This window comes from Gossypium raimondii, chromosome 1 (assembly GCF_025698545.1).
Source record: "Gossypium raimondii isolate GPD5lz chromosome 1, ASM2569854v1, whole genome shotgun sequence".
NCBI classification, from domain to species: Eukaryota; Viridiplantae; Streptophyta; class Magnoliopsida; order Malvales; family Malvaceae; genus Gossypium; species Gossypium raimondii.
The window spans coordinates 43,005,957-43,078,045 of NC_068565.1; the positions used below are offsets into that span (position 1 = coordinate 43,005,957).

Sequence of the window (72,089 nt, forward strand, 5' to 3'; positions counted from 1 at the left end):
CCACATTTCAACTTTAGTGCCGCCACACCCACAGGCGGCACCAATTCACTTTCAAAATTTAAAATGTAAATTTGCATATCAGGTCCTTGAAACTTTAGATCAACATTTTAGTCCTATGCCGCCTTTGGCACAGGCACCTTTGGTGCCGCCTGTGGCATCCGATTTTCCACTGTTCTACTTTTTTTTGTATTATTTTGGTAAATGATAAAAAATTTATAATATTTTGGTAATTTTTTTTTATAATAGTTTAGTAAAAATCCCAAAATTTCTTGATTGTTGAAGACGAGGCCAATAATAATGCGTTTTATGACCTAAACACTCCGACACCTCACAACCAATATCGTTCGAACACGTGTGCCATTGAACGACACAACCCATCATTAGCCCTGTTCCCCAAAAATTGCTGTTCAACTTTTAGGTAATAAAATTGTAATGGAATAAAATTTAATAGAATAGAGTTGTAATTAGTAGTTTCATTATTTGATTGAATGGTTCTAAAACTTTTAGCTAATAAAATTGTAATGGAATAAAATTGTAATAGAATAGAGTTGTAATTAGTAATTTCGTTATTTGATTGAATGGAATGAAATAGAGCTATAATAGTTGTCGAAGCCGTTTTTTTAAAAACAAAAATTTAGTTGTCGACTTTAAAAATAAAGTTGGAGTCGCCACCGATCCTTTATTAAGGTGTGATCGGCTCACCTTAAAAATTATTTTGGTCTACGAATTTGAGAAAACGAGTTCGGGAGTCAGTTACGCACGAGGAAGGGTTAGTACCCTTGCAACGCCCAAAATCGGTACCAAATTGATCATTTAATGCCTTTAGTGTCGAATGTTAAAAAGATTTTAAAATCAACTCAAATGATGAAATTTGAAAAAGGATAATCAATTGTTCAAGTCATGTAAAGAAATCGAGTCCCAATACGTTAGGGTACAATTCCTCATAATTCCCGAACTTTGAATATCACTTCTATTTTATGTGAAAATCTTCATTTTGAGAAAGTAACATGTCACACCCAATACGTTAGGACACGACAAGTTAAGTTCCCAAAAATGATTTTTATACTCATGCATTTTGAATAAAGAATATCCTCGGTTATCTAGAATTAGTAAAGAAAATCGGAACCCAATACGTTAGGGCTCAATTTCTCGAAAATTCCCAACCTTGAATATTGCTTTTATTCAAAAAAAACTTTTAAATCAAGGGAAAAAATGATTTTGATATATTGACAAAACCAAAATATATTTCCCAAAACGGGTATGTTTAAAAAATAATGTACAATATGATACAAATATCTTAATTTAAAACGATATCTGAAAATTGTAAAAAAATAAAATAAAATATAAAGATATGCATATGTGTGTATATTTACGAAATAAAAACGTATAAGCATATATGTATTGGTAAAACATGAAAATATGTGTACGTAAATTAAAATACTTATATATATGTATGATATGTACATAAAATAGCAAATTATAAAAAAAATAAAATATTTAATGATTTTAAAGGAAAAACGTATACAGAAATATATTATAGAAAATGTATGTGAACTTTAAATTATAAAATGTATATGCATTATAAGATATGAGAATGGTGAAAATAAAATAATAACAAATAAAATATAATATGTACATGTGAAAATCAATAAAATAAAAATGCAAATTTATGTATATATATATATTACAAAATAAAAATTGGGTAAGTATGTATAAAATATAAGGCATGTGAAAAAAACTAAAAAAATGTGCAAGAGAAATATATGTATGCATGTAAAAAAACTCAAAAAAATATATATATATATATATATATATAAATATATATATATTAAATATGCATATGTGTAAAATGCGTGAATGTGAATGTATAGAAAATATATAATGATAACTATAATGCATAATATAATAATAATGTTTTTTTAAAGAAAAAATAAAATAATAGCTTTTCTTAAAAATGGACTAAATTGAGCTTAAAGACAAAAAAGTAAGTGATTTGAAATAAATTTGGAAGGTAGGACCAACTTAAAATGCCCATAACGTTGGGGGACCAAAGGAAATTATTCCCCCCCAAAGCGCAGCATGCAAGCATGGTCCAAATTGAAACAAAAATAAAACTTATGGAAAATTTAAAAGAAATCGAAGCTTAATTTAAACACACCGCAAGACTAGGGGACCGAATGCACAAATAGACCATTTAAAGGAAAACACGCGGATCCGGGACCGGTCGGTCGACGCGGATCTCCCCTAAAACGGCATCGTTTCAATTTTGTTATAAAATTAAAATATTTCCTTAAAAAACTCTCTTTTTTTTAAAAACAAACCCTAACCGTGGTTTTCTTTGTTTCTCTGCCGCCACTCTCGGTCAAGGCCGTCCCTTGGCCTCCGACGATGCCCCGCCTCCGATTATGACGGAGAGGGACACCGTGATGACCCTGGTAAGATCCTTTCTTTCTCCCTCTTTCTTTTTATTATTTGTTGTATATTTTGAGAAAATAAATCGAAACAACAAAGCCAAAAGAAAAAAAGATGTTTCAACCTTAAATCCTCTTTATATTCTCAAGATCTCGCTTGTTGATATTGAGTCCCCCTTCTGATTTTTCCATCGGTTTTATAACCGAAAATAAAAATAAAGATACAAAATAATAAAAAATATTTTCTATTATTCCTATTATTTCGTTGTTGCTTGTTTCCGTTTGTTGCGGTGTGGCGTGGAGCGAATGGCGCGGAGAAGAGGGGTTGCGCGAGAGGCGCAACCCGCGAATGGCGGCTACTATTGCGGAGGGGGTCTTGTAGGTCGCTATGGCGGTGAAGCAAAGGTCTAGGGTTTCTGTTTAGTTGGTTAAGCTTTGGGCTTGTATTAATGTGACATTAGGTTTTAGATTTTGGGCCCTTGTATTGGGCCTGCTAGTGTTGGACTGTTTATTTTTTCTGCTTTGGTTTATTATGTGGGCCCGGGCATAGTTGGGCTTGTACAGCTGCCCCTCTTTGCTCATTGTCGTGTAACGGGAATAGAGCAAAGACTAAAAGCCCAATTGTGCCCGGTCTTACTAAGCCTCAACTTCTTCAGTGCTTCTCTTCTAGTAGCCTCATTCCTTCCTACTGCATCTTCAGAGGTATAGGAACTAGTGCTTCAATCTACTCCACTGCAATGTCAGGGAGATAGGCTTACTGGCTTCAATGTACTCCACTGCAACTTCAGGGAGGTAAAATCTGCCATCCTTGACCTGCTCCACTACTGCTTAGGGAGATAAAATTCGTAATCTTCAATCTATTCTACTGTTGCCCAGGGAGATAGGATTATCGGCTTCAATGTACTCCACTGTAACCACAGGGAAGTAAAATTCACCATCTTTGATCTGCTCCACTACTGCTTAGGGAGGCAAGATCTGAAATCTTCAATCTATTCCACTGTTGCCCAAGGAGATAGAATTATCGGCTTCAATGTACTCCACTGTAACCACGAGGAGGTAAAATCCGCCATATTTGATCTGCCCCACTACTGCTTAAGGAGACAAGATCTGAAATCTTCAATCTATTCCACTGCTCAGGGAGATAGAATTATCGGCTTCAATGTACTCCACTGTAACTACAGGGAGGTAAAATTCACCATCTTTGATCTACTCCACTACTGCTTAGGGAGGCAAGATCTGAAATCTTCAATCTATTCCACTGTTGCCCAGGGAGATAGAATTATCGGCTTCAATGTACTCTACTGTAACCACGAGGAGGTAAAATCTGCCATATTGATCTGCCCCACTACTGCTTAAGGAGACAAGATCTGAAATCTTCAATCTATTCTGCTGCTGCCCAGGGAGATAGAATTACTGGCTTCAACGTACTCCACTGTAACCACGAGGAGGTAAAATCTACCATCCTCGATCTGCTTCGCTGTCTATGCAGGAAGGCAAGATCTGCTATCTTTGATCTATTCCTGACGCCTAGGGAAGTAGAATTACTGGTGTCAATGTACTCCTCTGTAACCACATGGAGGTAAAATTCACCATCTTTGATCTGCTCCACTACTGCTTATGGAGGCAAGATCTGAAATCTTCAATCTATTCTGCTGCTGCCCAGGGAGATAGAATTACTGGCTTCAACGTACTCCACTGTAACCACGAGGAGGTAAAATCCGCCATCCTCGATCTGCTTCGCTGTCTATGCAGGAAGACAAGATCTGCTATTTTTGATCTATTCCTGGCGCCTAGGGAAGTAGAATTACTGGTTTCAATGTACTCCTCTGTAACCACAGGGAGGTAAAATCTGCCGTCTTTGATCTGCTCCACTACTGCTTAGGGAGACAAGATCTAAAATCTTCAATCTATTCCGCTGCTGTCCAGGGAAGTAGAATTACTGGCTTCAATGTACTCCACTGCAACTTCAGGGAGGTAAAATCTGCCATCTTTGATCTGCTCCACTACTGCTTAGGGAGACAAGATCTAAAATCTTCAATCTATTCCGCTGCTGTCCAGGGAAGTAGAATCATTGGCTTCAATGTACTCCACTGTAACTACGAGGAGGTAAAATCCGCCATCTTCGATCTGCTTCGCTGTCTATGCAGGAAGGTAAAATATGTAATCTTCAACCTGCTCCACTGTCTCCGAGGGAGGCGAGGTTGGTGTCTTCGATCTGCTTCACTGTCGATGCAGGAAGGCAAGATCTGTTATCATCACTGATCTGTTCTCTGGGGAACATGACCTGTGTAATGAACCTAATTATGCCTAAAGATTAAGATGACATGATCGAAATGAATCAAATACTCCTAACTAGGCATGTATGAATGACATTTGAATGAAAATGATATTTTAACACTTGAGTTGTCTTTACTCCAAGTTTATTATAGTCTTATCGCTTAATGTACTATAGCGCCTTTATGCTCGGCTGGCGAACCCAATAAGCACTTGACCAGATTGCCCCCACTGTAAACCTCCAAGTTTGATCCACTAGGATGCAAAATTTGTACCATCTTTTCCCGTCGTAACCTAAGAGTAAAAGATTTGACCTTTTTTTAATCATCTGCTATCACAATTCAAGGATACAGGATGTGAAGCTTTTTGGTCTCTTACACCATTCCCAGGGTGTCCTGCCAAATGCTCATACACAAATGAAGAATTTTCTTATCCAAGAACAACTTCTTCTCATTATTCGGTGATCATTGCTTGCTTTTTCATTGAAGCTTTGTCACCAACACAACATCTTGCCGTATTGTTCAATCGATGTTTTAGACAGCAAAACCTCAAAGGGATAGTTTGAATTTAGACTTTTCCTGGTGCGTTCTAAACAATAGTCCTGTTTCAGGTTCCTGTATTATTTAGAAACTTCTAGAGTAATATGCAAAACTTCCCTTGTGAAAGTTTTATTAGTCTATGAATCATTATTCTAATGATACATGCTTGCAAAAAGATAATAGATAAGAATAGAGTTGGTTCTGAGCACAGCTCGAAATGAATAAATTACCAAGGATAATAAAGATGAATAACAAAGAAATTGATTTAGGAATGCATATCTTGGAAATGAATGAAGTGTTCCAAGAATAACAAAAATAGTATAAGGATTAGGTGCCCTAGATATCGCAGCCTGAACTTCTCTGTACAGACTTTCTGAAGACCATTCTGACTTTAACATGTGTTTAGGAGATCTACAGTACTTTGTCGATGCCCCCAAAATGTCGCCTACCCTTTCCTATTGATTCAAGTATAGCAAGACCATTGCATGCCCCGTTCTGATCAGTATTTGAGCTGCTCTGGTAATCTCATGCCCCATTCTGATTAATATTTGAGCCGCCCTTTTTGGGTTTTCAACTCAAATCCCCTTTGGTCTAAGGCGCCCTTTGCAGGTTTTCACCTTAGCCTCTCCATTTTTACTTTTTCATTTTTCATTTTCATCTTTTCATTTTTTCACATCACTTCTTCTTCTTCTTCTTTTTTGGACTCAAACTTCCCTTTGTGGGTTTTTACCTTGGTCATTTCCTTCTTTGAGCGGAGGATTTCCTGACTGAACCAGAGTTTACAGGACTTTACAGGTTTATCATCCATCTCCTTCTCTATAATCATAAGGTTCCTCCCAATTTGGCATCCGTTTCCCTCCATAATATTTTTTGTAGATGGAGGATCTTCAACATTTGGTCACCCTCGTGGAATTCTCTAGGATGAACCTTTTGTTATAGGCTTGCATCATTCATTTCTGGTACATCTGACCGTGATGAATAGCTTTTAATCTTCTTCCTTCTATCAAGTTCAATTGATCACATTGCGATCGGATCTATTCTGCTTCATCCAACTTGCTCAGCCAATACCCGGAGAGAAAGAATTTCAACTTCAATAGAAAAAACCGTGATGAACTAAAAAGGATGGCATTGCCCCGGTAGAGTTTTCACTACACCATTCATGATATTCACCTTGAACATACTGTAAATTTCTGATATCGTGCCATGGTTCAAATTGCAATGACAGCGCTTAAACTGGGCACATCCTGGTATAACCATGCGAAGGCATCTTTGAATGCTTGAAGTAACTCAGCAACGTCTTGCTTTGTTTTTTCGATCATGCATGTTCCCTCAAGGTCGCAGTTTCTATTATCTCCTCATGAGGTAAAATTTTCTTCCTGCTCTACCATCCTTAATAAGTCCAGAAATAAGCTACAATTCATGTCATCTTCAAAGTTGTGAGATCTCTCCAAACACATGTCTCACTCAAAAGGAGATTCTGGGTCTGTAACAGCGTTATTCATGTCATTGATATTTGGGGACCCATAGTGGGTACCAAAGAATATACAAAAGAATGTATGAATAACATGAATGAACGAATGAATGGTTTGGCAGAAAAAATCAAAAATAACAACGAAAACGTAAAGACTGAAAGAACATTTGCTCAAAGATGATTGCAATAATGTATTCATTAAAATAATAATATTCAGACGTGAGCCTATTTCACAAAGAAATTCTTATTGCTTCTAGGCTGAAAGTAACAAGTGTGTTCTGAACATTACTCTAACAGACTCTAAATACTTTAGGGGTTTCCTCTACAGTCCCATTATTTAGAACACCTCTAAGGCGAATATCTAACAATGATCCTTTTAAATGTGTCTGCAAATATGGCATCGATGTGCAAATTTCTCACCACTCCTTCATACATTGCAGTCCCTCCATCCTCAATCATGATTGGGCAACGGATTTTCTGCACCTGATGAGTCACCCAACTTAACAACACCCATGTTGATGAGTTTTTCAACTAGCTTTTTGAAGGTAATGCAATTCTCGATTGAGTGCCCTGTAATTCCCGCATGGTAGTCACATTGTGCGTTCGCATCATACCACTTGAGATACGGAGGTTGTGGAGGTTTTAAGTAATAAGGAGCAACAACATGCGCTTCGAACAAGCTTTGATACAGCTTCTTATATGACATCAGAATTGGTGTGAACTGGAGCTTCTCGGTACCTGGTTTCACTCCAGATTCTTGTCTTAATGAACCTTGTTGGTTAATAGCCACCTTTCCTGGCTGACTCACAGTAACTGGTTTAGAGTAACTCGTGTTGTTCACCTCATTTTTTCTTCTCCTTGAGACTGACCTCTTGTTACTCTCCTCTGCATCAATTTTCCAACTCCTGATGGCATTCTCAATCATCTCGCCATTCATGATTATGTCAGGAAAGCTTTTTGTGGCACTTCCTAGCATATGTGTAATGAACGGTGCCTTTAGGGTGTTAATGAACAACATGGTCATTTCCTTTTCCATCTTTGTGCGTACTGCCTGAAGCTTTCACTCGGCTTCTTCTCCATGTTTTGAAGGGTGATTCTGTCAGGAGCCATGTCAGTCACATGACTAAATTATTTCATGAACGATTGTGCCAAGTCCTTCCATGAACCAACCGTGGCACGACTCAACTGATTGTACCATTTGGATGTTGCCCCAGTAAGGCTGTCTTGGAAACAATGTATCAAGAGTTGGTCGTTGTTAACATAACCCACCATTCGCCTGCAGAACATGGTGATGTGAGCTGCTGGGCAGCTTGTCCCATTGTACTTTTCAAATTCAGGCATTTTAAACTTATGAGGGAGTACTAGATCTGGCACTAAACTCAGCTCTTTCGCATCAATGCCTCGATAACTCTCAGTGACCTCCATCGCCTTGAACTTCTCTTCGAGCCACTTGCATCTTTCTTCTAATTATTTCGGTAGCTCTTCCTTTATTTTTTCCTTCTCAGCCACTTCATCAAAGTCAGGAATGGCAGAGTTAACAGGATTATTTTAGGGATTGGATCCCAGTCCAGCTTGGAAGCTCGAAACACCAGCCCGAGACTACTGCGGCATGATGGTAACAATAGATTTACGTGGGTATTCGGCTTGAGTTCGCACATGTGGCGGGGTGAAGCCTGGAGGATAAGAAGGTTCATCATCATTTCCCTCATCGACATTTGCCATGGGGCCCTTTCCTTTATCGCTTCCCTTAGTTATCAGTCGGGTTATCTTTGCCACGATATCCTCTTGAGATTCCCGCATCTTCTCAGTCATTTATTGCTTCATCTTGTCTAACCGCTCATACATCTGTAGCTGAAGTCGGTCCTGTATCTCCTTTTGACATTGCTCAAGTTTTTCTAATCTCTGATCCATATCTTTCGTCTTTGCTCGAGTGCCGTATCGGTGTTGGGTTGGTTGGTTGGTTTCCAGGTTAACTGAGCAATGATTTTAATCAATTAGGATCATTTAGAGGTGTTTAATGCATATGATGCAATGAAATGCAAATGCATGAAATGAATGCAAAAAAAGACGTTGATTTTTAGTTCAATTCTATTAGAACAACTTTACTAGAAAACAAATCTCTTTACATAAAGTATATATATATACGATTTTGCCCTTATAGGCGGAGTCATTCGATCCTCTTCTTCATTCAAGCATTAAGATAAATCTCACGAACTCTTCAAAAGGGATGTCTCTTCTATCTCCTTTTTACTTGATCCGGGCCGTGACTCGTTGCTCCTTTATCGTCGTGATGCTCGTTGGCTTCCCTTAAAAAAAGTTCAGCGGCTCTCGAATAATCTTCGTCAGCTTGAGTCTTCGGGCAACGGAGCAATGGTTGTGTAGTCCTCTATTAAACTATCATCTTCCTCTTGTTGTGTTTTCTCGGAACATATTCGGGCAACCGTATTATTTTCCACTTTATCAAGAAACCCATTTCCTTATGACAAGCTCTCTATTTAACAACCGAACGTGAATCCACACCTCTTTTTATGATGAAATGCCATGCAGTAAAAAATGTCATACAACCAAAATAAAATAAACCCATGTTAGTATCACATATAAAGATATAATCCAATATAACATAGCAGGAACACTTATTCAGGAATCTACTAGGGTTTTGGGATAGTTCTACCTAGGGTAAGTTCCTAAAGCTCACTATATGAGGTTTAGTTTCTAAAGTAAGGGTACCTGAACAGTGATTCCTCGATCCTCACCCATTATAGGCTCGTGTGGATCGAGTTCGATTCGGGGATACATTTCCTATGGTCGCACGGAGATGAAAATCTCACGAAGACATAGGTACGGATGTATCCCGGAAGCGATCTACTACCCTGCACGGAGGTGAAAACCTCAGGAAGGACTAGTTTCTCGCTCCCACTTAAAGGGTAAAATGCAAAATGCAGATGCAAAATCGCCAACATACCAAGATGAAAAAAACGATGAATGCTAAGGGAACTCATGAATTTTTTTAAAACTTTTGATTTTCGACACAAAGGCAAATATAATCAGTTTATGGCTCGACTCTCAAAGTCCCCAGTGGAGTCGCCAAGCTGTCGAAACCATTTTTTTAAAAACAAAAATTTAGTTGTCGACTTTAAAAATAAAGTTGGAGTCGCCACCGATCCTTTATTAAGGTGTGATCGGCTCACCTTAAAAATTATTTTGGTCTCTGAATTTGAGAAAACGAGTTCGGAGTCGATTCACATACGAGGAAGGGTTAGCACCTCATAACGCCCAAAATCGGTACCAAATTGATCATTTAATGCCTTAGTGTCGAATGTTAAAAGATTTTAAAATCAACTCAAATGATGAAATTTGAAAAGGATAATCAATTGTTCAAGTCATGTAAAGAAATCGAGTCCCAATACGTTAGGGTGCAATTCCTCATAATTCCGAACTTTGAATATCACTTCTATTTTATGTGAAAATCTTCATTTTGAGAAAGTAACATGTCACACCCAATACGTTAGGACACGACAAGTTAAGTTCCCAAAAATGATTTTTATACTCATGCATTTTGAATAAAGAATATCCTCGGTTATCTAGAATTAGTAAAGAAAATCGGAACCCAATATGTTAGGGCTCAATTTCCTCGAAAATTCCCAACCTTGAATATTGCTTTTATTCAAAAAACTTTTAAATCAAGGGAAAAAATGATTTTGATATATTGACAAAACCAAAATATATTTCCCAAAACGGGTATGTTTAAAAAATAATGTACAATATGATACAAATATCTTAATTTAAAACGATATCGAAAATTGTAAAAAAATAAAATAAAATATAAAGATATGCATATGTGTGTATATTTACGAAATAAAAACGTATAAGCATATATGTATTGGTAAAACATGAAAATATGTGTACGTAAATTAAAATACTTATATATATGTATGATATGTACATAAAATAGCAAATTATAAAAAAAATAAAATATTTAATGATTTTAAAGGAAAAACGTATACAGAAATATATTATAGAAAATGTATGTGAACTTTAAATTATAAAATGTATATGCATTATAAGATATGAGAATGGTGAAAATAAAATAATAACAAATAAAATATAATATGTACATGTGAAAATCAATAAAATAAAAATGCAAATTTATGTATATATATATATTACAAAATAAAAATTGGGTAAGTATGTATAAAATATAAGGCATGTGAAAAAAAACTAAAAAATGTGCAAGAGAAATATATGTATGCATGTAAAAAAACTCAAAATATATATATATATATATATATATATATATAAATATATATATATTAAATATGCATATGTGTAAAATGCGTGAATGTGAATGTATAGAAAATATATAATGATAACTATAATGCATAATATAATAATAATGTTTTTTAAAGAAAAAATAAAATAATAGCTTTTTCTTAAAAATGGACTAAATTGAGCTTAAAGACAAAAAAGTGGGGCGATTTGAAATAAATTTGGAAGGTAGGACCAACTTAAATGCGCAGCATAACAGTGGGGGACCAAAGAGAAATTATTCTGCCTCCCAAAACGCAGCATAGCGGCATGGTCCAAATTGAAACAGAAATAAAACTTATGGAAAATTTAAAAGAAATCGAAGCTTAATTTAAACACACCGCAAGACTAGGGGGACCGAATGCTAAATAGACCATTTAAAGGAAAACACGCGGATCACGGGACCGGGTCGGTCGACGCGGATCTCCCCTAAAACGGCGTCGTTTCAATTTTGTTATAAAATTAAAATATTTCCTTAAAAAACTCTCTACTTTCTTTTTTAAAAAACAAACCCTAACTGGGTTTTCTTTGTTTCTCTGCCGCCACTCTCGGTCAAGGCCGTCCCTTGGCCTCCGACGATGCCCGGCCTCCGATTATGACGGAGAGGGACACCGTGATGACCCTGTAAGATCCTTTCTTTCTCCCTCTTTCTTTTTATTATTTGTTGTATATTTTGAGAAAATAAATCAAACAACAAAGCCAAAAAGAAAAAAATATGTTTCAACCTTAAATCCCTCTTTATATTCTCAAGATCTCGCTTGTTGATATTGAGTCCCCCTTCTGATTTTTCCATCGGTTTTATAACCGAAAATAAAAATAAAGATACAAAATAATAAAAAATATTTTCTATTATTCCTATTATTTCGTTGTTGCTTGTTTCCGTTTGTTCTTTGCAGGTGTGGCGTGGAGCGAATGGCGCGGAGAAGAGGGGTTGCAGCGTAAAGGCGCAACTTTGCGAATGGCGGCTACTATTGCGGAGGGGTCTTGTGAGGTCGCTATGGCGGTGAAGCAAAGGTCTAGGGTTTCGCTTAGTTGGTTAAGCTTTGGGCTTGTATTAATGTGACATTAGGTTTTAGATTTTTGGGCCTTGTATTGGGCCTGCTAGTGTTGGACTGTTTATTTTTTCTGCTTTGGTTTATTATGTGGGCCCGGGCATAGTTGGGCTTGTACAATAGTATTTTTGTATTTGGTTGAATGCAATAGATGTTGTAATAGTATAATGAAAAAGACTTAAATGACCAAAATACCCGTAGCAGAAATTTCTTTTTGGTATATAATTATTGTTATTGTTATTAAATTTTAATAAAATTATTGTTAAATATATTTTAATAAAAATAATAAATAATTTAATCATATTTTAATATAATTTTATTAAATACAATTTAATAAAATAATATATAATTTAATAAGATTCTAATATAATTATTATTATATGAATTAAAAATCATAATATATAATATTATAAAATAATACATAACCTACTTTATTATTTTTAAAGCGCAATACATATTTAATGTACTAAAATATCATTAGTGAAATAAATAATTTAATTATTCTACAATAAAAATAAAACATTAGAAGTAATAAATAGCTTGTGATTAAACAAATGTAGACACTTTGAAATAGAAATAATGATTTTATTTAAATGTTAGTTTACGGGTTAAGTAACAATTTTAATCGATACTTTGTTACATATAACAAACATTATAATGTCACATTTCACATTCTCATTTCATTTAAATTGTGATAGAAAAATGTTAAACACCACATACGTATAAATTATTCTACTTTAATTCATCAAATCAATGGGAATATGTGTGATCATTTTGATTAATAAGACAAGGCATAAATTTAGACTAGAAGTAATTGTTATTAATTTAATAAAAAATATTACATTTAAATTTAATTATAAAAAAATATAAATATCAATATAGAAAGAAGATGAATGAATGATTAACAATAATCTAACTTCAGGAAATCCCCTAGAGAACCCTTATCTATGTACTGGCCCTCAAAAGAAAGAAATGGGAACTATTGTCAAATGTTCAGCTTACATGTCGTATTCTCAGCCAAAAGAAAGAAATGGGAACTATTGTCAAATGTTCAGCTTACATGTCGTATTCTCAATACAGAAGATAGTACTCGATACCAATATAAATGAACAACCTTAATAATTAAATTCAATGATAAAACATAATCAACAACCATGTTTTGATACCCTTTTACATGTGAATAACACAGAATACCATCATCTTTCATTGTTAAAATGCTATTAATGTACAAAGAGCTAAATAGTGGGAAAGAATCACCAAAGAGATGTATTACTTGTCATATCATATCCATGTTAGTGATAGTCTCCAATGTAGGATTAAGCCTTGAAGTCTACAACTCACGGCTACTGCACATTTACTTCAAATCAAATTCCAGGACTTTTATAGCTAATCTAAATAATTTCCTTTCAATTTCTTTTCTTGAAAGCTAGGTTGTTAAGCTATAAGCTTTTCATAGCTAATCTATTAACCAATTAACTTTTCACCAACATAACTAAGTTCGTTAGAGTTAGAACAAAAAAACATGGAAGCTAGACTGCTAGAATACTAGCTTTTCACACACAGCAATACCAACTAAATCTAGTAAAGACACTTCGATAACATTAGCATTTTTGCTTTCATTGACCATACCATATATAAGATGGTCTAGAAATTGATCCACCTTACATATTTGAACATGTGACATTAATTAGATGATGAAACATGATCGTGCAATATAGCACCACATGAAGTATGAAGTAGTGGATCCTAATGAACACATTTTCCTTGAAGATCATTCATTGAGATCTCAAACACACAGTGCGTGTGAATCCTTCTAAAGCAATCTTGGTACCTTGAGTAACAATAAGCTCCAAAGAAACAAACTATCGAGCATATAGAGAGTAATAGAAAATAATTCAAGAGCTACTCTGATCCAAGACAGTAGATTCCACAGCAGATCGAATCCATTTACCAAACTGAATTTACTCAAGAGCATCAATAATTAACAGATCAAGCTATTTTACTAATCCATGAACAACAAAGAAATAACTAACCACATTCACATCACCTCAAACTAAGATTAATAGAGTTAATGTATTGAAACTAGAAGTAGCAAAAATGAATAGATTGAAACTCGTTCATCAGGCTAGATCATCAAGTAGTTGGCAGCAGATATCTAAGTAATTCTTCAATTGCACTTAACAAAGACATAAAGCATTAAGGTTCTTTTACATTTCTCCAAGCTCAAGCACGTTGAATACTAAACTACAACAAAAATTAATAAACATGAAATGACAAGAAAGAAAGAGCATCACCATTGTCAATGGAGATTCCCATTAAATTTGTAGTTTCTAAAGGTCACTTTCTCAATACAGGAAAATTCTCAGGACATGTATCATTCTTGTGATTTCATGCCAACCCAGCTCCACCAAATCTTTAAACTTGCATCTACAATAGGTATGGTGGAGAAGTACTCACATGCATCTCTGATTATGCACTTATTAGCCATCAAGTTGAATTTTTATCAGTATTGCCTTCTTACTATGTTTTAGAAGAATACTCCTTTTTCTCCATGATCTGCTGGATAGCTTCTTGATATCCTTCTATGAAACTCTTAAGAGCATCTCTATATGCAGAAGCTCTTGTCATGTATAACCTCTGCAAAGCAAGCTTCAAAGTCTCCATCCCTCATCTTTCAGCAATCGCTATTAAATCATTTCCATAGACAACATCAAAATAATGTAAAATTCAACAAGATAAACTATAATATCAGGAAAATAAGAGAGAGAAAAGGGTGAGATGAGAGAAATTTGGCCTAAAAAATTTTAGTTGAAAAAGAGAAGCTGTACCAATAAGGTAAATGGTAACAAAATAAGTAGAAAATTATTATGAGTTAAAAAATTTTCTTTCTAAAATAAATTAAAGAAATATATTAAGATGTTCAGAAAATAGAATACTGGTAGATGGCACATCGTTCTATCATTCTTCAGAATGATACCAAAAAGAAGAAAAAACGGTACCTAGGTAGCATAAGATAACGGTATGATCGTCATGGTAATGGCTCTAGACAATGAAACCCAGATAACTATGTAACACCCCCAACCCGTATCCCTTGTTGGAACCGGGTTATCAAGCATTACCGGAGTTTACAGATCAAACAGATAGAAATTTCAACATTTCATATAACATAATATTAAAGCCATAAAACAATCAAACTCATATATATTGTCCCTTATTTGAGCCATCGAGGCCCAAAATACGTGTTAGAAACAAGTCGGGACTAATTCGGAAACTCAGAGAATTTTTCGAAAAATATTAAAAATTTTCAAAGCTGTAGGGTTCACACGGTCGTGTGGTCAGGCCGTGTGACTCACACGGTCAAGAGACACACCTGTGTCTTAGACCGTGTGGACCGTGTGGGCATTCGAAATAGGGATACACGACCATGTCCCTGCCTGTGTTTATACCCGTGTAACTTTTTGACTTATGTCACACGGCCAAGCCACACACTCGTGTTCCAGGCCGTGTACCCTTTCGAAATGGCCTTGCACGCTTGTATGTTAGCTGTGTGTCTCACACGACCCAGCCACATTCCCGTGTGTCTGGCCGTGTGGACTCCAAATATACCTTAAACAACAAGTTTACCATTCCCTGCAAGCTTAGACAATAAGCAACTAAAAAATCATTCGTTTAACCAATTCAAAACACAATCAAACACATCCAAATCATATCAAACAAACGTCCTAGGTGCCTAACCAATGTACCCTCATAGGTACCACAATTATATCATCATTTCATATCATTAAAACATCATTCAAATCATCATTATAAGTCATGCCTAATTCAATTTATTTTGCCTTATTCATGAACACTTAAACATTAACTTAATTTCATATGTTTATATATATATACCAAACTAACATTATATTTATAACCTTATTTACAAATAATTCACAAAATAACTATTATTTAGACACCCTAGGTACATACCGACACATTGCAAAAGGATAAACATTTCTTGCAAATTTCACTTTAAAATAAATTTAACTCCCTATTTTCACTTAAATCCCTAAATTTCAAAAGTTTCACAATTTAGTCATTATTAATCAAAATTTACAATTTATTCTACAATTTAATCCTTTTTATTTCTAGCTTAAAATCTATCAATTTAATCCCTAATACTAAAATTATTCAACATTAAAACATTTAAAAACTCAAGAATTGCTAAAATTTCAACATGAGTCGAGTAGTATTTAATACCGAGATTCCAAAAACATAAAAATTACAAGAAAAAGAGACTAAATTGACTAACCAATTGAACTTGGAAATTTTAAAACCTTAAAGCCCTTCGTCTCCTTCTTTATCCCTTTTCTTTCTTTTTCTTTCTGTTTCGTTTTGGTTTTCTATTCCTTTTTCTTTCTTTTTTTTTATTTGTTTGTTTTATTATTCTTATAATATAATATATATACTTAAATATTAAGTAACATATTATAATATATTTTAACTTAAAATTCTATAATAATTTCACCCTTATGTTGCCTCATTTATAAACTATGGCAAAATTTCTTCTTTAGTCCTTTTAATTTTTCTTTAATCTATAATTCAACTTTCACCCTATATGCAATTTAGTATTTATACCTAATTATTCTTAATTCTGCAAATTCACTTAAACAAAACCTAATTAACTACACAACTAACTTCGTAAATATTTAATATTTACAAGTTCAATTAACGAAAACGAAGTCCCAAAAATGTGTTTTCTGACACCTGCAACTATCGAGTCGTTACAAACTAAGACTGCTAGAAGATAAACAATAATTTAATATCTTCCTTAACAACTAAACCTTTGCCTGGTGAAGAAGGGATTGACCAAAAATATGCCAGTGGAAGTGTAAAATATAAGACTTGAACACAGGTGCCAACAATATAATAAAACAAAATGCAGTCACAGATGACTTTGAGCAGCAAGAGGAAAAAGAAATCAATGAATAAATTCCATGCTACCTCCAGACAAGTTCTACTAAAGAAGGAAATTGAAATGAAAACCTAACTGACCTCAAGCATTACGAGACTTTGTTTATTGACCTCCATAAGATGTCTCAAGCACGAATCTAACGGTTTATTGCACATATAATATGCCGTATATTTTGCAAGTCATGCTATATACTTCTTGATTCATTACAGACAACTTATACATCTGAACATTTCAAGATAAGAAACCACAAAGTAAAGTTCCTCACCAATATCCTCCAAGGTCGAAGGTTCTATCTCTGTACTCCTATTCTTATCTCCATTGGATTTACCTTTAATCCCATCATCCTTCTTATAATCGTTTGGTCTAAGATCAGGACCAATATCTCTTACCCAACTTGCAGTATAAAGCCTAGAGGCCTCCTTCAAGACCTGAAGAAGGATGACAGGTTTTTACTAATTATATACTAAAAATAAATGCCTCTTATTCCCTAATGCATAGGCAAATAATAGGCTCTTGAGCATTATTTGACATTAAAGTGGTTAAGTTAACCATCAAGTCAGCAAAACAGTACATAAAAATCATTTGATCATTTCAATATCCCAATGATCTAATTTCCACCCTGATCACCAGCTAGCATCTGTGAGATTTCAAATTTCCATTATGCTTCTTTAAAATTTGTTAAATGGAACAAAAGCAAAAAAAAAAAATTATAGAAAGGAAGTGGTAATATCATCATATTTGAGTAGAATCGCTAATAGTTTAAACGTAAAGTACTTCCAAACATATGTTCTTGATTTAAAGTAAAAAAAACCATGCTTTTTTTCTTCCAAAAAAAGGCTTCAGAGTTCTAAAATGTTTTGCTTACAGTAATAGCAATGACGCAAAAAAAAAAAAATACAAACCAAGCTCACTATAATGTTTTACTATGATGGAGAAATGAAAGAGCCATGCTCTTTAAACTGGAAGTAATATCTAAACTACAATCCAGTACTAATATAGTTTCTCCATCACATAAACCATCAAAAAATACAATTATATAAAGGAAAAGGGGAAACCCAAAATCTAACAGCATTCACCATTAAAACCCAGAAATCAATAAGCAAACAAAACTCTTACTGTGGAAGAGAAATTGGAAAAGAAAAGTACCAAGAAGCGCTTGTGCCAAGTCAATTTGCGGTACTTCTTTATGTAGGGAGGATTAGGCAATGAAGAAGGGAAAGCTATTTCTTTGAGATCATATCGAACATAGTCATACAGCTTCCTGCACACAACTTTTACCTTTATTTTAGGTTGATATAAGAGATACCCAATTTGATTAAGCTAATGAATTATCTTTGTTGTTCCACGGTCTAAATATTTAGGGGAAGCAAGCTATTAACAGGGTTCAGCGGTACTGAATCCTGAGTGCTTTTGATTTATTTAATTTTCTATTTTTAACCTTTTCAAGGTTTTTAGGCGCTAGCTCAGATTTGGGAAGGTAAGTTGTTTGGTCCTGCTTAGATCAAAGATAAGGAAACCAAAATTAAAGCATGGAAAATAAACAAAATTCAAACAAAGAAGAAAAAGAGGTAATGCTTTCTTTAATATCAAAAGACGATAATAAAATAAATAGATGAGGATTTTGATTTATCACAGCCAGAAAAACTTGAGTTGCTAAACTAAACTTTAGGAACGAAGAAAATGAAAAATAAAGTAAAAGAACTACAGACAATTGGTAATGGGAAATGGTGTTTAGGGCTTTGTAAATGGAGAAGGTAGTGAACATGGAGGCTGTAGTTGAAACTGCAAAAATGAGATGATGATGAAACAATGAGGGCAAAAATGAAAAAAAATAATCTTTTTCAACATTTCTACCATGCTCTGAATGGTAATTCAGAGGGTGAGGCAAATAATGCTATTTCGCCTCTATTCAGTGTTTAGTGGGAATAGAAAACTAAACAGCAACATCCGTAATAGACATTTCATTGAACCAAACGAGGGTTTATGCAGGCCCATGGAATTGAATTGTAATGGCTATGCCATTACATAGAACCAAACAAGGTGTTAGTGTAACCTCTCATCTTCAAAAAGTATCCTTAACACGCACAAAAGGAAACCTTTAGCATTCTGAACCACCCGTCACGTCATCCGCAACTAGTGCCACCCATTAAGACTATATCCGGATAGTCTCGAGATAAGTCACTTTGTAACTTACCTCTTGACTAGGGACAATTTTTATACCCTTACCCCAGCTTCGACACGTGTGTCCCCTGTAGGTTTTAAATGTTACAAGTCAGGTAGTTATACGACCTAGCACATGGCTTGGCACATGGGCGTGTGAGACCATTTCGAGTGTTACACGGCTTGGCACATGGGTATGTGGCTTGACCGTGTGATCCAACTCAAAGAGTTAAATGGGCACAGACATGGGTTGGGACACGGCTGTGTGTCCCTACTTCGATTGTTACACGGCTTGAGACATGGACGTGTGTCTCAGCCGTGTGACTGGCCACATAGCCGTGTGACCTCTACAATTTTAACTTTTTTAACATTTTTCTCAATGTTCCAAATGTTTTTGATTTAGTCTCGAATTGTTTCTAAAGTGTTTCTAAGGCCTCGATGGCTCGATTAAGGGACGATATGTATGTATTTGAATGGAATTTGCTATGCTTAATGAAATGTTTGGAAATGAATATTTTTATGTTATGGTTTTATAGTAATACTCTGTAACCCTATTTTGACGACGGATACGGGTTAGGGGTGTTACATTTAATAGTATCAGAGCTATGATTTAGTCAGTTTTCGGACTGAACGTAGCATGTATGAAGTTTAGAAATACATGTCTTATATAACCTGTGATAGTGTGATGTTTCCTGACTCTGATGAGATTTGTTTGACTTTTAGACAGAGATATTTTCCAACCGAGATAATTTCGATAATATTGAAACCGATACTCAAGTATCTGAATTAAAAGTTGCTTTTGATGAGTAGAAACTCATAAAGGTTAGAGTAGATATTCATAGTGTTTACGTTAATAATGAATGTTATGTTATGTGTATTCTTGAGAGTTAAATTTTGTGGCATTACGATCTCCACCCCTTTGTTATTAAAATTTTATACTTCGGCATAAGCGAGAAGCTGAAGAGTTCATCGATTGAATGAGTGATAATGTGGTCAGAGTCGAGAATTGGTTAACAAGTAAAGAAGAAATTATTCACTAGTATTCGACTTCATCAGGGATGATATCTAAAAAAAAGGGTTAATCGGGATTTCTTCTGAATTGAGTTCTTTAGTGGAGTGGAATAATGTGGGATCATCAATGACTTTAGTAGTCAGTGGGATAGTGTTCAAATTGAAAATATATCTGAATGCAGCTGTAATGGCCAAGTGTCTTACAACGATCTCCTCTGGGTATTCTATATGTTCTTTTATCCGCAGAGACATGCAATTGTTTATCTTCAGATGTGATTCTTATTATATGGAAATGCTGACTAACCATAACGTTAAGTAGAGGTATTGTTAGTCCGGTTGATTAATGATCGACATTGCTTTATTTCTCTTTGGCATTTTTTCCTATTATGTTCGGTAGAAGATTCGACAATAAGTGTAACAACCTATTTCTTTAAAGTGTGAGAACAATGGTTTTGGGGCCACAAATTTGATGTGTGGATCCGTAAATATTATTATTTAATATTTACAAATCTTATATGGTGCGTTGATAAAAATTTGATTTAATGATTTGTGATAAATGGAATTTTAGAAAATGAGGTATCGGGACCTCGTTTTTATAAACCGAGCAGTAAATTTTTTTATAAATATTTACGGAGTGTTATTAAGGTTGTATTAAAGTTTCGTTGAGAAATTTTAATATTTAGATAGTTAATTAATTGAAAAGGACTAAATTGTAAAAGCTACAAAATTGAATTTTATTTGCTAAATGAGTTAAATAGAATTATTGAAGGGATTTAAATGGCAATATTTCCATATACAATTATGATTGACGGTGAGTAAGTGGTTTTAGTTGTTTAAATTAAAGTTTATAATTAAAATAACATTAAATTAATAAATAAAACATAAAAATAAGAAAAGAAAAATTCCATTCTTTTTCATTCTTCTCTCCCACCGAATGAGCCACCATGGAAGGAAATATTGGAAGCTTCAAATGCTTTAAAAATTTGGCCTTCTTGCATGGTAGGAAATCTAAACCCATTTTTAGTAATTTTTATGTTTTTGAGATCGTTGCAACTAGGTTCAGCTAGCTCGTACCTTCGTTTTTAAAATTGTTAAAGATTTTGAATGTTACCATTGATGAATATTTGTGATTTTAGATGTTAAATGATGAAATTAGAGTATTATTTTTGATTTATAAGTATTTTGTTAAGTGATTTTGATGAATTTAACAATTAAGGATTAAATTGTTGAAATAGTAAAAATACAAGAACTTGGTGTGAAATTGTTGCAAAAATAGGCTGAAATTGAAGCTATCAATATTTGGCTGATATGAATTTTCAATAAAATGGTTAAATCGCATGTTTTAGGCTCGAGACTAAATTGAATAAAAGTAAAATATTAGGGTAATTTTGTAAAAATTCAAAAATAACTAAATTGCATAAAATAAATTGTTTTACCATCTAAATTAATAAATTGAATAAAATTATTAATTTAAATCAAGATTGAGTGGAAAATTGAGGAGAATGAAAGATTACCAAAAAGCCTCTGTAATTTAGTTAGGTAAATTCGTAACTTGATTAAATTAATTAATTTTGGTTTTGATTGTTTTATATCTAATTGTTTATATATGAATTGAGTTTATTGTCTTGAAGGAAAATGATTAAGACCATCGTTGAAAGGCACTATGGCACTATACCAGAGAATAAATAAGACCATAGTTGAAAGACACTATGACACCATACTAGAAATGAGTAAGACCATGACTGAAAGACGTTATGGCATCACGATTCTATTGAGTAAGATCATGACTGAAAGATGTTATGGCTTCACAAATTTATCAAGTAAGACCATGACTGAAAGACGTTATGGCGTCACAATTCTATTGAGTAAGACCATAGCTGAAAGACGCTATGGCTTCACGAATCAAACGAATAAGACCATAGTTGAAAGACACTATGACAACACGACGAAAAATGAATAAGACCATGGTTTAAAGACACTATGGCATCAAGACAAGAATAAATAAGACCATGGTTGAAAGACACCATGGTACACTCTGATCATTTGATATTCAGGTAACACGTTTCAAGTGAGGTATGTATCGTAAGTATGAATACGAGTTGAATGGTTGACTAGTATAATCTGATAATGTATGCTAATGCCTTGGTGTAATTATATATTCTTATTATGTCTATAAATACATTAAATCGTGATGTTGTAGTGTGTTTAGAGAATTAAATGGTTACTTGAGTATTTGTCTAATATTTGATGTTATTTCATTTGATTCAACGAGCATGAAAAGGAAAGGAATGGTAAGTATTCAAATGACTTATATCATGAAAACTATGTAAAGGAATGAAAAGGGTATGTTAAATGAAAGTATGTCTATGTTCATGAAATTGATGGTTTCAAGTGAGGTTATTCATGTTTAATGACTTATGTTAATTTAAGTGAATTATGAACTGATGCACTAACATGGTTTCAAGTGAGGTTATTCATATGTATGTTCAAATGCAAGCATGTATTCTAATTTTATCTAAGTTATTCATATATTATCTAGAGTGCTGGAATGCTTGTATGATCTTTAGTCTTATGTAGTATTTGCCATGAAAATTTGATTTCTTTAGAGATAGACATGTATGAAGGCTTAAGCCTTTGGAATTGACTTAGTAACTTTCTTGAGATGAAATTTTAGGAGGTATAAGAATCTAATATGATATAGGCACACTTTTTTTTGGATCGTTTGAGCCTTTCAAGCCTGCCTTATTAATTTAACCATTGAAACTTAATTTTTGAGCTTAATGGTCTGTTTATTGCAAAGCACCTACATTATAAACCAAATTACCATCTTTTTAAATTTATCCTATGTTTTTGTACCTATCTTAATTGAATTTTTCTTAATGATCAAAGTTTGAGGAAAAATACAAAAGATGTACATGCTCTTCACATGGTTAAAAAAAATGAAAGAATGAAAGAACAAAGGTAAGTTTGTTTAAAAGAAAAAAAAGAAAAGAAAAGTTTTCCCAAAGTGTGAAAGTAAAGGTTGAGCATGAGCTCAAAATAAGTTTGGGAGGTATTCCAAAGACCCAATTGTACGAAGTTGTGATACAGAAAAATCCAAGACAAGTTAGGGTTAAGATGATTGAACCTAAAAATTCACTTCTCTTTATCCCTTCCTTTAGCCTAGCCCCATTACAACCTAAAAAAAACCTATTGATTGGATGATTATACCGACAACATTAGTTGAGAGGAATTACTGAGCTCAACTTATGAAGACAACTAATTAAACCTTGGGACTGCTATGTTTCGTTGATAAAGAAAGCATATTGATTGGTGAATGTTATGTATGACTTTGAAAATGCATGCAAACTATGATTCAAGTTAATATTATGATGTACTTAGTATAAAGTTTGGAAATAATATTTGGATTTGAGCTACTTATCAATTCATATAGACGACAAGACCATGCAAACTGGGTCATGAGGTTAATTATTTGACCTAGTAAAAGATGTACTAAAAGATGGACATGTATACTAAATTATTGGACTGAGAAACCGTCCAACAAGGAGGAATTAAAACCTAGTTTTAGTACAAGTAGATGGCTGCCCAAAAGCAAGCTTTAGGGTATTTAATTGAAGGTCCTTATAGTTGGAAAATAATCAGAAACCAGCCCAACAACTTTGCTGTTGAAATCGTCTACCCTATGACTATTAATAGCCTTGGTTTGAATTCAAAACGAGGAGACTAAGTCATCCCCTTTTCCATGAATTGTGGCCGGCCATATGTGAGAGAAAAGGAAGGAATTTAAATTCTTTTTGTAGTAAACTCTACCCTTTACCTTCACCTATAAATATCATCCCTCACAGTTCATTTCTCTTTTCTCATTAGCATTTCTCTACATTTCATTTCCCTTTTCCTTCCCCTTGCATAGCCACCATCCCCCTTCCATCCTTTAGCCATAAAAGCTTTATCAAAAGCATTATTTGGTCGGCCACCTTGGAACCCTTAGCAAAGAAGCATCGATCAGAACAGAGGAGCGCATTAGTCAGAATATATCTGAAAGGCTGCTGAACTGAATAGAGTTTACTCTTTCTTCTTGTTATTTATTTTAGTTATGTTTGCTTTGAGTTTATTGTTTTTGACATCAACTATGGTATTTTAAATCCTATTTGCTAGGATGATTATGTTAATTTAATAAGATTTATTTTATTCATGTTTAATATGTTTGGGCCTTAATCGATCATGTTTTCAAGTAATATTATGATGTATTTCATTCATACGTGATTGGGTGCATTTAGATCAGCTAAGCGATTCTAACTAGACAACTACTAGTAGACACATAATTGAAAAGTACAATGCTCAATTTAGATCATTAAACCCGACTAAGTTGAGGTTCATAATATCTTTAGTTAGCTCTATTATCTTGTATGGTTTTTAGGTTTATGTGATTAAACTGTTGCAAACGTAAATGTCCCTGTGACCTCGCATAAATGCTAAGAAATCCTCAGTCTAATATGATCAGTAAAATGCATATTTCCCTAAGTAAAAGACCCGAGAGGATTTAATTTTGTTTCCAAACTCGTGAAAGATCAAGTTGCCATGGAATGTTTTTCGAACATTGTTAAGCATGATGAAAATGAATTGAGTTGATTAATATAATTATCCTAGCCTATTTTATGTTGATTGCTTTTTTTGCTAAAACTGTTCATTCATACATTTAGATAATTTACATTTAGATTAAAAATTACATTAGGGATCAATCTTTACATGTAGTTAACTTCACTTAGTCTAAACATCACCATTCAAATTATTGTGTTTTTATACCAAATTGTGAATTTATAATTTTATAAATAATTGATTAACATACACAATCCCTGTGGAGATGATAACTCATTTTACTTACTTAATACTTGAAGGATTGTATACACTTGCAGAAACAACGTTACAGTCAATCACGGTCACTCAACAGGTGAGTTTCACGTGCATATGCAAGTTGTAAAATATATTCAATCACATGATATCATTCAATACCATGTCACGATATACATTCAGAAGACCATGTAGACACTTATAAGATTTAAAAACAAGTCATATAACCATTGGAAACCAATCCGATGAATGGTATAAATAGATATGGATACACGATTAACTATCCATAACACACCAGAACGCTCAAATGAGCCAAGCCAACCAAAAACACACTTGGGCACCACGTGTCAAGCCTGTAGGCTTTATATCCACCCAAGAAACACAACAGGATCACTGTAAATATAACACAATAGTCCGCAACAAATGTTGGACATCAGTATATTCAGTGGAAATTAACAAATCAAAAATAACCATCTAACCGCAAGTCAACCCCGTACCACGCACAAAATAGCTTATTGGCATGTCAATTGTATCTTATCATACGTTCATCCGGGCTCGATATATCATCAGATTAATAATATTGAAATCATTTACTTTCTCAACTCACATCACATTATAATAATTCAATTGTGTCTAAATTATCCAACAACCACAACAAAATATCAAAATAACATTTCAATTTATATTAATTAAACCGTACGAACTTAACAAAGCTAATCTACCGAGACAACGAAAGCTCAATGACTATTCATCAACTGTTCATTTTATTGGTTATTTACTTGTTATTGATCTCTAAATAGTTTGTTTCAATTTAGTAGCTTCAATTTCATTTAATACTCAATTTAGTACATATTTCACCTTATTTACAACTTTTCACTTTTGTCCCAAACTTTTACACTTTATTCAATTTAATCCCTAAGACTACAACAAGAATTTATAACAACTCCAAATTAAAAATTTATTCCCATTAAACCGAATTTATAACAACTCAAAATCAGTCCTTACATGCTAAAATTTCTTGAGAAAATATGCCATACTTTCGTTATTTTCAATTAAATCCCTAAACATAAAAATTATACCAAATTACTTTACAAACTAACTCAAAATCACCATTAAGTTTCCAACCCAAGCATGCACATTAAGAAAACTTCAAGAACATCAATGGTAATTTTTTAAACTCTGATAGTTTCACAAAATAATCCTTATACTAGCTAAATTAAGTTACATCTATCTCAAAAATATAAAAATCACTAAAATTAAATCTAAATTTCATACCATGTAATTGAAAATGCTTTGGCAGAAAGTTTGTTTCTCCTTAACTATGGTGTTTCGGTTCCAAGGTGGAAAGAAAGATGAAGATCATGATTATTTCATCTTTTGTTTCTTTTAATTTGTTTATTAACTAAATTACAGGTTCGCCCTTTTATATAAAAATAAAACTAATTAAATTTCATGTCAATATCCACTAAACTTTCCACTAAAAATGAAAAATGTAAATTTATCACCTAAGGCCCTCAAGTCAAATTTCTAAATCCATTTATTACCTTTAGTTCATAGAACTAACTTTTTTAGCTTTTACAATTTAATCCTTTTTCTTTAATGAACCAATCAAATATTAAAATTTCTAAACTAAATTTTTATATGACACTAATAACCTCATAAATATCAAATAATTAATATTTACAGACTCACACGTCAGAATTGTGGTCTTGAAACCACTATTTTCGAGCAAAAAAAATTAGGCCCGTTTAAAATAATAGACGGGCTTAGGCTCGAACATTCAAGGCCTGAGCTTGGCCCGCTTTTAAGTTTATAATAATTTATATTATGTTATTTTTAAATATGATGTAATTTGTAACATATTGAAAAAATAAATCTATATACTAAATACATAATACCACTCTAATGTAGACATTAAAATAATGTTGTGATGACTAAATATATAATACTATTTTAATCTATACAATAGTTTCAATGTACATCATTGGTGGTTAAATTAACATTCAAAACCATTTGAGAAATTCTGTTCGTGCAGTCTTCACTAAAGCAGTCATAACTTGAGTTCCCAAACTTGGAATCAAGTGATTCAAAGTGCGTTTCGAAGATAAGAGATAAATCTTCAAATACTATTAAGTCATATTAATCTAGAAATGTTTGGATCCCATCTAAAAATTTGTCGCAATTTGACTAATCTTTTCAACTTGAAAATTGACAACTTGGTTGAATTGACTTTAATACATTTCACCCATTCCATGCATGTATCGTTCCTCGTTTCCTCAAAAAGATTCATCCTCACATAATGGATTTGATCGAATCTTGGTTTAATTTTCCTTTGACATGGTTGTTGAACCTTGAGGTAGTGTAAGCCCATCACATCCATGGGACTAAAATTGGGCTTTGAGACTCGTATAACTATTTGCGTACTTGAACTAGTTTAGTTTGTTAGTCTGATTTTCTAAATTTTGTTGCAGCAAATGAACTTTTTTCGAGCAAATGAATAAAACCACTTAAGATTTTTAACAACCTTCTCCTTAAAAAACCATATATTTCTCCTCAAAATTTAACTTTGAAAACCCTCATCCATATTATCTTCATTTTATAGGAAAACCCTGTTACCGGATATGGAACATTTTTGAAAATATTGGAAAAGATTGGACATGACTAACAAATAAATAAAAAAAAGCTTCTAAATTTATTTATTTTTTGAAAATTCTTCCCAATTCCCGAATTTGATTTTACATGATTCTGACATGAAAAAGTTAAGACAAACTGAAATATTATCTCAGGATTTTCGGGATAATCATTAAAACTTTATCGAATTTTTCAATTTTTAATCCGCAGATGGTATTTTTTCTTTATGGTGTGTCATTGAAAGCACCAAAAATAACCTATCCCTAAGAAATAATGAAAAGAATAGTATAAGGGAAGTAGGGTTAAATCCTCAGGGACTGGATCTCTACAACTTCTTGTTCCTCAAAATCCTGGGCACGGTTGTGCCCAAGAAAAACATCTGACCTGGGAAAAAAAATAGAATTAGAAATATGGACGAGTTGAAATTGAATAAATTGAAATTGCAATTGTAAAAAGAAACAGAGTTAAGGGAAGGGGGTTTTCGATTTGAGGGATTCCAGCCTTGGATTCAATCATAGGCTTTTAGGTGATCCTTCTCATGACCGAATAAGCCAGTTCTAGTGGAAGAGGATGCCTACAACCACTAGTTCCACTTAAGTTTTAGCCTTACGATTTAGAGGAACCTGACTCTAGCCAACCGTCACTTCTGTGTGGCCGTCTTACACTAGATCATCATTTCTGAATGGCAAATGCCACGCCATTTCGTTTCTTAGGCTCGACAACCACTGACACAGTAAGTTAGCGAACCGACTATGCAATCTTCCCAAAACATACAAAGCGGCCGCCTTTGCACAAGATGAAAAGATTACTTTTGGAAAGACATGGGCGGAAGCATTAGTCCCGTAATGCGGAGAAATGATGAATACCTATTGAGGAGAGTTAAGTGCAGGTTCTAAGCCTCATGAACTTTTTTGGAGAATTCTTGATAACTTTTAACTAGATGAGTTTAGTGACTCATGCTTTTTGGGAAAAAAAACACAAGTTTAATGGAATGGAATTTTATTGGAAAATAAAATGAACAAAAGCCTAAGAGCCTTAGGGGGAAGGAGTTTTTTTACAAAAGTGATGAGTGAATATTCATGTCACTCTATCCCCTATTTATAGTACATAAAAAAACCTAGTTTGTTCCTATTTAAACTCTAAAAGATAATAAAAGATATAATTTCAATTAAATCTAAACAATATCATAATAATCCTAACAACAATCCTAAAAATAAAATTCAAATTTAAATAAAGTCTTATGTTCATAAATCTCTTCTTTGAATTTTTTCCCCAAGTCTTTTACACTTTGTATTTTCGGCACCACTTCTTTCCTATTTCGCATGCTAACCCGTTTTGTCTTTAACTTCACGCTTTTTGGCACCAAATTTCCTTTTGTCATCAATTTAGTCCTTATAAGATAAAAAACCATAAACAACCCAAATTAGTAGGATCGTACTCAAAATATATATGTAAGTAACACATATGATCAGGAATAAATTTACACTACAGCAAAATAGACTTTTAGCGGCGCTTTCACAAGCGCAGCAAAAAGTGCCGCTATAGACGCCGCCGCTAAGTTTAGCTGCGTTTATGTGAAAAAATGCCGCTAAATATCTTGACCTTTAGCGGCCCTTTTATCACAAACGCCGCTAAAGATCATGACCTTTAGCGGCGCTTTAGTCACAAACGCTACGAAAGAACAAACCTTTAGCGGCGCTTCTCGCAAAAACGCCGCTAAAAACATAACCTTTAAAAATATATATTTTAATCAAATAATATTTATTTTTATGATAAATATTATACTATTTTTTAAATTTGAACTTTAAATATACTTGTTAAGGATAAATAAAAAATATTATTTAAATTAAATTTTCTATGAAAATTTTAACTTTAAAACTAAATATAAAAATTAATGAATTTAGTTTTAGAATTTAAAATAATAAATTAATAACACAATTAAAAATTAGAAAATTTAGATTCCTAGAGTCAAACCATAATGATTTTCTCGTAGAAGGAAGAAACTAAAAGAAAAAGAAAACTATGAATGAAGTAGATATCATAAAAAAAATCCATGAGATGATTTTCTAGCAAAACATTTTAATAAAAAAATCCATGAGATGATTTTCTAGCAAAACATTTTTACATGATTAGTTCATAAAATACACATCTTCATTACACAAGAGAAAGGACATTACATATCTAAAAGGACATAAAAGGCTTTGCACAAATAGGATGAAAAAGCTAGAAAGGAGGTACAAAATTGTACATCTTTATCAAGTAGGAAGAAGTTCTGCGCAGCTGTTCCTGCATTTCCTGTCATCCTTACAACAGCTTGAACAACCATGCTGAGAACACCAAGCCCTGCACTGGAAGCCAGAAAGAAAAGTTTTTATGAGAAATAAAGCAGTAAGGGAATGGATGCAAGGAGCCGTAGAAAAATTATGGTGAAAGACTGAAAGACCAAGCTTTATAAGTCAGCCAAATACCTTCCAGCTCCCACCACAACAATCTTGTGGTTTGGAAAATCATCCAAAGATCGACCTTGTGCTGTTACAGTTCCTAACAATCCAACAAGTGCAACTCCAGCAGTTCCCTAAGAGAATTAAGTAAGCACAACTTTCTAATATTGGTGGCATTCATAGTGATGCTTAGGGGTGAGTATTCGATCGAATCGAATCGAATCGAAAATTTTCGAGTTAATCGAGTTTTCGAATCTCATTTTATCATCCTAACTTTATCTGAAGTTTTCTCGAATCGAGTCGAGTGAGATGGAATTCGAATCGAATCGAATATATTTGTTCGAGTTAAATTTTAAAAAATAATTTTGGGTCCTTGTAACCATTGTCACCCATTGTAATAAAATTTGTCCACCTTAATCAAAATTTTTATTAACTTTCATCACTTCATAATTTATTTATTAATTTTTATATACTGGTTAGCTTCTTTGCTTGCTTAGTTGTTTCAATTATCTTCAAATTCTTGTCACTATGTATTTTAGAATTAAAAATATATTAAATGTAAAAATATGATTTTTAATAAAAGTTATTTTAAAAATAAAATGTGAAATTGATACCAATATAAAATTTTAACACGAATATTTTATGGCATAATTAATAATTCAATTTTAATATAAATATTCAATATGACTAAACAATTCAATAATATAAATAATATAAAATGTGAAATTTAATTTAATAATATAAATAGTAGATATAAATAAAATTATTACTATTTATGTTTAGTGATTGTTTTGGATAATTTTGATTTTTTATTTGAGAGTAAAGGGTGATAAGTAAAAGTTTAGGGGAAAAATAAAAAGTTTTGGAGAATAAAAGTTTGAGGGAAAGTAAATAGAGGGAGTAAAATTTTGGAGGGAAAATATTAAAAAAAAATTGGAGGGGGGATGGTTTGGGATAGATGGGAGGTGGGATGGGAAGTGAATAAAAGTTTTAGGGGAAAAGTGGGAGGGAGTAAAAATTTTGGGGGAAAATAAAAGGTTTTGAGAGTTTTTGGGAGTAAAATTTTGAGAAAAAATAAATGGGAGAGTAAAATTTTGGTGGGAAATGGATTTTGGGTAGATTGAGGGGTTGGGAGGGGAGGGGAGTAAAAGTTTTGGGGGGAAAATGGGAAGGAGTAAAAGTTTTGAGGGAAAAGTAAAAAGGTTTGGGAGTTTAGGGTAAAAATGTAAAATATTATAGTTTGATATTTGAATTATTCGAATTATTCAAGTTATTCGAATTCGAAAACTCAACTCGATTCGAACTCAAAATTCGAAAAAAAAATTTGACTCGAATAACTCGATTCGTTTAACTCGAAATTTGAATTTTTTTTCGATTTTTTCGAGTCGAATCGAGTTTTGCTCACCCCTAGTGATGCTACAGCAATCTAAGTTACACTAGAATCTAATCCTATCCATAAAAGTAGCAACTTGCTGGGCCAAGTGCTCACCTGTAAGTCATCATTAAACATGCAAAACCTTTCCCGATAGCGTTTCAGAGTTTCAAAGGGCCACTTCATTTGAAAATCCTCAAACTAAATTTTTTTTATTTTATCTGTTAAAAATTATTAGTTAAGTCATTTTATAAATTTCTATTAAAGATTAAGACGTTAATCATAATTTTATATTATTAATTTTCGATCTAATCTCCATTTTATTAGAGATATTTCTTCCTAACTAAAATATAACTATTTTGCTAGATGTTCGATGTGGAATGATTTTAGTTTTTGTATTTCATTTTTATTTGTTATAATTTGGTCTTATCAAAAATAGATAGTTACCTATCCATAACCCCTAACCCTTAATCCTTAACCTCTAACCCCTAACCCTTCTTTTATAATTATATAAGAACTTAATTAATATATAAGTTAAAAAATACTAATTAATCTAAACCTTAAACCCTAACCTGCCCGAGTCTCTAAACCCTAAACCACTAACTACTAACCCCTAAACCTTATTTAATATATAAATTTAAAAACACTAATTAATCTAAACCCTAAACCCTAACCCAAATCCCTAAATCTTATTTGATATAAATTAAAACACACTAATTAATCTAAACCCTAAAGCCTAACTTGACACTGAATCCATAAACCCTAAATCCTTAACTCTTAATCTCTAATCCCTAACCCCTAAATCACAACCCTTAAACCAGAATCCCTAATCCATAATCCCTAACTCCTAAACCGACCTTAAATCCTAAATTAACCATATACCCTAAACCATATATATTAAACCCTAAACTATAATGATAATTAATTAAATATTTTAAAATTAATACTATCGTATCTTTTACAATTATATATGAAATTATTTAATATATAAATTAAAAATCAATCAATCATGTACCTAAAAATTTTTAAAATTATTTTAAATAATAGTATTTTAATTTTTTTCATTTTAACAAATATTTTCTATATTTTTATTTCAAATTATTTCTACGTGTCATTATTTCAAATTTATCCATTTTAACAAATATTCAATTAAAATGAATTGAATTTTAATTAATATAAATAAACAAGTTAAATAGTAAATAATCAGATAAAATGTTTTAGCGGTGCTTTTTCAAAAACGCCGCTAAAAGCCGAGCATTAGCGGCGATTTTTAAAAATGCCGCTAAAGATCTGAGCATTAGCGACGCTCTTCCAAAAGCGCCGCTAAAGCTCTGAGCATTAGCAGCGAAAACACCACTAAAGCCCAGGGCATTAGCTACGCTTTTTTAAAAACGCTGCTAAAAGCCCGATCATTAGTGGCACTTTTTCAAAAACGCCGCTAAAGCCCCGAAAGTTTAGAAAATGATGCCGTTGGGCTTAAGTTTTTTGCGGCGTTTTTCCAAAAAACGCCGTTAATGCTCGATCTTTAGCGGCGTTAGTTGGAAAGCGTCGCTAATACTCGATTTTTAGCGGCGATTTTTAGCGGCGTTTTTTGTCCAAACGCCGCTAAAAGCCTGTTTTGGTGTAGTGAGGTATGTCATTTTAGAGTATTATCGTATTCCCCCTACTTAGCCCCTGCTTGCCCTGAAAAATGGATCCTATCCTTTGTGTAATTTAGATTTTACCATGAAAGAAATATCACTGCAAAGTTTTATAAAAATTAGGCATAATGCATATGAAAATAAAGAGAACCTTTAGCTTGCTTTAAGTAAAACCAAAAAGTACTCCAACTTAACCAGACAAAAATTAAATCGACTTGGATTATTTCATTAAACTTAGATAATTTACTAAACTTACCAAGACACCCTATTTGTTCCACCCTTAGTCCCCAAATGTAATTATCATTTTCCTTCATTTTATTTATTTAGTTTTATTTTTTGATGCTTAAGAATGTATTGACCCTTTTGACGTAAAGTGGAATGACAACCAAGTATTCCACCCCGGTTACTCAGCCCAACATACTCCTAATTTATTATATTATATGTATATTTTTGGTTTAAGAATATATTGGCCCTTTTAACGTGAAGTGGAATGACAACCCAAGCACCCTACGCCAGTTACTTAACCCAACACACTCTTAAATTTTTTTCCCGGTTAGCAGAGTTTTACCTAACACGTCACACAATCTTTTTACGCGAAGTAGGATGACAACCCAAGCACCCTACCCTGGTTACTCAGTCAATCACCTTTTAAACTATGCTCATATACACAGAATTATCAGATTTCATATTATTTTATTCTTTTAATGAAACAAAACTTTAATTTTGGAGGACTAGGAAAAACAATCAAGTGTCAAAAATAAGTTTTGGCAATTACTTACTAGTCATGAAAATAAATTTAACATACATTTGTATTAAATATTCTCTTTGTATTTAGACTTAATTGATTTTACTATAAGTAAGATAATATTAACTTCATTAATTATAATTATTTTAGCCTTATAGAAATAAAACAGTGGATATGAAATCAATATAGTAAAATCATAACTAACTCAGTGGACAAGAGTCATGCTTTCAGGTCAAAAAAGGGTAATTCTTAGTCAAAATATTGGGCATGAAAAGGGGCATGATATACTAAAAAAATAAATGTGGGCAAAAACAACCACAAGGCAACAACAATAGTAACATAATAGAAGAAACAACAAATAAAATAACAGAAATAATGAGGAATGTCTCCCCCTACTTAAATCACATTGCCCTCAATGTGAAAATAATATTAACAAATATGATGAAATAGAAAGGGTTTAGAACACTCCCCATGTCGTTTTCGTTACTATTTTCGCCACTCGTTTCTAAATTTAATTTTTTATTTCCTCGATTCTCCTAAACGTAAGAAGAGAGATAAAATCTATTAACATGTAAGAAAATAAAGAAAATAAAATATATAAAAAATAAAATTGGGTTGACTCCCAACAAGCACTTGTTTAACATTGTTAGCTTGAGACCTCAACTAGTATTGGGGCTGTTCCAGCTAAATTCTTTCAATCGTATGGGATTAGAAATTCTCCTTTTTTACCACATCCAACATATTTGGGTTCAATCGTCTTTGCGCCTCTTGCTATGGTTTCGTATTTTCCTCCAAGAAAATTTTATGTGTGCATGTCAAGGGGTTAATTCCTTTTAAGTCGGTAAAGATCTCACCATTCTCTTAAAATGTACACTTGAGATTCTCGAGAAGTGATTTTAATTCTAGATCTAGATCTAGTGCCTGTACAATAGAAGGTAGAAGTTTAATATTCATAGGAGCCGATAATTCATTAACAGATTCGAAAATAGATTCTGAATCAAAATTATTATCAAACAATGTTTCAAGTTTATCTTCATAAGGTGACTCAAAAGTTTCTTCTACTATTGAGTCAATTATGTCGACACGGTTTACGTTTAAGATTTCACTAGGGTAACTAATAGCGTCGTAAACGTTAAACTTTACGATCTCCCCTTCAAACTCCATCGTGAAGGTTCTGCTATGCACGTCAATCTCAATACTTGTGGTACTAAGGAAATGTCACCTCAACAAGATATCCAAAGACCCAAGAGCGTTGTCCTTTTCTATTTTCACCACATAAAAGTCCGTAGAAAAGATAAGTCTGTTGACTTTCACTAATACGTCCTCAAAGACTCCTTTGGGATGCACAATAGACATGTCTGCTAAGTGAATGATAACACCTGTTTTCATAAAAAACCCCACGTTAAGTGATTCATAAGTGAGAAAATACATTACATTTATGGAGGCCCCTAAATCACACATAGTTTTTTTAATTCCTAAGTGGCCTATTTTGTATGGTATTGCAAACATGTCTCTGTCTTTAAATTTTATTGGCATTCTCTGCTACAACACTGCAGATACATTTTCACTAACACTTACTCTTTCATTTTCAGTTAATTTTTGCTTGTTGGTGCAAAGCTCCTTAAGGAACTTGGCATATCGTGGAATTTGTTTGATGGCATCCAATAATGGTATGTTGATCTTGATGTTTCTGAATGTTTTGAGGATTTCTTTTTCCTCCTTACCTTTCTGATGTTAGTTCTGTTAAACCCCCACAGCGCAGCGAAAAAATAAAACATCTGGTGATCCTAACCATGGATCCATGTATGGGGAACGAATCGGGCTGAAATAAAGGTTTCGAAATTATTGAATCTTTATTCTAAGTAGACAGTGACACCTCAGTAACGAGTAATCTGATCTACTATCGAACCAAGCCACAATCTATCGTGACTTCGGCCTCTACGTAATCCACCCAGTTGACAATGAACGGAAGGAATCCCCAAAACTGTTTTGGAAAAGACTTTGCTTTGACAGCTGCTAGACCCACCATGCAAAGAAAAAATATGATTTTATATCTATTTTAGGGTTTCTAGAAATTAAATAAATATAACGATGTTTTTAAACCGAAAATTATAATTATATTAATTATAATAATGATTTTGGTAAACTATATATTTATTTAAATTTATATACGAACCAAATTCATGTTCTTATTATGCGCACAACAACCTTGTACATATAATGTATTCGATATTTGATTACCCAGTTAAATTAATTCTATAATTAATTTAATTCAAGCGACAACCAAATACAATACCAACTATGTTTTATTCCGTTCATTTCAACTATAGGGTGTGAACTTGTAGGTTTTTGTAACGTTAGCAGTAATACTAGAATGATTCCAATGTTACAAACAATAAGTGGCACCTAGCAATGCATCATTGCTACCTAAGTCACAAGAAATCATGATTCGGCATAACCTTTTTATGATTAACCTTTCATGCAATAAACCTTAAGTCCTTTATATCTCTGGATTGGACACAAGTTATGGAATAGTCACACTTGCATAGTCCATTCCATGTTCCTTGATATCTTAAGTAGACTATGAAATACAAATAAGTATGACATCTCATATGAGCTTATTTGAGCATGGCCATGCATTTCTAGTCTCACTCAATCAAGTGGTCTAATATATTACTCCCATTATGTAGGAGGGACTTATCTTATATCGATCAACCATATCCCTCTACACAGATCATGGTATATCCAACATCAACCTTTATAGAACAACCAGTTACGGTGTACGTTTGACTGTATCAAAATATACAACTCATGATGTTGGGATTATGATGATCTCAAGTCTGAGGATCATATACATATTAATCACTATGAGTAATGTTGTGACAATTACATAATAATCCAAGAAACATACTCATAACGGATCAGTCCAATATGTTGTTCTCTAACACACATATTCATGCATCGATTTTGACATTCCATATCAATGGCAACTCTTTATCATCAATCAACTACATGTTAGTCTTAATGCATTATTGTTGTCCTAGCCAACAATAATGCTTGACTAAGGATTTGTTAAGAATAATCATATTATTCTCAGCACATTATTATAAAACAATTTATTTATACACACAGAAAAGAAACTTAAATAATAATGGTAACGCCTTATATTAATAAACATGATAAATCAAGTATGTTATTACAACCATCTCATGATTGATCTTTGGGCATACTCTAACAGGTTCAATCGTCTTGGAAACGGAGGTTGAATTTTGGGTAATGGAGGTTTCGTTCAGACCTGTTTATCGTTCTCATACTTTTCCTGGGCAGAATCTTGATCAAGATTCCAGCCAGGATTTGGTTCTAGTTCTTTTCCACTTCACAACGTCACTCCATTTGCGTGTTATCTTGCGTTAGGTTCTATTTGTAACGACATCTTTCCCTATGAGTTGATTTTCTCAATTGACGTGGTCAATTCTTTTATAGATGCCTTTGTTTTCTATTGAAAATCCTCTATTTTCTTTTGAAAATCAATAGTTTGTCGTTGTATTTGCTGTTGGACATCAAGCACATTAACTGCTATTTACCATGGTTTCTAGGGAGGTACCTGAATCTTGCGTTTGTTGTGGAAATTGGTTTTGGTATGGCTGGTTATAATGCAGGATTTCCCCATCACTGAAGTTATGATAGTCTTTCCATCCTGGGTTATATGTACTTGCGTAAAGGTCATATCGCCTTTGAGGCGGTCCATGAAAGTTCCCCACAGCATCCAAATGGGCCATAGTATCATCACATAAACCAGGGCATGCATCATTTGTATGTTCAGGTATTGCACAAATTTCGTATAGTCGGGCTGGTCCTATTTTTACTGTAAAAAGAGAATTCATGATATTAGTAAGTTTTTTGACTTTATCTTCTAAAGTTGAAGTACTTAGCTAGTGAACTCTTCTAGTAGGTTTAGGATTGGCTTAAAATTGCTGAGTATTTGCAGCCATTGTAGATATCAAGTACCTTGCCTATTAGGGGGTCATGTTGACCAATGGCCCTCCACTGGCAGCATCTATCATGTTCATTTCCATGGGCTTCAAGCCCTCATAAAAGTATTGAAGAAGAGATTGTTCTATTATCCCAGGTTGTGATGGTCCATATATGATCAAATACTATCCATAAAAGGTCGCTCTTTCTGCTGTGGAAGCAAATGACGAGGAAGATGAGGCGACCAAAAATCTCAATTCGATACTGGGAGGTTTCGAAGACAAGATGAGTCGTGGGCTGATGTTTGTAGACATCACTGTGGCGAGTAGAAGATTGAATGCGCTTGTTGACACAGGTGCGTCAGATTTATTCATGTCGAGATAGACTGCTCGTGATCTCGAGCTCAAAATAGAGAAGGAATCAGATTAGATCAAGACTGTAAATTCAAAAACTGTTGAGATAGAGGGAGTGGCCAAAGGAGTTGAGATCCAACTTGGTGAATGGACTGGTAAAGACACCATTAAGGTAATACCACTTGATGGCTTTGAGTTTGTGGTTAGATTAAGCTTTCTTGATCGGATTAACGTAAACATTTTTTTCTTTTGGCAATTATATGGTGATATCGGGCCCAAACCATCGATGTATTGTACAAATGAAAATGAAAGAAGGTATGAAAGAAAAAATTATCGGTGATCCAATTTACCAAAGGAGTCCGTAGAGATGAAGCTTCCTACATAGCCACATTGAAGGCCGAAGAAGTATTTAAGCTCATTGGTGAGGTTCCAAAAGAAGTGAGCCAATTATTGTAGTCATTCAGAGATGTGATGCCTACCAAGTTGCTCAAAGAATTACCACCAAAGAGAGAGGTGGATCACATAATTGAGTTAGTGCCCAATTCGAAGCCGTTAGTGAGGGTCGCATACAGTATGTCCCGCCAAAATTAGAAGAACTGCGAAAACAATTAAAGGAGTTATTAGTTACGAGATTCATTAGACCATCTAAATCTCTATTCGATGCGCTAGTCTAGATTGGAAAAAGCAAAATTTGGGATATTTTCGATTGGGAACCACCAACCAAGGTGATAGAATTGAGATCTTTCCTTGGGTTGGTGAACTATTACCGACGCTTCATTGAAGGCTACTCTAAAATCATAGCACCCTTGACAAACTTGTTGAAGAAGGGTAAGGTGTGAAATTTGGATCCCCAATTTGAGAAGGCCTTTAATCAAGTGAAACAAGTAATGATGAGGGAGCCCATACTTACTTTACCGTATTATTCAAAATCGTACGAAGTATGCACGAATGCATCGGGCTATCCAATTAGGGGGTACTGATGCAAGATGAACATCTAGTTACTTTTAAAAGTCGAAAACTTAATAAGACAGAGCGACGATACACAGTCCAAGAGAAAGAGATGACTACTGTGGTATATTGCTTGCACACATGGAGACATTATTTGTTGGGATCCAGGTTCATGGTCTTTACTGATAATGTTGCAAACAATTATTTTCTAATCTAGAAAAAGTTGTGTCCCAAATAGGTTCGTTGGAAAAATTTCCTAACAGAATTTGATTTTACTATGGAGTATAAATCGAGGAGTGTCAACACTGTGGCTGATGCACTTAACTGAAATATGAAGCTTGCAGTAATCAGCCAACCTGATGGTTCCTTATTGGAGCAAATTCGAGAGGGATTGTCCCAAGATCCCATAGCCAAAAACTTGATCGAGCTTGCCAAAGAGGGGAAAATGAGGAGATTTTGGTTTGAGGAGGAGTTGCTATACACTCATGGGCACCTTCTTTATGTAACTCATTATGGGAAATTGTGCAAGTAAGTCATAAAGGAGTGTCATGACTCAAGATGGGTTGGTCATCTAGAGATGCATCGCACTTTGGCCCTTTTGGAGGATCGTTACTATTGGTCTCACATAAGTGAAGATGTTGAGACCTATGTAAAAACTTGTTTAATATGCCAACAAGTTAGGTTTGAGTTGAAGACTCCAGCTGGTTTGCTACAACCCTTTCCCATTCCAGAACAACCATGGGAGAGTGTATCTATGGACTTTATTCTTGGTTTGCCTAAGTCTAATGGTTTTGCGAGTATTCTTGTTGTGGTGTATAGGTTTTCCAAGCATGGAACGTTCATTCCAGCAACCAAGAAGTGCCCTGCTGAGGAGGTAGCTCGTTTGTTTCTTAGACATGTAGTGAAGTATTGGGGAGTGCCACAATCTATTATTAGTGATCAATAACGGTGGTTCATAGACCGGATCTGGACAGAGCTATTCAAGTCAATGGGTTCAGACTTGAACTTTTCAACTAGTATGCATCCGCAAACCGAATGAGTGAATGCATTATTAGAGACATCTCTTAGACAATATGTGAGTGCCATACAAAGGGACTAACCAAAGTTGTTGGACGTAGCCCAATTCTCATACAACTTGCAACGAATCAAAGTCCATTCGAGCTAGTGACGGGGCATCAACCACTCACACCTAATGCTGTTGTGACCTATTATACAGGACCGAATCTAGCAACTTATCAATTTGCAAAGGATTGACAAGAGAAAAATGACTTAGCCAAAGCTTTTCTACATAAAGTGGGTAAGTACAACAAGAAGTGGGCAGATCAAAATTGAAGGGATGTGCAATTTTAGGTTGGTGATTCAGTCCTTGCTAAACTACACTTGATTTTGCAACATAATGGCTTGCACAAAGGGCTTGTGCATCGGTATGAGGGACATTTCTGAGTCTTGAAGAGAGTAGGCAAGGTGGCCTACAAGCTGGAGTTGCTGAAAAAGCTCAAAGTCCACCTAATGTTTTATGTGAGTATGCTTAAGCCATTCTATGAGGATCAAGAGGATCTAAATCAAGGCAAGTCAGAACGAACACCAATGGGGGTGAAGGTCTCCTACGATCACAAAGTTGAAAGTATCGAGGTAGACCGTGTGATTAGACGAAAGTACTATAGGCTGAGGCATGAGTACTTTGTGTGATGGAAGGGACTTCCCAATATTGAAGCAAGTTGGGAACCTATCGGGGCCTTATGGCAGTTTCAAGGTAAGATAGACCAGTTCCATGTGGAGGACACGACGAGGGCGTCACTAGAATAGATGGGGAGAATGTCATGGGTTGCGCATGGGAGCATGTAACCATGGCACAATCATATGATCCATCATGATCAAGGGAGGTTATTGGCCCAATCAAACTGGCCCGTTGCTTGGGAAGAATGAAGGCTCATCTACAAAGTATGACCAAGTCAAAGATATGCAATCTTATAGATAACTTGTAAGTTTAAAAGATATAATAAATGTAATTTGATAGCTTTTAATCCTAGCCATTGATGTATTTTAATTCATACCGTTGATTTTAGGGAGGCTCAACTATAAATAGAGGTCTCTCCCCCTTATTGTAAATAATTCATTGAGTAATAAAATTCTTGAGAGCATTCTCTCAAAACTCTCTTTTGTGTTCTTAGCTTTTCTGTCGCTTTGTTCTTATATTTCAAATTCGTTCATCTTTGTTCTTCTTTGGTGCCTTAGAAGAATTCTGTTTGATTTTCAATTATTGGGAGTTAGGTTAACTTAGGTGTTTTTTGAGGAAGAAAACCCTTAAGGCTGCATGGATTGTAAGGTAAAAATCTAAGTCCATGACACTAGTGCCTTACTACTAGCTACAAAAGTGTTTATTTGATCTAGCTATGTTTTGGATTGAGGGTGAATACAATTGTGTATACTATGCTAGTGTGATTTATGAATATGGACTTTACAGCTATGGTAAAAAAGTGGTTTAGCCCAATAAATCTAAATTTTAAATTTGTATATGATCGTAAATATGAATTTATATGTGAATACGACTTTAAATATGTTCTAGACCAGACAAATATGGTGTACATGCTAAAGTTATACTTAATCTCCTTAAAAGTAAATTATGAGTATGGGCATTGCCACTAGGGCAGCCCAATGAAATTGAAACTAAAATAGAATATGCTTACAAATTTATAGTGATGTGGATTATTCAAGAATCGAAGTCGATTTGCTTTATAAAAAGAAGATATCAATGAACTACTATGAAATGGTTTCACGGGATTTAGCCAATTGTCTTGATCGTGTGATATCATTGAGAAATAGGAATCCATGTTATCAAAAGATTTCCTGCGATTATTTCTAGTATGGAATGAGTCAATCATCTACTTTGGTATCTTATTGACCAAAAATGGTGATATTGTTCCTCCATTGATCAAGAATTTCAGTTTTTGAGAAGTATTATGATCATCCAATAAGAAAGGTTTCAATTTTTTCAAATGAACGATTTGAAGACCTATTGATTCTAACAATTGATTGCAATGTTGATCATTCTGACCTTTCAATTCATAGATGTGGATCTCAGACCTATGAATGGAAATATTCCCGAAACTCACAAAGAAAAAAGGAAGTGAGTTAGAAATTTGACTACATTTTTAACACTGCTAATAAGGTGGATATTTATAATTTACATTTTAGAGAGGTTAAAGTACCCTAATAACAAGATACAAGAAAATAATTTTTAGTTTTAAGGAACAATAATGTTTACAGATAGTTTTACTTATTAAAATTTATAAATTTTAAATACTCCTATTATATACTCTTAATCATTTTAATTTTAAAATTTTTTTAATGTGAACTGAGTTGACACTTGTGGTATCAAACTCGGTCCAGCATCTTATAGTATAGATACTTATATTTCTTAATTTAATTAAAAAATAACCAATGCAGATGTTTTTTTGCTTAAATGGAAGACAAGAAAAAGAAAAAGGGGCAAGTTATTGTAATTCTGGAATTCGCAGATCTTCATTTAATATTTAAGAAATACAAATAAATAGTTCAAGCACTCCTCCATGCACCGTCTTAGCTCAATTAAAAAAAATAAAATGTGAAGTTTAACCCAAGCTGTGTCGAAGCACGCATTTGTTTAGGCACATTTGACTTGGACGGCCAAAGTCTTCCTGAGATGGGTACATGCGCCATTTTGGTCACTGAAGTGAATGCTATCTAGGGGGATTTGGCAGCTGGGCTTCCCCAAGCAATACTTCTCAACAACTTGCTTGGATTCTGGCGCTGTGCAATTTCCAATAAAGTAGGCTCCGCAAGCGCCAAATGGATCACCATAGCTGGCAAACTCCACTGCCACGATTTGCTTCTTGCCTGGACATATTAATTCAGCCCTTGGTTTCAAATCATTCACTTTGGGTTGGAGAGTACCATTTTTGGTTTCGAACAATCTCGGGGATGGTGGGTGAATTTCACTCACAGCACTGCAGATTGTATCCCTGTTCACTGTTACTATATGGACATCTTTAGGATTGCCTTCTTCTTCCTCAAGGAGGACAATCAGGTTCTTTGGCTTCAAGTATGCCCGTGGGATGTGGTACCTGCATTACATGAATTTTAGCTTCTTTCTAGTTTATAATTTATATCGGTTAAAAGACTGTTTCAGCGTTTATAGTGTACATACTCGGATTGTGTTGGCTTCTTAAGAGGACTAAGGTAATTGTTCCAATATCGGCCAATGCTTCTACCATTGATCCAAACCATACCCTTCCCCATACCAGTCATAACAATGGCAACTGGGTTGTCCCCTTCTGGTGCATCAAAATATCCCTTGTACCATGTTAATGGTCCTCCTTGGTCTGGCTTTGTCCACTGAACAGACTTTGAGCCTTCTTCAGTAAACAATTTCTTCTTTTCTCCATCAATTCCAACCTGAAAGGGGATTCCAAATTACGTTTAAGAAGCCATCTCCACCACTAAACTATTACTTGAGATTTATTACAGAAAGTGACAAGTCCAGTGGGTACCTGATGGCCCCAACCATTTTGTGATATGTCGAGTGTTCCAGTGTTCAAACCAAGGATGGTGATAGAACGAGGCCCAGCAAACCTTTTCTCCATGTAGGCTCCGCTATCCTGGATTAGCAAACAAAATCACATGTTAATTGATTTTATAAATTTCATTTTAAGCGTAACAAAGTGCTTTAAGTTGCAGAAGCCTTACAGGGAGTCCCACTAAGTAGCCTAAGAGAGCAATATGGTTTTCCCCTTCCTTCAAGCTTACAGCTCTCTGGAAAACAAAGCTCTTCTCAACTTTGCTCCCATGTGCAGAACCGGCGTATTCACCATTTACATAGGCATGGATTCCATGGCCAAGACTTGCAACCCGTAAAACTGGGCTGACATTTTTCTTCATTGGTAAATCACGTCGACCCAACTTAAGGCTGCAGGCAGAAACTCATAGTTCAATATCCTATGTGTAACAGGTGAAAATCAAGGTGTTCATTTAAGTTTCAACTCACCTAGTTGTGTACCAAGCATAGTCGGTTGTATCTTTGGTCAAATGAAAAAGCTCCCTTGGCACGTCAAACTTAAATCCAAGTCCGACAGGAGGGACTTCCCTGTACATCTCCCAGTTAAAGTTCTTGTTTGCAATTTCTGATCTTACAAAGTTTCTTGAGTTATGTTGAGTTGTGACCTGAGTTAAAAAATCAATGGTAAGTTAATTCACAGGTTGTAAAACACAATGGGGCAGCTTATGTGAGCTTGTAGAATTGGAGATACCAGTTGAGTGTTGAAAACCACGGTCTTGCAATCAGGGAGGACGCTAATGGAACGAGCCGGCAGGCGAATGTCCTGGCCCCTGAAATTCACATGTTGTGCCAGACGAGTGTTATTGTTGGCCAAGAAAGCCGCACAAGCTGAAGTTCCAGGTTGTTGCCAGACTATAGCCTGCAATATCGCAATACATTAACTTAATTCCCTAGTAGACTAACCAATATCTATTTACCCAAAATCCAATTCGATTACTCCGTATAGTTGCATTGCTTACCTGTTGATCTGGACCCAACTTTAGAGTAGTAGGAACCCCCCAAAATAGAGCCCTTTTGCACAAACTCAAGGCCCTGTGGACGTCCTTAAGATGACCCCACTTTGGTTCCCTTTGAAGACCTAAAGCATTAAAATGTGAAAGTTAGCTGCATACACAACTTCAATCCATAGATCATCAGATAACATGTTCTTAATCCTACCAAATTCATCAAGAGGGGCTTCGTCATAGTAACGAGTTGTTGTAAATGAGGCACTTGTCCTGCCAAAATTGGTGCCACCATAGTACTGCAGACACAAAAAGAACAGTGAGCTTTGTCTAAAAAGAGTGTCATTTAGCTAAGAAATGAACCCAGAGAAGACAGCCAATTATCTTCCTATACCATATAGTAGTTGACCATGCTTCCATTTTTGGAGAAGAATCGAGCAACTGAGTATGCCAAATCTTCAGCTGACCTTTGGGATGGTGGATCACCGAATACTCTATACCTGAATCGTTAAAAAACCCATTGAAACAGCCACAAAATTAGCCTATATATACACCAACATATTCGAATCTTCTTTAACATCTTCATATAAACTGCACCACTACTTACTGTGCAGTCCAGTTCTCAGTCCACAATGCCGGCTTGTTGCGCTTATTTGGACCATAGAAAGTATCTCCACAGTGCCTTCCATTGCATGTATTGATCTGAAGAACCAAGTATATTACATTTCTCACTTTGTTATGCCATAATAAACACGTTTTCCATCTCATTTTTTTTTTATCAATTATAAACTTACAACGGGATCTGGGGCATCCTCTGCTTGCACATGATCCATGGGACATTGGCATTCAAGCTAAGGGCCAGTTTTCCAGCCCATTGAACATAACTATCCCCTTTTTCCCTGAATGCTCGTTGAATAGTGTTGTATTCATTCTCGATCTGTGCTAAAATAATAGGTCCTCCTTGTGGAGCAAACAACTTCTCTTGCTTCAGTTTGTCAACAATCATGGTCACAAACCTTTTCATGTGTTTCTATACAAGTTAAAAGTTTGGTTCAGATTTGAAGCCTTGCATCATATTTTGTGTATAACTTTGATGTATTTATCCCTCAGAACATTACCTTGAAAGGTTCATTATCGGATCGGAAAATGATGTCGGGGACCTCTCTTAACCAATATGGTAATCCTCTGATAGTTTCAGTGCGAAAAAGTCAATATGGTGGACTCGTATCAATTTTAAAGAAGAATTTGAGAAAGTTTAAATGGTTACCCGTGATTCCATTCAGCCTGGATAAAGGGGCCAACCCTAACGACTGCATACAACTTATGCTCATGAATCAACTTGATGAACTTCACCAAGTCAAATTCTCCTTCAAAGTTGTACTGTCCCTCAACTGGTTCGTGTCCATTCCAGAAAACATACGTCTCAATCGTATTGATGCCTCCCTGCTTAGCTTTTTTAATCAGGTCCGGCCACATCTGCAAAATCCCAGTAGTTGTAAATAATCTAAATCCATCCATCCATCCATCAACCAAACTATATTATACAGAGAGAAAAGCAAAAGATGCATACATCTGGGGTGCTACGTGGGTAATGGATAGCTCCCGAAAAGAGAAGCTCTCGTTTGCCATTGATGATCAAGGACCTTGCGTCATATGTCACGCCCTGAGCCTTCTGACCTCCTACCTTACCTTCTTCGTCCCCTTCCTCGGTATCCTTCTGAATCTCTTCGACATTTGCATTGCTATAAGCAATCAACAACGTCGACAAAAAGAATATCATGAGTAAACGCCGAGGTTCTACCATTGTTATATATACCAGTAGAAGAACCTTTTATTCTTTGGGGTTGGAGCGGCGTTGCTACTATAAGTAACGAAAGGAGCCTCACTTTTACGGGGAGCCTCTTTAGCTTGGCAAAGAGGAGAAGCTCGAAGAACAACGTAGCATAAAGTCAATTATTTATAGTGTTGGGATTACTATTTTTAACCATCGAATGTTTGCTGGTTTTACTATTTTTTGTTGAGAAAATTTGCTATCTTTGGAAGAAATTGAATTTTGGCTGTCACAGATTATCTAATCTTGTGGTGAAATGTTTGTTAAATTAATATTTTTTATAATGATGAATCTCATATGTTATTATAATATCTATTAATATAATCTCATAAATATTTGTATTATTATATTTATATTTAAGATTTGTGTCATGCAACTTTTAAAAATTAAAAATCTCATATGGCATGTTTCTTTTTTTGGTCATGCAACTTGTTCTAAATTCCTTATTACACAATATTTATTTTAAACTCATTTATATATTATTACTTTATAAATTACCTGTTTTCATTTTTTATATATTATTTATTCCAAACTTATACATATATTACCTATTTATATATATATATATAATTTATTTATTGATTTGTATATTGTTGATTTCAAATTTTTTCTCTTATTATTCATTTTCAAATTCATTCTTTTTAAATTTGTTTACATTTTACTTTGCCTTATATTTTTATTTTATTTTATACTCTTTGTTTTAAATTTATTGGTCTTTGATTATTGATGCTAGTATTTAAATAATTGTCATTATGTGTTTTATAAATTGTTTATTTGTATTTTCATATTGTCGTTTTTATCAAAGTTTTACGCATCCTTTTAAACTTTAATGCATGAGACAAGCTTAGTTTTAGGGTTAAAATGTCGTATCCTAACTTAATGGATGTGACATCTTATTACTTCGGGACAAGGAGGTCTTAACATCAAATTCGATTTATTCGGGTTTTTAAATAGGATTGTATTTTAAAATCTTTTCAAATTTTCGACATTAGGACGTTAATTAATCAATTAGGTACTAATTTTTGGGCGTTCTGAGGTGCTAATCCTTCCTCGTATGCGTAATCGACTCGAGCCCGTTTCTCGAATTTTGTAAACCAAAATCATTATTTTAATAAATCAAAATATTTTATTAAAATGATTAATCTCAAGGTGACCCGAACACACCTCAAAAAAAGATTGGTGGCGACTCCATTTCGTTTTAAAAGTTGACCCCATTTTTCAAAATAAAAATAGTTTCGACAACTTGATGACTCCATTGGGGACTGTTGACACCAATTTTTTTGGATGGAAACGGGGTCGACTCGGGTTTTGAAAAATAAAATCGATTGTGGGAGTCGCCACCAATCCTTTTTGATAAGGTGTGATCGGGTCACCTTGAAAAGTGGTTGTTTTTAATAAACGATTTGATTTTATTAAAACAACGAGTTTCGTCTACGAAATTCAGAAAAATGGGTTTGGGAGTCGGTTACGTACGAGGAAGGATTAGCACCCTCGTAACGCCCAAAATTGGTACCTAGTTGATTAGTTAAAGTCTTAATGTCGAAAATTGAAAGCTTTGAAGAATTTTAAAAATACGATCCTTGTATTAAAATGCTGAAAATTTTGGGAAAACGGGAGGCATATTCCACGTTAATTGAGAAAGAAAGCATCATATGCAGTAAGTTAGGACACAATGTCTCGAATTCCCGATACGTAAAAATGCTTGTTTAAAAGATATTTTCGAAATCTGGCTATTTACTCGTTCTTTAGTTAAAAATTTAAAAAGATGATTTATCTTGTGGTGAAATGTTTGTTAAATTAATATTTTTTATAATGATGATTATAATCTCATATGTTTTTATAATATCTATTAATATAATCTCATAAATATTTGTATTATTATATTTATATTTAAGATTTGTGTCATGCAACTTTTAAAAATTAAAATCTCATATGGCATGTTTTTTTTGTTTGTGTCATGCAACTTGTTCTAAATTCCTTATTACACAATATTTATTTTAAATTCATTTATATATTATTACTTTATATGTTACCTATTTTCATTTTTATATATTATTTATTCTAAACTTATACATATATTACCTATTTATATATATATATATAATTTATTTATTGATTTGTATATTGTTGATTTCAAATTTCTTTTTCTCTTATTATTAATTTTCAAATTCATTATTTTTAAATTCGTTTACATTTTATTTTGCCTTATTTCTTTTATTTTATACTCTTTGTTTTAAATTCATTGGTATTTGATTATTGATTCTAGTATTTAAATAATTGTCATTATGTGTTTTATAAATTGTTTATTTGTATTTTCATATTGCCGTTTTTTAATCAAAGTTTTTACGCATCGTTTTAATATTGCTTTAATTTTCTCTAATTTTTAAAAAGAAAACTTTTAAAAATAAGGCAGTATTCGGTACTTTGGAGCTTTGAGAAAATCGTGCCCTAACTTACTGGGTTTCGATTTTTTTTATCCAAATAACCGAATATCCTTTTTAAACTTTAATGCATGAGACAAGCTTAGTTTCGAGGGTTAAAATGTCGTATCCTAACTTACTGGATGTGACATCTTATTACTTCGGGACAATGAGGTCTTAACATCAAATTCGATTTATTCAGGTTTTTAAAAAGGATCGTATTTTAAAATCTTTTCAAATTTTTGACATTAGGACGTTAATTAATCAATTAGGTACCAATTTTTGGGCGTTACGAGAGTGCTAATCCTTCCTCGTGCGTAACTGACTCTCGAGCCCGTTTTCTCGAATTTTGTAGACCAAAATCATTATTTTAATAAATCAAAATATTTTATTAAAATGATTAATCTCAAGGTGACCCGATCACACCTCAAAAAAAGATTGGTGGCGACTCCATTTTCGTTTTAAAAGTCGACCCCATTTTTCAAAATAAAAATGGTTTAGACAACTTGGCGACTCCACTGGGGACCATAAGAGAGTCAAGCCGTAAATTGATTAATTTTTGTCTTTTTTGTCGAAAGTTGAAATTTTGGTTTTTAACATATGATCCTCTCATTGCATTTCATCTGTTTTGAGTTATAGTTTTCATCATGTTTTGTATTTTAAATTTTTATATCTCCACACATTGCATTGCATGACCGTTGGTCACACCCTTTTAAGTGGGAGTGAGAAGCTGCTCCTTCATGAGGCTTTCACCTCCGTGCAGGATAGTGGATTGCTTCCGGGATATATCCGTACCTATGTCTTCGTGATATTTTCATCTCTGTGCAGCCATAGGGAAATGTATTCCCCTGAATTGAACTCGGTCCATATGAGCCTATAATGGGTGAGGATCAAGGAATCTGCTGGTTCAGGTACCCTTGCGTTAGAACCAAACCGTATATAGAGAGCCCTAAGAACCTACCCTAGTGGTCACCCAGATAGGTGTTCTATTCTGTTGTTTATTTCTTTTGTACTGGCGTATTTTGTTTTGTTTATGATTGCTTTGCATTTTCATCATAGAAAAGAGGTGTTGATTCAAATTTGATTGCTAAATAGAAAATCTTGTCATGGAAAATGAATTTCTTGATAAAGTGGAATATAATGCGATTGTCCGAATAAAGTCTGATTAAACACAACGAGAGAAGGCTGGAAGTTCGTGGAGGAATATACGAATATGCTTCGCTGCTTGAGGATTCAAACTGACAAAGATTATTCGAGAGCTGTCACGTCTCAAAGAAACTAAAGAGCATTGCGGGGTGAGTAATGGGTCGTGGCTCGGGTCAAACAAAAAGGAGATAGTAGAGACAGATTTTGGAAAATTCGCAAGATTTGATCCTAGCATCTGGATATGAAGAAAAATATCGATGTCTTCACCTGGAATATGAGGGCAAAGCGGCATATGTAATCCGTTTTATGTAAAGAAATTTGTTTTCTAGAAAATTTATTCTAATGGAATTGAATTCAGAATTAATGCCTCTCTTTATTTTTACATTCATTCCATGCATCTGCATTACATTGCATCATATGCATTAGATATTCATAAAAAGGACCCTAATTAGGTAAAATTATTTCAGTTAACCTGGGGACCAAAAAAAAAGTCTATCGACTAAGCATCGTTACAGTACTCGCGTAAGAACAAAAGTAATGGACCAAAGATTGGAAAGGTTAGAACATATTCAAAGAGAAATGCAAGACCAGTTGCAAATGCAAATGCAGGAGCAATTGACCAAAATTCAGCAAGATATGAGGGACCAGATGTTAGAGTCTTAAAAGAATATGATGGATCAATTGACCCAATTGTTAACCGGGGGCTAGAAAAAGGGAAAAGCCATATGGTCAATTCTGGACATGATAATGACGAACCTCTGGGTTTCACCCCGATAAATGCTCAGACACAACCCGGGGTGTACCCATGAGGACCATCTGTTACGATCAGGCCTCAACAATATCAGGTCGGTACCTCTGTACCAATAAACTACCTGATATGTTCAGTTTCTAATCCGGGGAATAATCCAACTAATCTTGTTGTCCCTGATCTCGATGAGGTGGTAGAAATGGAAAAGGCAAAGGTAGATCTGCTGAAACAACTTAAGAACCGATACAGATGGCTGGAAGAGAAATTTAAAGCAATGGAAAATGCTGACTACCATTATGGGGTTGACGCTAAAGACTTGAGCCTGGTCCCAGATCTAGTACTCTCGCCAAAGTTCAAAACTCCAGAGTTTGAAAAGTACAATGGGACTAGTTGTCCTGAAGCTCACATCACGATGTTCTGTCGAAGGATGACAGGATATGTTAATAATGACCAGTTATTAATACATTGCTTCCAAGACAGTCTGATCGGGTCAGCAGCAAAATGGTACAACCAATTGAGCAGTGCTAAAATTAATTCATGGAAAGACTTAGCACAAGCTTTTATGAAGCAGTATAATCATGTAACAAACATGACACCCGGCAGAATTACTTTACAGAATATGAAAAAGAAGCAAAGTGAGAGCTTCAGACAATATGCCCAAAGATGAAGAGAGGTGGCAACACAAGTTCAGCTACCACTTTTGGAGAAAGAAATGGCGATGCTTTTCATTAATACTCTGAAAGCTCCGTTCATCAACCACATGTTGGGAAGTGCTACCATAAGCTTTTCAGATATGGTAATGTCCGGCGAGATAATCGAAAACGAGATACGGAGTGGGAAGATAGACGCAGGAAAAAGTGCCAAACGGTCAACCCCGAGAAACAGGGAAAATAAAGTGAATAACTTGAGCACCAGGCATTCCAAATCAGTCACTGTAGGTCAATCGAGGACCATAACCACTAGCTATCAAGGCAGGAATCCAACTCGAGACCAAATACAGAAAGGCTCCAGTTCACATCCATCCCAATGACATATAATGAGCTGTATCAGAATCTTTTTTATGTGCATGTGCTGTCTCCGTCCTACTCAGAACCTATGCAACCTCCATTCCCAAAATGGTATAACAAGAATGCCCAATGCAAGTACCACGTGGGAATAATGGGTCACTCAATCGAAAACTGCACTACATTTAAAAAGTTGGTCGAAAGGTTCATTAAAATGGGAATTGCGAAGTTTGACGTTTCATCAGAACCTAATCACTTTGATGAGGCAGTAAATGCGATAATTGAAGGAGGAGGCAAGAAAGTTGTGACTCCTTGAAGAAGTCAAAAGCCTAGAGGGAATATCAGAGAATCTGAACATTAATGATGTATCCGAAGAGGGAACCGGGGAATAAAGTTTCCAAGCCTTTTCATACTTGGGAGTGTTTTGAACAATGGGACTGTGGAAGAGATCCTTGTATTCTTAGAGATAATCTAGAGTAATATTCAAAACACACTTGTTGCTTTAAAGCATAGAGGCAATAAGAATCCTTTTGTGAAATAGGCTTGTGTCAAAATCTTTATTTCAATAAAATGCATCTTTTTGAGCAAACATTCTTTCATTCTTTTCATTTATAGATTCTTTTGTTCTTTGGACTCTCTTTTAAATATTATTTTATTCTTCTTTCATACAAATAATTGTCCTTAGATTTATTTATTCTTTGGAATCCGCCTTTGTACCTACAATAGGTCTTCAGATATCAACAACATGAGCGATGTTGCTACTGACTCAGAATCTCTTTTTGAGTAAGATATGTGTCTAGGAGGATCTCTGGACTTTGAATATTACTGAAATTGTAACCTATCTCTTTATTTGTTAAGGATGGTAGAACAAGATGAAAAAACAGATCCTACCTTACAAAAGTTTATTTTACTTTTTGTTTTAAATTCATTGGTCTTTGATTATGGATGCTAGTATTTAAATAATTGCCATTATGTGTTTTATAAATTGTTTATTTGTATTTTCATATTACCGTTTTTTTATCAAAGTTTTTAAGCATCATTTTAATATTGCGTCAATTTTCCCCAATTTTAAAAAAGAAAACTTTTAAAAATAAGGCAATATTCGGTACTTTGGAGCTTTGAGAAAATCGTGCCCTAACTTATTGAGTTTCGATTTTTTTGATCCAAATAACCGAATATCCTTTTTAAACTTTAATGCATGAGACAAGCTTAGTTTCGAGGGTTAAAATGTCGTATCCTAACTTACTGGATGTGACATTTTATTACTTCGGGACAAGGAGGTCTTAACATCAAATTCGATTTATTCAGGTTTTTAAAGAGGATCGTATTTTAAAATCTTTTCAAATTTTCGACATTAGGACATTAATTAATCAATTAGGTACCAATTTTTGGGCGTTACGAGGGTGCTAATCCTTCCTCATGCGTAACCGACTCTCGAGCCCATTTTCTCGAATTTCGTAGACCAAAATCATTATTTTAAGAAATTAAAATATTTTATTAAAATGATTAATCTCAAGGTGACCCGACCACAGTTCAAAAAAAGATTGGTGACGACTCCATTTTCGTTTTAAAAGTCGACCTCGTTTTTCAAAATAAAAATGGTTTCGACACTAGTCTATCACTCATATGTTTCTTCCTCCCATCAATCAAAATTTTCTTTTTCTTCATTCATTTTATGTTTTTGTCTTCTTAGTTTGTAAATCTATTTTCTAAATATTTTTATTATTTTCATAAGTTGTGATAGATAGATATGGTGTTTGTCGTCATTGAAACTTCACCCACCACCAACAATTTCTCTTATAAAGTGGGTGGCTCTTCATTAACTTCTTAATTTATTTATGTTTTGAATGTATGTCAGAATAATAAATAATTTCACAAGTCAGTTTGGACTCGTGTTATATTAAGTTTTATATGTTTTTTTTATTTTTTTAATTGTTTAATAAGCCTTCACTTTTAAAAGTTTTTGTATGTTCTTGTAACATATTTTTTTAGTCTTGTTTTTGCAAATGATTTTAGGGATGGTTTTGTCGTTGTCCTCTCCGGTTAGGTGGATGCTTAGTTCTTTTGCCGATATATGTCTGCTACTTTGGACCATACAGGGTTAATTTATTTATCGTATTAAGTGTTTGCAATCACTCGAGATATGTTGTGCTTAAGTTGTGATAGAGCCAATTGTTAACATTCATAATGTTCTGTTAATGTTGAAGTTGAAACCTTTATTGTGTTGATGGAGTTTGTCCTTCACCGCTTACAATGAGTTTTTGTTATTTTTTTCTCGAATTGCATGATACTATTCATGAAATTAATTAAAACATTTCCCTTTAAAAAAAATTTTGTGCCATGAATCAATTCACGGTCAATTCTATTAAAAATAATACTAAAATACCTCTTTTATACAAGATAAATTATATTAGTGCTAAGATATTTTTGTCTTTTATATTTTTATATTAAATTAATGAAAACTTGTACAAAACTAAATTTTAACTTACACAATAAAATTTTTAAAATTTTAAATTCACTATTTTAAAGTTCCATTTGCAATAAACATATTTATTATATTATTTTTCTCATATCGTAAGTATAGTTTCACTATTATCCTTGCTGACAATCTACTTTTATGCTCAATATAAGAGACCTTATATTTACCTAAACCTAATAATCTAATAAGAAATGTTACATTCTATAATTAGTCTCTCTAGTTTTATTAAACTTATGAATCGTAATTTCCTATTCGTATTATATTATTTAATTTAAATTCAAACTTGGATAATGTTATTTAAACTATTTGCAGATAATAAACGAATATAAATTTTAAATAATTTTTGAATTTATATCTTAAATTTAAACAATGCATATATTAAACCTAATTTAAACTTACTAAATTAATTTTTATATTTTAAGTCTTTTAATTCCTATGCTTTTTTTTATGTTTTTAAATCTTAATTTTATCGTTAACTCTTAGCTTGTACCATTAAAAAATATAACTATAAACAATGATCAATAAGAATATGATACAAGAAAAGGGATCAATTTGATAAGCCACGTAAATCACATGAAGTAATTAAAGAATTCTTTGGTAAAGAAAAAAAAGATTGAAAGGAAAACTAAACTCTAACTAGTCCTTTTCCACAAGAATTAGGAGACTCTTTAGAGGAGTAACGAGCCAAGTCGGACTCATAGTGGACCTTTGAGTCAAATTTGTCAAATGATCTGTACACATATTATCTTCTCGAAGAATATGTCTAATTTTAACAACCCAACTTTCATTTATCAATGTCAAATAGCTCGAGATGAAGTGTAACAGCCCGATTTTCAGTGATGTCGGAAATAGTGATTCGAGGCCACCAAATCTGGCGAGTAAGCTCGTAAATTTTATTATTTAATATTTACGAATCAAATATGGTTTTAAAAAAATTGAATTAGTAATTTATGTCTTATAATGAATTATTAGATTCGAGTGATAAAACCCTAGTTCAAGTGGTTTTAGAAAATGAGGTATCGGGACCTCGTTTCTATAAACCGAGCTGTAAATATTTTTATAAATGTTTACAGAGTGTCATTAAGGTAGTATTAAAGTTTTGTTGAAAAATTTTAATGTTTCGACAGCTAATTAATAAAAAAGGACAAAACTGAAAAAGGTACAAAACTTGCTAATTATAATAATAAAGTGACTAAATAACTTGATTAATAAATACATAAGGACCTAAATAGAAATTATGCCTAAATGAAAAGATGAGGTGGCATAACATGGAAAAAAAGAAGAGGCTATTAATGGCAAAATTGTAATTAAATTGAAATTAAAATAAAATAAAATAAAATAAAAGTGAAATTAGAAAGTTTCTAGGCAATTCTTTATTCTTCTCCCAATTTTCGGTTTAAAAACAGACATGGGAGAGCTCCTTGAGCTGGTTCTTCAATTTTGCTTCATGTGAGTTCAATTCTTACTCGTTTCTTGTAATTTTTATGCTTTTGAGATTGTTACAATTAGGTCCAACTAAATCTTACTCTAGTTTTTTATTTTGTTAAAGATTTTGAATGTTTTCATTGATGAATATATATGATTTTAGTTGTTAAATGATGAATTTGAGATGTTGTTTGATATTTAAAAGTATTTTATTAAGTAATTTTGATGAATTTTTCGAGTAGGGACTAATTTGTTGAAATAGTAAAAAATACAAGGGTTTGTTGTGAAATTATTGCAAAATTGAGTTGTATTGAATGCTATGAATATTCTTCTAGCATGGTTTTGCATTAAAATGATTAATTTGCATGATTTGGGCTCGAGACTAAATTGAATAAAAGCAAAATTTTAGGAGCAATTTTGTAAAAATATCAAAATGATCAAATTGCATGAAATGAATTTTTTATTATTTAAATTAATAAATTGAATGAAATATTAATTTAGATCAAGATCGGGTGAAAAATCGAGGAAAATAAAAAATTACCAAAATGCCCATGTATCTTGGTATTTCTGCAATTTAGCCTGGTAAGTTTGTATGAACTATATTCTGTATAATTTTGATTAAATTGAATGTTATTTGGTGATGGGTATTATATATATGTGTGTGTTCTATTTTTGGAATTGAATTATTATTGCAAATATATTATTGAATTTAATACTTAGTTTGGATTGAACGCGAGATTGAGTACAATCGTTCTATGGCAAATGATGAATTGACGGATAAGACCATAACTAGGATATGACACTATGAATGTAAGACGATGATTGAACCATGGCGGTTTTTATATGTAAGACCATAGCTGGGCTATGGCATTCTGTTGGTAAGACCATAACTGGTTATGGCACTACGAATGTAAATGATGAATTGACGGAAAATGTAAAGGATGAATTGACGGCAAATTACCCAAGTAAATCGAGGTTCAGAATTTGTTGCGAACTTTCGTGTTTACTTTCTATTTAGCTCTCACGAGTTTCTGTTCAGCCTTCGGGCTTCTGTAAACGATGTACTCATATCCGTAATTCGTTCTTCGAATGGTAAAATAACAGGAGCTGTTTTTGGATGATATATGTATATGAAGAAACAGTAAGAAAATGATATTTGTCATGATATGTATATATATCAATATCTTGATATGTTGATACTTGGGAATTATGTAAGTTGTGATGAGAAATAAACTCAAGTGTGATATGTTGATAAAATAAGTTTATCAATGTTGAATTTATATGAAATATGCTCAAGTATGCTAACAAGTGTTGTTGTTGACGCTTAGACAAGTGTCAAGTTACTGGTTAAATGGTAATATGTTTATCATATGATGCATTGAAAGGGTAAGTGCTCAAATGAAAATATATTTGTGCTCATGAAAGAGTGGTAAGTTTTTAGTTATGCAATTTCTTATAAAATGAGTTATCGTGTGATTAATTCGAAAAAAGTCTATGTTTAAATGCACTAGCTTGTATCTATGGTTGAATGATATGCTTATGAATGGTGTGTTATGCATATGGAATGAGTATGGAAAGTTTAAAAACATAAATGAAAATAAAGAACTATTGGAAGAGTTAAAGTTGTTTAAAATCCTACTATGCTAGGAATATTATGTATAAGTGATCTTGTAGATTTATTCACTTAGTGAGTTGCTAAATATAACTTCATTAATATTGTGGCGGAACATTAGATTATTCTTGATAAGTATAAATTTCATATTTGAATGGAAGTATTATGATTAAATTTTATACGAGCTTACTAAGCATTCATTACTTATGTATTTGTTTTCTTCTACTTTTTAGATTATTGGAAGCATTCACTTAGTGAGTTGTTAAATATAACTTCATGAATATTGTGGCAGCAACATTAGATTATTCTTGATAAGTATAAATTTCATATTTGAAAAGGAAGTATTATGATTAAAGTTTATATGAGCTTACTAAGCATTCATTGCTTATGTATTTGTTTTCTTCTACTTTTCAGATTATCGGAAGCTCGATTGGGTTGGAAGCTTGTCAGAGATATATCATGCCATCCATTGGTTCTATCGATATTTTCGAATGTTTTGATTTTGGTTATAATGGCATGTGTGGGTATTTTGTTTAATGATTGCTTATATGTAGTGTGTTGAGTTTAGCCACTTATTTTGGCTTGTTTTGAATGTCTAATTATGGCTTGTTGATATATGAAATGTTGATTGTAGAGAGACCCAAAATTGGTTGAGAAATATGGCTTGTAAAATTGCCTATTTTCGTCCACACGGGCAAAGACATGGGCATGTGTCCCCTACTCCTAAGTAAATTTTTAAAATTTTGGGAAAAATTCCCTAAATACCCGGTTTAGTCCCGATTCACTTCTAAGGTGAATATTGGGCCTCGAAGGTCCATCTAAGGGACAATATGAGTGTTATATAGTTGATTCTTAATATGTGTAACAAAATTTGGGAAATGTCCGTATTTAATTCGTAAAGTTCAGTAATGCTCTGTAACCCTGTTCCTGTAACAGATGAGGGTTAGGGGTGTTACATGAAGTTGCTAAACGAATAACACTTATAAGATGGTCTGATTAGAAACTGAACAATTAACATTGCATCAAGCTCAACTATGAACCTTTGGATACCAACCGACTTAGCTACCCATAAAGCTCTGCTTGTACATTATCTAAGAGACGAATCTTTAATACAAACTCTTGGATCCAATTACCAAACTCATCCCGACTGGCCAATGCAAGCCATGTATGGGTTTTCATTACTGTATCAGTGTTAAGCAAACACACCCTTGCTAGTTATCTATTCCATTGGACCCAATGGGGTCCCCTAACAAGAGTAGGAACCGTCAATTGCATGGCCTGTGTTATGTATTTGGAAAACCTTCTTGCATACTCCCAACGTTTGCAAAGCCAGAAAAGTTTTCCCTTGAAAAACTTTTGCATTACGAGCTTTCCATAAGCCCATAAAATAGTGACAAAGAGCATGCCCTGAGGTAAACCAAAACTCACCATCATCGTCATCCTATAGTTCATTTTCAGTCAATCTGAAAAGGGCATACTATAGAAATTTTGTAGCACATTATTCGTGTGCAACTCAATCTAGATATCCTTAATTGATCGGCAATCACATAGTATACGATTAATTGATTCAATCAGGTCACTACACGTGATACATGAAGCAGGTATGGACAAGGTTTTTTTCCTACTAACCTCATTGGTATTCAATTGATCCAAATACGCAAGCCAGACAAAAAAAAACCAAATGCGCTCAGGGCATTTAAAGTGCCAAATCTAGTTTATTTTTTGTGTTGAATCCAAATTCATAGCAGAGGAAACGGAGAACCAGCTTGTGCTTTCCAACCCCCATAAACATCTATCAGACAACATATTCTGATTCACTACAGGAAGTGGCATTGTCGTAATGGCAAGAGTGACGAAATGCAATAATTCCATATCGATACGATATATGTCCCAAAGCCCATCTGCCAGAAAGAAATCAGCAACTCAATAATTGTTCTCGACTTCAAAAGACCCCTCCAAGTCGAAGAAATGTTCACTTTCAACTTGGCCTGCAAAATATTACAATGCGGAAGGTATTTTGTCCAAAAGATCCGGCACCAAAATGAACCATGTTGAGTGAATGTTCTCCAAATAGATTTAGTGAGCATGGTCAAATTATTTAAACGAGCTTTATGTAGCCCTAACTCCCCAGTAGATTTCTCACGACATACCAAATCCCAGTTCACTTAGTGTCTATAAGAGTAAGTGTAACGATCCAATTTTTAGTGGTGTCAAAAAATACGGCTTCGGAACCTTATTTTTGTATTTGAGCCTGTAAGGATGAAAAAAAATGATTAAAGAAATTAATATGAAAATAATAAAAATCGGTTAAGTAAATAAGCCAAAAAAGTAGTTAATCAAAATTCAATGACTAAATTGTAAAAGTACAATCGCTATTGAGTTTTAATTTAGAAAATGCTTGGGGACCTAGATAGAAATTATCCAACGAACTAAAATGGTTAATAAACCAATTTTTAGCATAAGTTAATGAATGATGATGAAGGTCCACTTAGTTTAATTAATAGTAAGATTAATTATAATTAAACCTTAATTAAGTTAATTAAAGAAATTTAATTAATGGTTAATCATTATATAAATACCAAAGTAAGTGGAGAAAGATGATAATTCATCATCTTCTTCACATTCCACTTGAGGAAAACAAAAGAACCACCATTATTGAAGTTTAAGCATTCGACCAAGCAAATTTATGAGGCAATCTAGTAATTTTTTTGTAATTTTTATAGATTTATGATAATGAGAGCTTGATTTAGCTAAGCCTATGTATCAATTTGCTCAATTGTTGAGTTGTTAGAAAATTTCCATTAAAGATAAATTGATGAATTAGAATTGAATTTGATAGATATTTGCTATGTGACAGCCCGTGTCCCAAACCGTGTGAAACCAAAAACTTACCTAAAATCAAGCTATTCCAAGTCCAATTCACACCTAACCATTCAAACTATGTGGGCACACATTCAAGGGATTCAAACATCATTCAAACACACATAAACATGCCATTCCAAACATCCTAAATCACCTAACCAATATGCCATTCGAAGGCACCACAATTGTATCAAAACACAACTTACCAAAAACAAGCCAATATTGCATATTTCCAAGCATAATAACCTAGTTCAATTAACTACCATACATGACCATTTGCAAGCCATCAGAAACATGCCAAAAGAACCGTATTTACAAGCACTTAAAAGTGACCAATATGACATATCTTGGTAAGACATTAAAGTGCACAAAACCAATAGAAACTCTAAAGCTTAAACATACCAAAACATACATTACAAAGATCCTATACATGCCATTATTAACCTTGGCCAAAATATACAAAATCTACCTATATGACTGATGGATAGTGTGATAGGTCTCCAACGAGCTTCCAATCGATCGAGCTTCTAATAATCTATAAGACAAAGGAAAGTAACTACGTAAGCAACGACTGCTTAGTAAATTCGTATAAACTAAAACATAACTTACCATTTCTTTAGTACAATTCATAGATTATGCATAAAATCATTACCAATGCCATAAGCTTAGTATAAGCCTATACAACATCATCAAACACACAAGTTAGTACACTTGTCCATGATACAAATGAATTCAACCTTAAGATAAGTAGATTTCCATATATAAATATATATCATTAAACTCATTAATCTTTCCATAAGATCATGATTCATTACATTTGCATACTTACCACTTCCCTTCAATTTCTTACCCGCTGAACCATCTAGAATTTCATCGGATACTCGGGAAAGCTCACACATAGTGTGCCTTTACATAGAACTGTAACATTTCCTTTACATCAATGCTCACACAAGCTATGAAATGGGCCTGCTCACACGAGCTGTGGGTCAGAATGCAAGCTACACGATGCTGCTCACACGAGCTGTAGAGAATTCACAAAAAATAGAAGACCTCAGCCATCGGTAGGACATTCAAGACCAACATCCGAAACATAAAATCACTAATGATATGTCATTTGTATCCTAAGAATTCTTAAGGTTCAAATGAGGCTCATTATCTGTCAATCCATCATAGCATAGATAAATTTATACATACATTCATTTACATTAAAAAAACATAGCAATAGTCAATTAACTAACATAAAGACAATCATAGTTCATACGAACTTACCTCGACAACTAGGGCGTAGAAGTAGAATCAAACACTAATCTGAAAATTTAGCTTTTCCTTGAATTAAGTCCGAATGTGGTTTATCTTAATCTAAATAGATAATTTCTATCAATTAAGTACTTATAGAATTCAATTTAATCCATAGTTCATATTTATACAAAATTATAAATTTGCCTTTAACATTTTAATTTTTCATAATTTAGTCCTTAAGCTCATAACTTGAATATAAGTCATTTTAGCCTAAATCCAACTTAACAAATGTTACAAGGGACCTTGAAAAAATCCATTATTACCAACAGTTCATTAAAAAACCCATGGATTTATACTTTTAATAATTTAATCCCTATTTCAAAAATTCAACAAAAATCACTTAACAAAACATATTTATTTTGCAACAAAGATTAATAACATGTCAACTAACATAAAAAAACATTCAAAAACATCCATGGAAAGCCCCTCAAACTTTAATAGTTTTGCAAATTAACCCTCAATCTAGCTAGATTAAGATAAAACGAACTCAAAACATAAAAATCATTAAAAACAAGGCTTGAAAACTCACCATGCAATCACAATATGTTGGTCGAACCTATCTTCTTCTTTAATGGCTAATTTTAGGTTTTCAAAGGAAAGAATAAGGAAGATGATACATAGTTTTAGTTTATCTTTTTCACTTATTTGTTAAATTACCAATTTAACCTTTATAAATCATTTAAACTACCATAAAACCTATACATCACAATCCTCCATTTTAATTATAGTATAATTACCATCTAAATCCATTAACTTTAGATTTCATAGCCATTTGACTCCTTTAACTAATAGAAACCCGCTTTTGCGACCTTTATGATTTAGTCCTTTTCACTTAATTAACTAATTAAACTTTAAAATTTCTTATAAAAATTTAATACGACATTAGTATAATCCCATAGACATTAAATATGTAATAAAATAATAACTCACTCATCGAAATCGTGGTCTCGAAATCATTGTTTCTAACACCATTGAAATTGGGTTGGTACAGTAAGGTACTCACACATTAATTAATTAAATAACATTTTAATTAAATAGTAATATTAAAATTCAGTTAAAATGAGAGTTAATTCCCACACCTTAATGTTGATCTAAATCGTTTGCTCCAATGTAGAAGTTTTGTTTAGGTCTAGTATTGATCGCAAATCAAAACGCATGATTAACCCATTTTAGTCGTGATATATTCGAATAACATGGCTTTTATTACAAGATTTAATGTGAAAATCTCACCAATACTTACCCTCAATTTGAATGCTCGGATTCGTCACTCTCGCGATGTTCACTAATGATTGCTCGAAGGATTGTTAATCGGTCTTTCATGTTAACACAAGATCGTATTAGTACTAATAATTTTTTAAATAATAAATATAAAATACGAATTATTTCGGCCCTATACCATTCAACCATGTCACAAAATTTTAAGACGAAGGATTTTTAATCTCAAAACATCACTTACACTTTTTTCATTACGAGATGATCGAAGGAACTAAAGTGGAGCGAAATCGATGGTTGGATAATCTAAAATAATCGAATAAAAGAAAATAAAATATGTGTTTTAGTCACTAGGGTAATTGACAAGAGAAAGAGAAAGAAAAAACAAAAAATCAGTCACTGGCAACGGCGACGACGGTGGTCCGACTGCGATGGTGGTCTAACTACGGGGGTGCGGTTGTCTAATGGTGGTGCGAAATACAAGTAGGGAGGAGGGTTCAGTTTTTTTAATTGAAATAGAGGAGAAAAAGAGGGAAAAGAAGAAAATCGGTGGAAGAGAAGGTGACCTGCGGCGGTTATGGCGGTGGACACAGCAGCGCAAGATGGAAGAGGGAAGGGGAAATTGAAAGGAAAAGAGAGGGAATGTTGATTGTGGATGGTGGTGAGGTGGTGGTGCAAATAAACTCACGGTGGTGGAAAGAAATGGGTGGTGGTTGTGGTGGCCAAAAATAGAGAAAAATGAGGGGAAGAAAATGAAAAAGATGGAGACTAGGGTGCAAATGAGGGTGATGGATGGTACAAGGGGTTGTGTAACTTAGTCAACCATGACCAGGTTCAATGCACCACAAGCTTATGGCAAGAGAAGAACTTTTGGCAAGGGAGTGAGACAATGAGGGAAAATGGGGATATATTTCATTTTAAAAAGTCAAGTTTGACTCGCTAATGGAGGAAAGAAATCCTTCCTATATGGTAGCGTAGATGGATGGCAAGGCTAGCTAGCACATACTAAAAATGTGCAAATATTAAAATAAAAAAATATGTACACGAAGGGGTTTGAACTAGAGACCTCAAAGATAGCTAAGGAACTTCCTACCACTAAGCTTCAACACTTCCTTATTTTTAATAATACGCGAATAATTTTAAGACGTAAGAGCTAGCAAATTCACCCTCTTTACTAAATCAAATTAATTAAGAAAATGGGATGTGACACAAAGCCTCGAACTGAGTTCTGATTTTCAAAAATGAGTTGACATACATGCATACATAAAAAAGGGAAATTTGGGAAAAACAAGCCACAAAGAATTTTGAAAATGATATTCTACAAAGAAAAATGGGTTCGAGACTCCGATGCTAATTGCCATAGAAAAGTTACTAGTAAATTATTGGTAAATACTTGAGGTGTATTACTATAGACATAGAACTGAAATATTTAGTATTTAATTTTTCTTTGAAACTGTAAGCTACAAAATTAAAAATTAATTGAAGCTAGCTAGTGATTATTTTTTCTGAAACTGTAGATCAATTTTAAGACCATAGGATACATAATAAACAACCGCAGAATGAGGAACCATGGGGCTTAGCGTCGACCTATCCAGGTTTAGTCATTTTATTCACAAGAAATTGTGCCTAACTCTGAGACGAATGACACCGTGATTATGCCTACTTTTGAAGGTGAAAGCTAAGAGGTTACTTGATGCAATGTTCCAAGCGATATTGAGAGTCTTAGAAAAGGTTTTGAAGATTTTGGTTGAAAGGACTAAGATGGAGGAAGAGAGTAAACGCTTAGAGTGCAAGAGAGAGGAAAGAAATAAAGTTCAAAAAAGAGAGAGTATGCTTCCACTAGTCCAAATCCGTGACCTTTAAAGTGGGCCAGAGGAGCCAGACCTCAACGAAAGGTTGTAGTAGTTATTACTGGAGAAACTATTAGATCAGCTAAGATTTCGATTTGTAGATATTGAGGTAAGCGTAATCCAGTAGAGTTTTTGTTAAAATTGGGAATTTGGGTAGAGCGTAATTAGATCTGCAAGATATATGTTGGGAATTTAAGGAGACGCATTGACTGGAATTGTGTTGGAATTAGAGTTGCACAGTGAAAGCTTGGTGGCCCAATTTGACAGAAAAGGGGTAACAGATTTTATGACTAAGAAAATTTCATAAACGAAATTTCTTTAAGGAGGGAAGAATTGTAACATCCCAAAAATCATGGGTTAGTAGAATTGAGTTTGGGAATCGAGAGAGAGAAGTCATGCCCTAATTTTCGAGATTATCTATGCGTTTTTAGGAATAAATAAGGTATTTGTTTGTTGGATAAGTGTTAGTGAAACGTTCCTTGTAACCCAAATTCAAATCCCTCCTCTCTCACCATTTTTATTATTTTGCTAATTTTGCTTGAAACCTTAGTATGTGGCACGCCTTGTTTTTAAAATAAATATTGTAAAATTATTTCAAAAATAAGGAAATAGCTTAGTGGTTAATTGATAAATTCAAACGTGTAAAAATTAAATTGAGCTCTCAAGTTTGAATATTTTTCCATGCAAAATAACTTTTTTTTTACAAAATCCTTTGTTCTTAATGTGTGTGCCATCCATACCCTTGTAACCCTAGGTATAAATTTTAATTTTACACAAAAAATCAGCCCTTATTCTATTTTTACTCACCCTAGTCGTTCCTCCCCTCTCCTCTCCTATTTGATCTTCAATTTTTTTCTTTCTTCCTCCATTGTTGTTGTTGCCTACACCTAGTTTTACCATCTCTTTCTTTTTCTTTTTGTCTCAATATTTGAAAATATCTTCTCCACCATGTTGCTGATATTTTTCCTCATTAAATTCAGCCCCAAATCTGAAATCTTGAACTCCAAGATCGATCTCGAACATTGCAAAAAAAGTGCCATTGTCGTTTCTCTCAACTAACTTGTGTAAGATCTATTCTTTCTTCAATTTTTTGATTAATCTTGTCAATTAAAAACATAAATTTCCATATCTAGAATTTATGGGAATTTTAAATATTTTAAAGTTATTTTTTCAAATTTTTAATGGATCTTTAAATTGTTTTTAAATTAGCCCCGAATCTGGCCACCGTGGGTGGTGGTACGTGCGCCTATATGCAAGAAAGGGAGTTGTTTTATTTCTTGGTTCCAGCCCATTTATTTCCAGCATTAATTTGAGTTCTTGAATCCTCCTAATTAGCCTTTAATCACATGTCAATTATAGAAAAATGTTCTAGATCAATTGACCATTTAGATCTCACAAATCGGGAAGCGTAAATGCAATTACATATAAACTGGTTTGTTGTTTCGACATTGTTGTTGGGTAAATGTTATGGATTGATTAAATGAAGGATTTTAATCAATATTGGCTACTGATTTTTTAGTATGTAAACGTGTTAGGTGCTAACCAGAATGCCCCAAATCAACCGTAAAGCTAAAAGACGGTCGTGCGTACCATTTCTGCCACCTCATCGAGATCAGGGACGAGATTAGTCGGATTATTCCCCGAATTAGAAACTGAGCATATCGGGAAGTTTATTGGTACAGAGGTATCTACCTGACATTGTTGAGGCCAGATCGTAATAGATGGTCCTCGTGGGTACACCTCGGGTTGTGTCTGAGCATTTATCGGGGTGAAACCCGGAGGTTCGTCATTATCATCTCCAGAATTGACCATAGGGCTTTTTCCTTTTTCTAGCCCCCAGTTAACAATTGGTTCAATTGATCCATCATATTCTTTTGGGACTCTAACATCTGGTCCCTCATAGCTTGCTGAATTTTGGTCAATTGCTCCTGCATTTGCATTTGCAACTGATCTTGCATTTACCTTTGAATATGTTCTAACTTTTCCAATCTTTGGTCCATTACTTTTGTTCTTACGCGAGTACCGTAACGATGCTTAGTCGATAGACTTTTTTTTTTGGTTCCCAGGTTAACTGAAATAATTTTACCTAATTAGGGTCCTTTTATGAATATCTAATGCATTTGATGCAATGTAATGCAGATGCATGGAATGAATGCAAAAAGAAAGAGAGGCATTAATTCTGAATTCAATTCCATTAGAATAACTTTTCTAGAAAACAAATTTCTTTACATAAAACGGATTACATATGCGGCTTTGCCCTCATATTCCAGGTGAAGACATCGAACTTTTTCTTCATATCCAGATGCTAGGATCAAATCTTGCAAATTTTCCAAAATCTGTCTCTACTATCTCCTTTTTGTTTGATCCGAGCCATGACCCATTGCTCACCCCGCAATGCTCTTTAGTTTCTTTGAGACGTGACAGCTCTCGAATAATCTTTGTCAGTTTGAATCCTCAAGCAGCGAAGCATATTCGTATATTCCTCCACGAACTTCCAGCCTTCTCTCATTGTGTTTTGTTTGATCCGAGCCATGACCCATTGCTCACCCCGCGATGCTCTTTAGTTTCTTTGAGACGTGACAACTCTCGAATAATCTTTGTCAGTTTGAATCCTCAAGCAGCGAAGCATATTCGTATATTCCTCCACGAACTTCCAGCCTTCTCTCATTGTGTTTAATCAGACCATATTCAGGCAATCGCATTATATTCCATTTTATTAAGAAATTGTTTTCCATGACAAGCTTTTCTATTTAGCAATCAAATTTGAATCAACATCTCTTTTCTATGATGAAAATACAAAGCAATCATAAACAAAACAAAATACGTCAGTACAAAAGAAATAAACAACAGAATAGAACACCTATCTGGCTGACCACTAGGGTTTGGCGCGGCTTTACCTAGGGTAGGTTCTTAGGGCTCTCTATATGCGGTTCGGTTCTAAGGCAAGGGTACCTGAACCAGTAGATTCCTTAATCATCACCCATTATAGGCTCATATGGATCGAGTTCAATTCAGGGGAATACATTTCCCTATGGCTGCACAAAGATGAAAATCTCACGAAGACATAGTACGGATATATTTAGGAAGCAATCCACTATCCTGCACTGAGGTGAAAGCCTCAAGAAGGAGTAGCTTCTCACTCCCACTTAAAAGGGTGTGACCAACGGTCATGCAATGCAATGTGTGGAGATATAAAAATTTAAAATACAAAACATGATGAAAACTATAACTCAAAACAGATGAAATGCAATGAGAGGATCATATGTTAAAAACCAAAATTTCAACTTTCGACAAAAAAGACAAAAATTAATCAATTTACGGCTTGACTCTCTTATGGTCCCCAATAGAGTCGCCAAGTTGTCGAAATCATTTTTATTTTGAAAAATGGTGTCGACTTTTAAAACGAAATGGAGTCGCAACCAATCTTTTTTTGAGGTGTGATCGGGTCACCTTGAGATTAATCATTTTAATAAAATATTTTGATTTATTAAAATAATGATTTTGGTTTACAAAAGTCGAGAAAACTGGCTCGGGAGTCAGTTACACTCGAGGAAGGATTAGCACACTCGTAACGCCCGAAAATTGGTACTTAATTCATTAATTAACATCCTAATATCGAAAATTTGAAAAGATTTTAAAATACGATCCTTTTTAAAAACTTGAATAAATCGAATTTGATGTTAAGACCTCCTTGTCCCGAAGTAATAAGATGTCACATCCAGTAAGTTAGGATACGACATTTTAACCCTCGAAACTAAGCTTGTCTCATGCATTAAAGTTTAAAAAGGATATTCGGTTATTTGGATAAAAAAATCGAAACCTAGTAAGTTAGGGCACGAGTTTCTCAAAGCTCTAAAGTAACGAATATTGCCTTATTTTTAAAAATTTTCTTTTTTAAAATTAGGGAAAATTGACGCAATATTAAAACGATGCGTAAAAACCTTGATAAAAAAATGACAATATGAAAATACAAATAAACAATTTATAAAACACATAATGACAATTATTTAAATACTAGCATCAATAATCAAAGACCAATGAATTTAAAACAAAGAGTATAAAATAAAAAATATATATAAGGCAAAATAAAATGTAAACAAATTTAAAAATAATGAATTTTTAAAAATATTGAAGCTACAACGGCGAATCCTGCTTCCCCGACATTGCAATTAAAAATATTGAAGCCACAACGGCGAATCTTACTTCCCAGGCGGTGCAGTGGAACAGATTGAAGCTACAATGGTGAATCTCGCTTCCCGACATTGCAATTAAAAAGATTGAAGCCACAACGGCGAATCTTACTTCCCAGGTGGTGCAGTGGAACAGATTGAAGCTACAACGGTGAATCCTGCTTCCCCAACATTGCAATTAAAAAGATTGAAGCCACAACGGCGAATCTTACTTCCCAGGTGGTGCAGTGGAATAGAATGAAGCTACAACGGCGGATCTTCTCTCCCCGACATTGCAATCAAAAAGATTGAGGCCACAACGGTGAATCTTATTTCCCAGCGGTGCAGTGGAACAGATTGAAGCTACAACGGTGAATCTCGCTTCCCTGACATTGCAGTTAATAGATTGAAGCTACAACAACAAATCTTACTTCCCCGACATTGCAGTTGAACAGATTGGAGGTGGCAGACCTTATCTCCCTGAAGTTGCAGTAGAGCAGATTGCATCCAGTCTGATCTCCCTAAAGTTGACGTGAAGTATACAGAAGCAGCTAATCCTATCTCCCTGAAGTTGCAGTGGAGCGGATTAAAATGATGAATCCTATACCTCTGAAGTTGCAGTAGGTCGGATTAAAACTATCATAGCAAGTCTTATCTCCCTGACGTTGCCGTCGTCGGAGCTTGCTTGCTGAAGAAATCGACCCCGAAAGGTCGAGTTAGGGAAGCCCCTCCTCTTGGCCTTCGGGCTAGGCGAGTCTAGCCTTTGATCGGGTCTCAAAACGGGGACTTGAACGCCCATTTTGCACAAGGCCGGCCACCACCCATGGTGACGCAACGGCGGCGCTAAGATGACCCAAAGGTCGGGTGTTTAAGAGGAAGAGGGAGGACTTTTTTTTGAATTTTTTTCTTTTTCGGTAGTTGAAATGAATTTTTGGGAAAAAGTGGGGTTTAAATACCCTAGAAAAAAATGGTGTCGTTCGAGCTTAGGGTTCAGAGACCAAAAATAGCGTCGTTTGGTCTCGACCATGCAGTGACTGACCTGTGGGGATCGCGTGTTTTCTTTAAATGGGATATTTTTGTGATCTCTCCGACTTTGCGGTAGCGTTGCAATTTGGCCCTTTTTCATTATTTTCTTTTATTCTAATTTGACCACAAATTTTTATTTTTGTTTCATTTTAATCCATAGCAGCGCAGTGTTTTAAACGCTTGGTTTATTTACCATTTTGGTCCCCCTCTTTCGACGCGTCTCGCAATTTGATCCTTTTCGTCTTTTTATTTTTCGAATCAGCCCTGTATTTTCATTTTTATTTCGATTTAGTCAGTGTTTTAGTATTTTTATTAACTGACCTTATTATTGTTATTATTACCACTATTATTAATTATTATTAGTTTTATTTTCTTTTTATTTATTTGTTATTATTATATTAATGTATTAATTAGTTTTATATTTTTTTCAACTTTATTTTTATTCTATATATGTACATATATGCATTATGCTTGTCCATATTTTATAATATCTTATTTTTATATATATATACACAAACGTATATATGTAAATATTTTTTATATTTTATAACTTATATATATGTATTTGTACATCTATATATCTATACACATTTTTATAAACATATGTATAAAAACATGCTTTCATACACCTTTATTATACATATACATATATATACTTACATATACTTCATACTTCCAAAAATATACATTTTGTTTATATTCTTTATATTTCATAATTTCACATACTTACACATATATGTACATTTTTATATATATATACATACATATATATATATATTCTTTATATTTTAAAATATATTTTGTACATATGTATTTTCTATATTTTATAATTCACACATGCATACATATTTTAATTTATATCTCTATACATATATATCCCTTTATATTTTTTAATTGTATTCAATTTTTTTATTTCATTTTCATTATTATTTTGAATGAATGTCTTGATTTTATTCGTTTATATACGTTGTTATTTTGTATGTTGTAGGTTTGACCTTTTATTTATTTTATATTGTTGCTATTGCCCGTATCATTTTTATACTTTTGTATTCATTATGGTTTTGTCATGCATAACAACAATGTAATTTGCTTTCATATTCTTTACTACGACTCCGCGTTTTATTTCACTCGATATAACAAAAATTTTTTTGAATAAATAACATTCCGTGTATTAGATTCGAGAGGATCGTACCCTAACTTACTGGGTCTCGATTTTCACAATAAAGCTAAATGCACGAAATTTTTTTAAACTCAAGTTTTAAATAATCTCGGGATTTAAAAGAAAATCGCGTCCTAACTTACTGGTCGTGATCTCCCTTTTAAATCCGAGATTTCAAAAATATCTTTTAAACAAGCATTTTTACGTATCGGGAATTCGAGACATTGTGTCCTAACTTACTGCATATGATGCTTTCTTTCTCAATTAACGTGGAATATGCCCCCCGTTTTCCCAAAATTTTTAACATTTTAATACAAGGATCGTATTTTTAAAATTCTTCAAAGCTTTCAATTTTCGGCATTAAGACTTTAACTAATCAACTAGGTACCAATTTTGGGCGTTACGAGGTGCTAATCCTTCCTCAGACGTAATCGACTCGAACCCATTTTTCTCAATTTCAGAGACCAAACTCGTTGTTTTAATAAAATCAAATCGTTTATTAAAACAACCACTTTTCAAGGTGACCCGATCACACCTTATCAAAAGGATTGGTGGCGACTCCCACAATCGATTTTATTTTTCAAAACCCGAGTCGACCCGTTTTCATCCAAAAATTGGTGTCAACAGGTCCCCAATGGAGTCACCAAGTTGTCGAAACCATTTTATTTTGAAAATGGGGTCGACTTTTAAAACGAAATGGAGTCGCCACCAATCTTTTTTGAGGTGTGTTCGGTCACCTTGAGATTAATCATTTTAATAAAATATTTTGATTTATTAAAATAATGATTTTGGTTTACAAAATTGAGAAAACGGGCTCGAGTCGATTCACGAGGAAGGATTAGCACCTCAGAACGCCCAAAAATTAGTACCTAATTGATTAATTAACGCCCTAATGTCGAAAATTTGAAAAGATTTTAAAATACAATCCTATTTAAAACCTGAATAAATCGAATTTGATGTTAAGACCTCCTTGTCCCGAAGTAATAAGATGTCACATCCATTAAGTTAGGATACGACATTTTAACCCTAAAACTAAGCTTGTCTCATGCATTAAAGTTTAAAAGGATGCGTAAAAACTTTGATAAAAACGACAATATGAAAATACAAATAAACAATTTATAAAACACATAATGACAATTATTTAAATACTAGCATCAATAATCAAAGACCAATAAATTTAAA

The 72,089-nt window shown here is 33.7% G+C and overlaps 1 protein-coding gene and 1 pseudogene across 1 annotated transcript; both read right to left on the reverse strand.

Annotated features, from left to right (window-relative positions):
- Positions 1-14,204: 14,204 nt before the first annotated feature.
- On the reverse strand, positions 14,205-28,357 carry LOC105787047 (uncharacterized; annotated as a pseudogene).
- A 14,264-nt stretch (positions 28,358-42,621) lies between these two features.
- LOC105785912 (beta-galactosidase 13) lies at positions 42,622-46,587 on the reverse strand. The gene is given in 15 exon segments (XM_012612110.2): positions 42,622-43,230; positions 43,314-43,561; positions 43,657-43,764; positions 43,853-44,072; positions 44,151-44,326; positions 44,413-44,580; positions 44,681-44,799; positions 44,880-44,964; positions 45,060-45,165; positions 45,273-45,367; positions 45,460-45,479; positions 45,482-45,695; positions 45,784-45,850; positions 45,933-46,141; positions 46,236-46,587. Coding segments are annotated over 15 exon segments (2,529 nt in total). The 5' UTR covers positions 46,470-46,587; the 3' UTR covers positions 42,622-42,770.
- Positions 46,588-72,089: the final 25,502 nt, after the last annotated feature.